Source organism: Protopterus annectens, chromosome 3.part0 (assembly GCF_019279795.1).
Source record: "Protopterus annectens isolate FY-2018-M chromosome 3.part0, PAN1.0, whole genome shotgun sequence".
Classification (NCBI taxonomy): domain Eukaryota; kingdom Metazoa; phylum Chordata; order Ceratodontiformes; family Protopteridae; genus Protopterus; species Protopterus annectens.
This window is the reverse complement of record NC_056731.1, coordinates 1598885001-1598957089: the sequence shown is the minus strand read 5'-3', so window position 1 is coordinate 1598957089 and position 72089 is coordinate 1598885001. Positions and strand designations below refer to the sequence as shown.

Genomic DNA, 72089 nt, shown 5'->3' with positions numbered 1-72089 from the left:
AGCTGACCCTCTAATATACTGATTCCTAATCCTATCCATCCTAGTCACACAGAGTGCAAATCTTAACATCTTTAACTCAGCCACGTCCAGCTCTGACTCCTGCCTTTTTGTCAATGCCACTGTCTCCAACCTATATAACATAGCTGGTCTCACTACCCTCTTGTAGACCTTCCCTTTCACTCTTACTGGTACCAGTCTGTCACAAATCACTCCTGACACACTTCACCCATTCCACCCTGCCTGTACTCTCTTCTTCACCTCTCTTCCACATTCACCATTACTCTGAACTGTTGATCCCAAGTACTTAAACTCGTCCACCTTTACCAACTCTACTCCCTGCATCCTCACCATTCCTCTACCCTCCCTCTCATTTACACACATATATTCTGTCTTAGCCCTGCTGACCTTCATTCCTCTGCTCTCTAGAGCATATCTCCACCTCTCCAGAGTCTCCACAACCTGATTCCTACTCTCACTACAGATCACAATGTCATCTGCAAACATCATAGTCCATAGGGCCTCCTGTCTGATCTCATCTGTCAACCTGTCCATCACCACTGCAAATAAGAAAGGACTCAGAGCTGATCCTTGATGTAATCCCACCTCCACCTTAAACGGATCTGTCACTCCCACTGCAGTCCTCACCACTGTCACACTACCCTCGTACATATCCTATACCACTCTTACATACTTCTCTGCCACTCCCGACTTCCTCATACAATACCACAACTCTTCTCTAGGCACCCTGTCATATGCTTTCTCCAAGTCTACAAAGGCACAATGCAACTCCTTCTGACCTTCTCTGTATTTCTCCAACAACACTCTCGGAGCAAACATTGCATCTGTAGTGCTCTTTCCTAGCATGAAACCATACTGCTGATCACTAATCATCACCTCCCTTCTTAACCTTGCTTCCACTACTCTTTCCCATAACTTCAAGCTGTGACTAATCAGTTTTATCCATCTGTAGTTACTGCAGCTCTGCACATCACCCTTATTCTTAAAGATAGGTACCAAAACACTTTTTCTCCACTCCTCAGGCTTCCTCTGACTTTCCAAATTTTCATTAAACAATCTAGTTAGAAATTCCACTGCCATTTCTCCTAAGCACCTCCATGCTTCCATTGGTATGTCATCTGGGCCAACAGCCTTTCCATTCTTCATCCTCTTCATAGCTACCCTTACTTCCTCTTTGCTAATCTGTCTCACTTCCTGATTCACTATCCCCACATCATCCAACCTTCTGTCTCTCAAATTCTCTTCATCAGCCTCTCAAAATACTCTTTCCATCTACTCAACACACTCTCCTCTCTTGTGAGTACCTTTCCCTCACTATCCTTTATCACCCTTACTTGCTGCACATCTTTCCCAGCTCTGTCCCTCTGTCTAGCTAATCGGTACAGGTCCTTTTCTCCCTCTTTAGTGTCCAATCTCTCATACAACTCTCCATATGCCTTATCCTTAGCTTTCGCCACCTCTCTCTTTGCCATGTGCCTCATCTCCTTATACTCATGTCTACTTTCTTCATCTCAATCCCACTTCTTCGCCAGTCTCTTCCTTTGTATACTCTCCTGTACTTCCTCATTCCACCACCAGGTCTCCTTGTCCTCCTTCCTCTGTCCAGATGTCACACCAAGCACCTTTCTAGCAGTCCCCCTTACTAGTTCTGCTGTAGTTACCCAGCTATTCGCTAACTCTCCACTGCCTCCCAGTGCCTGTCTTAACTCTTCCCTAAACTCCACTTCACAATCACCCTTTTTTAACTTCCACCATTTAATCCTTGGCACAGCTTTCACACTCCTCCTCCTCTTCTTGATCACCAACGTCATTCTACATACCACCATTCTATGCTGCTTAACTACACTTTCCCCTGAGACCACTTTACAGTCTCCAATCTCCTTCAGACTGGCCCTCCTACATAGGATATAATCCACCTGTGAGCATCTTCCTCCGCTCTTGTATGTCACCCTATGCTCCTCCCTCTTCTTAAAATACGTATTCACCACAGCCATGTCCATCCTTTTCGCAAAATCCACAGAAAGAAAACACGCTGTATTACACATTTTAGCAACATTAACGAACATATGCCATGATTGGGAACCAAGTGCTGGGAGACATTGTGTGACTCTGGTCAGTGATGTCATATAAGTTAAAATGGGGGGAAAAAAAGGGCCAATACATTGCAGCGAGGGTGTCAAATAAAAAAAAAATGCCTATATCTCTGATGCGACAGACTTTCCATGTAATCCTCAGAAGCCTGAATACCTGCTGTTACTGGCAAGCCGCTACTGAATGCCTTAACCAATTCTTTCATTCAGCTACGGCAGTAAAGGATGCTACAGCAGCCCTGACAATTGAAGCCAAACTTGGAAGGAATGTATTTGTAGTATGGTCGTTATTTCACAGCATAGGCTGACAAAGAACGTTCAATGGGCAGCCTTGTAATGCAGCGACATGCTGGTGCTATTAGAGCACGAAGAAACAACAGTATGTTGTGTACTTTGTGTTTGTAGCCATGTGGAAACCAACCTATTTTGTTAAAGAAAACACACCGTTTTCCATTCCAAGCACATTCACTGATCAGGAAGCAACCACTGTTGTCGTGAAAATCTGGTTGCGATAATATGCAAGTACCTGTTTTCCATATTGGTGTGCCTTTGGCTGTATTTCTGTTCAAATATTTTTGGAGGTGCTTTTCTGCTATTGATTAGTTCGGCTTTTTCCTTTGCATAAATATTGCACCTTATCAGTTCTTTTCTTTTCCATGTCCATGATTTTTAATACCTTTCAAAAATCTCTAGTTGTGTGTTTTTGTATTTTTGCATTTCCTCTCTTGCTTTTTCCAAGCAACTATTCTGTCTGTATGTTTTTCATGGATTTGTTGGATCACTGAACACATTTGCATTTGAAACCTTTCAGTTTTTTTCTTCTGTAAGTATTTCTTTCCTCTAATTCAGAGAATTCGGAGAAAAAATATCTTCTATCCTGGAAATTCTGGACTTCTTGGATAATGGTAACAGTACATCATTTCTTATCTTCAGTAGTCCACTTCATATTTATGGCTGTTCTTTGGCATCTCCGTTTTTGTGGGTTACTACTTCTACAACCATGGACCATCCTGCTCCTGAGCTTGGCCTAACCCTGTTGTAGGAATGTTTCCATGTCTTGAGGATTCTGCACTGTCATTAGTCCTGGCACCAGTGAATATACCAGGATTGGGCACGTTTTAACATGGGATTTGTGCATCCAGCTGTCTGTTTTCCAACCTACCTCTCCATGATAGATGCTATATAAAATAGTCGGTGTATCCGTGTCGTCTTTGAGGTTTTGAGAAAACATGATCCACCACACAAAGGTACTTGCTAAGACTGGAGGATGAATTCAGTTCCAGTAATACTACTCACCCCCTTTTCTTTCTGATTTCACCATCTTTCCATATGTACCCCAATTCACCAATGTAACACGCATGATGTGCAGTAACCTAGTGCTACATGTAATGGACAAAGCTAGTTTGATGTCCTTCATGGATGCATCTGCAGTCATAACAAATGGGTTGTCCTGTCGTCAGGCAGCCCTTCGGTCGGCCGGATTCCAAAGTCTGGGTCCGGCTTCGGCTGATGTCGCACTTCACCCGACGTCATCTCTGCTGGTCTTCGGGTATAAAGGCATCAGCCGACGCCATTTTCCCCAGTCTTTCTTGCGCGTGCCGAAGCAGAAGCTGTTCGCAAGTGCCGGTCGGTCAGATCCAGAGATTACTACTACCGAATACTACCAAGACTTCTAAAAAGCTAAGTACCCCGTTGGGGACTCTTTCTTGCCTCAGCCGATGTCAGAAAAAGTCAATAACTGTTTAACTTGTGGGAAACAAATGCCTCATAAAGATTTCCACTCTTACTGTTTGCCTTGCTTAGGCCCAGACCACGACGTAGCAGCCTGTTCGGCCTGTGCTTCCTTCAACCGACGAACGCTTAGGCGTCGGTCGGAGTTTGCTGTACAGTTTTTCGGCTCAGATTTTGCGTACATTATGCCGTCGGATCCTCCGACTACCCAAATTGTTAAAAAACGCAAAGAAAAAGACCGACACTCGCGGTCCGTGGTTTCGGCCGAAACCACGGTTAAGCAAGCCGCGAGTGTCTCTGTTTCGGCCGAAACCGAGAAAACTGGTCAAACTTCAGCCGAATCCATGACTACTACTGAGGCTCCTGCTACCTTACCTGAATCAGCCTCAGAAATTTTGCCTACAACTGTGGTTCCTACTGATTTATCAGACACCATCCCTTTGGATATCTCTACCCCAGCACGTGGTGCTGCTAGGCCTCCTGCAGCCATGTCTATTAAGGCCTTTGCTAGGAATAAAGCAGCCAAATCAGCTAAATCAGTGCCTGTCAAACCACCCTCACTCAGGCCCACTTCTAGTTCACAAATGCTTACTCTGGCAGAAGATTTAATATCCTTAATTAGGGGATCCCAGTCTCACCCAGACAGGGCCTCTCAGCCCCCAGAAAAGAGACCTAGAGCAGAGCCCCCCGAGCCTGTGTCCTCTGATGATTCTGCGGATGACTCAGACATTACAGACCAGCCAGAGGCTCCTTTTTCCAATTATGAAGATTCAGATGCTGAAGAATCCATTCCAGCTGCCTCTCCACCAGAGGAATTCTCTTTTGGGGAAACCTTACATGCCATGAGAGAACAATTCCAATGGCAGGGACAAGATTTCTCAGATTCAAGAAAAAGGCTTAGGACTTTCCTGTACTTACCACAACATAGGCCCTTAGCTATACCTCCTGTCCTGTCTGTTGTGGACGATGCATTTAATGATGTCTGCACTGCACCTGATTCTTTACCTCCAGCCCCTGCCAAACCAGATAGATTTTACAGGGTGCCAGACACTCATCACCACCTATACAAGGCCCCACTTGCAGACCCCGAAACTATATCCCAGGGGCCCAAGGCAGTAGCCTCGACCACAGCAAAAAACCCTATTCCCTCTGAAAGGGAATCCAGGTCCTTAGAGATGGGGAAAAAGTCTACACCTCTGCTACTCTCTCAGCTAGAGCTTTAAACTGTCAGTTTCACATGATCCAATACCAAGAGTTTATGCTTGATCAGTTACTTAAAAGCTGTCCTCTGATGAATCTGTAGATAAGAAATATGTATTAGAAATGGTGAATAACATCCAACAGGTTAGTAACCATTCTTTAAAATGTGGCTATGATGCACTGGAGGCTTCATTTAGATCAGCCATGACGGGCACAGTGATAAGAAGGCATGCATGGTTGAAAGAACAGGTCTTACCGGATCATGTTAAAGCTAAGCTATTGGATGCTCCTATGGATAAGGCCAGTCTATTTGGGGAACCTGCCCAGCAGGTAATGAAGAAAATGGAAGAGAAGGCAAAATCTGTACAAACAGTTAAAGATTTCCTACAGGTTCAGCCCCCAAGGTTTAGCAGGAACTGGCCTGCCAAAAACTGGTCCTTTCCTGACTCCACAAGATCACAAAGGGGCAGGAACAGACACTCTAGGGGGCAGGAATCAATCCAGAGGAGGTGCCTACAGAGGACAACAGTGGCAAGGCAATAACCGAGGCACAGACACAACCACTGCCACTGCAACAGGACCAACACAGTGACTTGGCTCTGACTCCGCCTACCAGGGAGCAAATAGCAGCACCATTAGGCGGAAAGTTAGCCTTATTCTCGAAAAATTGGCACTATATCACCAAAGACAAGTGGATTTTGCAAACCATAGACCAAGGCTACCGGTTCCACTTCCACACTTTACCAGAAAAAAGAGGAATGCCAAACCTGCCCCCAAATCAAAAAATAGAAGCCCTGCACCAGATAGCGGAATTAATAAAGATGAGAGCTGTGGAAAGAGTACCAATAACAGAACAGGGCAAAGGATTCTACTCCAGACTCTTCCTAGTACCAAGAAAAGAGAAAAACTGGAGACCTATTCTAGACCTGTCCATCTTAAACACATACATCATCGTCCCAAAATTCAAAATGCTGACCCTACAGCAACTTCTTCCCATGCTGGGCAAGGAGTGTTGGCTGGTAACTCTAGATCTCAAGGAGGCATACCTGCACGTCCCCATTCGACCAAATTGCAGAAGATACCTCAGATTTCTTGCAGGATCAGAGCATTATCAATTCTCAGCATTGCCCTTTGGCTTATCTACTGCCCAGAGTATTCACAAAATGCCTGGCATCAGTAATTGCTCACTGCAGAGTACAGGGAATTCAAATTTATCCATACCTGGACGACTGCCTGTTACAAGCGGACAACAAAAGCAAGCTGACAACAGATTTACAAAGGGTCATTTACTTGCTACAAGCCCTGGGATACACAGTCAATTTACAAAAGTCAAGGCTGATACCATCCCAGACAAGAACCTTCTTGGGAATTGGACACAGTAAAGCAAATGGCATTCCTAACTGCAGAAAAACAAAAGAGCTCCCTCTTTACTTCTTGGCATTAACAAAGCAGAACAAACTAACAGCAAGAAAAGTTCTGCAGGCCTTGGGCTTCATGGCATCATGCATAATCTTGGTCCCACATGCCAGACTGCATATGAGAAAGTTACAGTGGTACCTAAAAAATTTATGGTCTCAACACAGGCACAGCTTAGAAACAGAAATACCACTAATCCCATGCTTAAAACAGGAGTTCCTATGGTGGGCTCGGGCATGCCAGTCAAACCCAGGCTTACCCTTCCACAACTTTCGAGCAAACCAAACCATCACAACGGACGCCTCAGACCTAGGATGGGGGGCTCACATGCTGGACAAATGCGTACAAGGACTGTGGACTCAGGACCAGCTGCACCTGCACATAAACCAGAAAGAAATGCTGGCAGTAAAACTGGCAATCCTAAAATTCAGACCATTCCTCAAAGAAGGCCATTTGATGATAAGGACAGACAACACCACAGTCATGTGGTACATCAACAAACAGGGAGGCACTCATTCTTACCCCTATGCAGAATGACTTTGGACCTTTGGAATCTGGCTCGGCTACAACATCCAGTTACAGGCAATATTTGTACCGGGAAAAGAGAACACCCTAGCAGACATTTTAAGCAGAACCACCTCGGATGCTCACGAATGGATGCTACACCTGGACATCTTCAAGGCCATCACAAAGAAATGGGGAATGCCTCAAATAGATCTATTCGCTTCCCCACAAAATCACCAGCTCAAAAAATTCTGCACAAGGACATTCCACCCACTTGCATGGAAGGTGGACTCTCTATCCTTCACCTGGAAAGGCCTGACAGCATATGCATTTCCACCTCTTCCCTTGATGCACAAGGTACTACTGAAAATCAAAGAGGAACGTCCAAGGATAATTCTGATAGCTCCGAACTGGCCAAGACAACACTGGTACCCATTGCTGAGGAGCATGTCTCGGGAGAAAATGTGGTCAATACCCCGATGCCTCTGATGTTAACTCAGAACAACTACAACATCATACATCCAAACCTAAAACCTTGCAACTGACTGCCTGGAACATCACATAGCAGTAACTAACCCAGACCTTTCACAAAGGGTTAAAGACATTATCCTTGAAGCCCGCAGACCTTCAACAAGAAGGAACTATGCAGGAAAATGGAAAAGGTTCGTCATTTGGAGTACTGAAAGAGGAAAAGATGTGTCGAACATAGATATTGCTAACATTCTGGAGTACTTGGCAGAGCTTCTACATACAGGCCTGTCCTATTCCTCCATCAAGATACATGCATCAGCTATTTCAGCAGAATACAGCTTTGATCCTCCTATCTTTTCACATCCTCTACTCAGGCAGTTCCTCAGAGGGATCAAGAATGTAAAACCTCCTAGGAAACCACCATTACCAGCATGGGACTTGAATTTTGTACTAGAAAAGTTGACACTCCCTCCGTTTGAACCAGCAGCAACAGCAGATCTACAACACCTGTCATGGAAAACTGCTTTCCTACTGGCTATTACTTCAGCAAGGAGGGTTTCGGAACTACAGGCCTTAATGGCAGTGCAACCCTTCCTAATCATCCATCAAGATAGGGTGTCCATGAGGACTAATCCTACATTTATGCCTAAGGTGGTATCCAGAGTGTCTTTAAACCAGGCAATCCACCTACCTACCTTCTTTCCCAATCCACAAAACAGAGGTGAAAGAATAATGCATACCTTGGATGTACATAGACAATTACGCTACTACCTGGACAGAACCAAAGGTAATAGAAAAACTGACCAGCTCTTTGTAGCCTATGCAACAGGAAGGGAAGGAAAAGCAATTTCCAAACAGACAATCTCCAAATGGATAGGAAATTGCATAAGATTCTGTTACTCCTACCATGGAAAACCAATTCCACAGAACATAAGACCTCACTCTACAAGGGCTACAGCCACTACCACAGCTTTCTTAAGAGGAGTGGCAACCAAGGACATTATTGAGGCGGCTACTTGGACCTCCGTGCATACATTTGCCAAGCATTATAATTTACCTCTATATATTCTAGATCCCGAGCAGGGTTTGCCACTGCTGTACTGCAAGGGATCCTGACTACACCATAATTTTTATTCCTCCTCCCCTAGTTGGCTATGGTATTCTACCCATTTGTTATGACTGCAGATGCATCCATGAAGGACATAGTACAGTTTTGTACCTACCATAAATGTAGATGTCCGAACTGGATAGCATCTGCAGTCAGGATTACCCTCCCTCCTTCCCCTCTGTGGTACTCCTAGGGTATTTACCCTCCTAATAGCTAGCTGGGGGGGGGGAGTCTCTTATGGTGTATTTGTTTGTATATATGTACATACATGTTTATTTTGTGTTTGCCTTCTACTATTTTGGAAACATTGGCATTTATCCAAAATTTAGCTTTCCAAGAGGGCAGTTGGCATCTGGGGCAAGAAACACTGAGGAAAATGGCGTCGGCTGATGCCTTTATACCCGAAGACCAGCAGAGATGACGTCGGGTGAAGTGCGACATCAGCCGAAGCCGGACCCAGACTTTGGAATCCGGCCGACCGAAGGGCTGCCTGACGACAGGACAACCCATTTGTTATGACTGCAGATGCTATCCAGTTCGGACATCTACATTTATGGTAGGTACAAAACTGTACTTTATACAAGATACAAATAAAAACCTCAAGGACAAGGTGCTCTGCGGCAACATGTAAGCAGATTCCCATGGAAAGGTGCATTTTGAGGGAGCATGTATAGGCTGGCATCCACTAGTTCTGTGGATGCAGAGCACCATAGACAGGCGCACTCTTATGGTTGCATCGTCAACTTGGATTTGAAAACAATTTGTCCATTGTGCTAGAAAATTTGATGGAGATGTCTTCTGATTGAGCAACCACTTTTTAGTAGAGTACCTTACATACTAGATGAATGAAATATTTTATTTTTCCCTCCATTAGCAAAACCCCATGTAAGTGAGAATGTATATTGGTCTGCATATGTCCCTAATGGTGGTCATCATTGCTTGTAGGACTACTTTCAAACTAAACCTTTGCCAATTTTTGCTTTTGCATTAACACATTTATCAGTTAGTATCTCCTGAAGCTGATATCATAAATGGGAAAATGGAGTTTTGCCATGATACTGTGTTTTTCTGATAATCCAGGCCAAATAGGCAGTGGGCATCCTCCACTGGGAGAACCTTTTTACCTGTGTTTTCTGTCTCCTCCTGCTGATGTTTTCTGTGTGTGAACATAATCATGAATGAGCTTTGTTTTGAAGGTCTGATGTCCTTGAGAGTAATGAGTAACATTTGGCTCTGCGCTTCCTCCACCTTTTGTTCACCATATAAAGAAGCCTGTCTCCAGTTCTAGGCTTGGACTTCTTGGATAGACTCTTCTGACATTTCCGACATATTTGAAGCACAACAACAATGATGATGGCTTTGACTATCTGGGTTTACCTTTTTTTTTTTTTTTTTTTTTTTTATTAAATCTTTATTGACTTATTTAATAAGACACAGGCAAACATAATCTCGTGTAAAAGAAAACAAAACCGTATTAACATGTTCCTAGTTACAAACACCGTACATCATATTTTTTGTGTGAATATCATCAATCCAACATTACATAAATTGCTCAGTTTCTGACTTTGCTCAAGTCTTATTTCTCTTGCAAAACTTTGTTTTGCATGTGTTCTCACAATTTCCATTTATGTAATTTGCTCCTACCCTTTTCTAAAGCTCCCATCTGTGTTACAGTATTCAGTATTTCAAATCATTTAAATTTTCTAGCAATTTTTTGGCAGGTACAAGAATTAAATGTCTAGGCAATTCAGATGGTGTACCACAAAATTTCTGTAGTTACCCATTTGCTCGTCCAGTATTTCTGATGGAATACTTTGGGGAATTTTTGAAGTGTGCCAACTCGTTAACCAGACACATTTGCCATTTACCTGAGGAAAAATTCATTGGAGCCTATATGGGGTATAAAGATAGCTATGCAAACACTTCCAAGCAAAAATCCTAAATCGAGATTTTGTTGCGTATGTAGGAGCAATACATGTATCCTCCCATTGTTTCCTTGTGAATTTTGTCCACTTTTTTACTTCCATCCTAGCTTCCAAATTTCTACCAGAATGCCATCTATTCCTGTAGACTTTGTTATAGATTGGGTGCACATCACCACTTTTGTCTTCCTATATTACTTGTTGAGCCTCCTCCTACCTCTGATCTTGGCATATTGTCTTTAATAAATATTTCCAAGTGTGCATTTTCTTGATTTCCACATTTCTCTGCATGTTCATAAAATTTCTGAAATATCTCCAATACCGCTACAGGATCTCTGGTTATTTTTCTTGTTATAGGCTCCCTAAGTTTGGCAACAGCCCTCTGTACTTTGTTGCCCAAGTTATTGTGACAAAAGTTTTTGTGCTTTTAAGTTACTAAAAAGTTTATTAACAATATTTTGAAACTCCTGCATATATAACACACTACAGTTGCCCTCTCCTTTGACATTCCCCTTATTCTGTAATACATTAACCATTGTCAGCCCCTCTAAATAATTCTTGTTGCCTCTTAAAATTCTGTTTTTCTCCCGTTTTTAAACTCCACTTTTAATTTTTTACCACTCATTACCTATAACTTCTGGAGTTATTTTGCCTTCCCTAATAATTTCCACTTGCCATTCCTTTCTTTTTAACAGGTAGGTGAGGAAGCACCATTGTCTCATCTTTACTTTACTTTATTACCCTGCATTTTTATTTTTGTACTTATTGGTGTGTGATCTGAAATGGTTAGTGTGACACAGTTCTCAATTAATTGCACATGTTCCTGTGAAATATAACATCTGTGTAGTGTAGCCCAGTTGTTGTACCTTGGTGAATAATGTATGAATTCTGAGTTCCAGCTACTGAATTGGTCTTTTATACTGAATATTTTCATAAATTTCTTCAGAAATCAGCCCTCTTAGTTAGATTTTCCATTCTAGGCCCCCAATACATCTTCACTGTTGCAAATCAAATTAGTCCCCACCTATAAGTAATGTCTCCTGCTGAAAGCTGATTTATACATGCCATCATGATAATCATTCCTTGCTAATACCCTGTTACTATTGGAAATCTGCCATTGTCTTGTTTTTTCTTATCTATCCCTACTGGAGCTCCACTGGCAATTACTACAAATGCTCATCTTTTCTTTGTCCCAGATATTCTGCAGAGTATCCATCCTGAATAAAACTGACATGCTCATTTTTTTTCCAAATGTCTCCTGTAGTATTGCTTTTTGCACTCTGCATTCCATAATTAAGGATTCTTTGTTTATACCTGTGAGAACATTTGCTTTCCAAGATAATGTGGAAAGTGTCACCATTGTGGCAAGAAGTCATATTGTTAACACACACATCACCCCATAACCTGTTAACTTAATACAAGCACACACTACTATGTAAGTCTTTATTTGGCATAAACATTATTATTTGGATGGCAGCTAACAGAGGTCATCTGTGCTAAGGCGCATGTTATTGTCTGTCTTTCTACTTTTTACTAACTTTCATGCAGACTGGTGTCTGTTCTTTTTTGTTTTCTTATCCACCCCCCTGTTCTGAAAACTGACATGCTTTCAGTAGTCATTAGCCTTGAAGAAACCAGTGTTCTCTTTTTACCTTATCAGCTTGTCCCCATGGAAGTGGAAGAGAAAAAAGAAAAATGTCCTCTGCTGCAGCTTTTAAGACAAAGCTGAAACATTTACTGATGAAGGATAACTTTTCATTAAATTTTGTTTTCTTCTGTTTACTTGTTTCCACTTAATAAAATTTGTTGTTAGAATTATTCTAATGTCAGATGTTTGCTTCCCCTCAACAAAAAATATATTTATCCCTGTCTATCAATTTTGGTATCTTGACTATTAGATGAAGATGAGGCTCAACTATCTAACCGTGGCATAATGAAGTCTTCTGTGAATATTTCCATTTGTTGTCTCTTGGTTTCTTCAACTCCTGTTTTTATTTACCTTTTCATAAATTTTCTGGAATTTCTAATATTTCTCTAGGATCTTTGGTTATTTTTCTTGTCCTAGGCTGTGTTTGGCAACCATCCTGAGTTGTGCTAAAGGTTTTTGTACTCTGCTGCTAAGCAAGCTATTCTCCACTTACTCCATTATTCTCTCTAGCCCTCCTGTAGTTACTCTTGTTCTGTTCTGAGATTCCCCTTATTCTTCAATACTTTAACGTTTGTCAGCCCCTCTAATTCCCATTAGTTAACCATATCTCGTATTTGTACTGTATTGTAAAGGAAACAAATGGGGGGTGGGAGAGGATACGCTGCCTATCCAACTCGCTAGCCATCCTTTCTATCTAAAAAAAAAAAAAAAAGTTTGGTCTTTGTCATTAACAATAACATTTCCACTACCAATTCCTTAAATTCCTCTTTTGTAACATGGTAGGTGGGGAAAGCACCAGTGTCTCGTGTTAATTAGCCTTCATTTTTATCTCCTTTTTATGATCAGAAATAGTTGAATGTGTCAAGCTTTCAGTTAAATGGCTGTGCTCCTGTTAATTTCTGAGTCTAGCCAAGTTGTACGTTGGGGAAGAATATGTAAATTGTCAAGTTCCTACTGTTAAATTTGTGTGTCTCAAATATTTTAATAAATTTCTTCAGGAATTTAGCAGCCATTCCCCCACTTGGAAGTAATACCTGCAGAAAGTTGATTCTTATCGCCATATTTTCTTAAGCTGCATAATAGCATGTTTTGTTGAAATATAAATACATGGCAGTGTAATCTTACTCCCTTGTTACTAGACATTTACTGCTACAAATCTACCATTGTTTTTTTAGTCTTCTGTAAGTATTGGACACACTCTAGCAATCAGTATTATGCCGCTGTTCCTTTATTCCAGATGTTTTGCTGAGTATCAGTTCTGAAATTCCTTTTAAAAATTCACATACTACGTACTACTTTCCAAATATGTCTCCTGCACCATTGCTCTTTGCATTCTTTATTAATATAATTCAATATTCTTTCCTTGTCTATATCTGTAATACCGACTGCATCCATACTCTTTCCTTGTCTATACCTGAATACCATATGTATTCAAAGATATGGTTAGAGTAGAGTAACCTGTTAAATTTGTTGTTCCTACCCATTCTACATGAGTTTTTTTGAATGTGTATTTCAGCTTTGTCTTGCATGCACACTGTTTGGCAGTCTGATCTTTTATACTTTTTGTTTCTTTTACCCATTTTAAACCTATTTTGCTTGTATGAAAAGCCTCAGACAAAAAATTCAATTTTTCAGAACAGCACCATGCCATGCCCTTTCAGCCTAGAACAAATTTACAAAATTGTGTGCCTTTTCAAGAAATTAAGTTTACCCCCCCCCCCCCACCAGATAGGGACAAATTTTCCAAATGGACAGCTGCACCCACATGCATTACCTAATCTAAAATTATGCTAAAGTGCATGCTACATTAGCTTGTGTTCCTACTTCTACTACTTGCTGCCCTTTTTAGATTCTTATCGGTCTGCAGACTTGTATACCTGGCAATTAACAGATTAAAAATCAAACCCTTTACTTTGCCTGTGAGGTAAGCACCTTAACTGTTATGGCAACCCCAAACTCTATTCCACTCCAAGATGGGGGAAAAAACTGCTTGTATGCTTCAAAAAAACTTTTCTTTTTGCCGTAAGAAAATGTGCACTGGCTGCTTATAAAAACTAGATTTTGCACTGTTCTGTTACTTAAATTAAAATATTTGTGTGTTGGGGAGGTTCTTTTATTCACGTCCCATAATTTCAGACTCTGTTTTCATTGAACTTCTCAACATTGCACTTTTAAATTTTGCATTTCCATCAGCAAAGAATGTTCAGAACTCTCAAGATTAATTGCTTGCACATGCAGACAGTTTGACTTCATGTAAAAATTCTCTGCAATGAGAGCAGTGAGCAGATGCATTAAAGAATCTCTCTCAATTTCACTTCAAACACAGTGTACAGAATTCCCCTGGCCACCTGCCGACTCATTTAATAGCGGGTAAAACAATAAGCTAATATCTTTGCAGGTGCTAGAAACGTAGTATTTTACTTGTCTTTTGTAATTTTGCCTTTCTTTATGCAAATGGACTTTAAACATTTCATCTAGACATCTATCCTTTTTATATTTAAAAAAAAAAGGGGGGGGGGTGTACACCTCACTAGCCCAAAATCACAGCATTATATTAACTTCAACTGGCTTCTGTCTAGCCTTTATCTTGTTATAGTGTAAATACTATTTCTTGCAACTAAGAAGGCACTTTAATATCTGTAACTTGTATGATTGTCACTGAAAAACTCCCCCATACACAACTTAAAATACCCTGGATAGCACTCTGTACATAAACTGCTTTACAACTTCAGTTTATATGTTGTGAAATATTTTATACAGATACTAATAACATTGTTTTACTTGGTTACTCCCCCCCTTGTCTCGTTCTAACCATTAATGACATAAAGTGGGATATATGCTGTACAGTGCACCCACAAGTTTAAGTCGACAAAATTCTAGTCTCTCAGGTGCTTTTTCTTGCAAAGCCAGATTTTGCATATGGGATTGCTTTAGTGTGTCCCTTTTATTCACTTATTTCAATGTTTGTGGTTGTTTTCTGTCCTCTCCCAACACCAGATTTTGGTTCTAGGCTTGAGGTACTGTAGTATTTTTTCTTTGGGAACAGTGGAAAAGTTTTCACTGGCAAAGTCAGAGATTCATTGACAGAAGAATGAGAAGCAGAATCCCCTTCTGCTTGCTGGCTCATTTCATTGTATACACTTTATTTCCTCCTAATCCTGCTTTGCATCAAAAATGTATTTGATCCTTCTTGAAAAAAATATTCTCTTGACAGCTGGATACAGCAGCTTGAATCTCGCACCTGTGCCTAGACATTCCCTGATTTCTGGGGTAAATTATCTCCAATTTTTAATACTTTTCCTTTCTACCATAGTTTTGTCAGGATCAGCTTTTTTTTCTTTTGGTATGATTGCATCTTTACTAATGTTTTTTGCTCTTTTCTCATGGCCAGGTTTTGGAGAGTACACTGTGCCCTTTCAATTAACGAATCCTGCTGTAGAATACCAGTCCAGTTGCTGATTCATGCTTTCATAAAATTAACGCAGCCTCCTCTTTCACTTTCTCTAATGCAGCAGAAAATCTCGGGTTTTCTCTGTCTCAAAATAGAGATGAACCTTGTATTTATTTTTCCTTAAAATTACTGGAAGCTATCCCTTGTACAAAAGGTGAAGTATTAACTTTCTTTGCTGAATAGCAGTAGGATTCTTCTCCGCCAGTGTTTTGCTTCAACTTTTGTGGTTGGTTTTCTTTTAGGTTGTCCAGATGTTATCTTTACTGGCATCTAGGCAGTGCACTTACTAACCCAGTAACTGAATTTTACACAGACTGACATTCACTGGCTCCCTTTTCTCAATTTTTCACACTGGGGGAATTGAAAATAATCAGTGTCTAGCCATCTTAAAGCCTCGTGTCCTACAGAGTATTAAAAATGGTGGTAAAAAATGGCAGCAAACCCTCCCATAACAAAAGATCCATAAATACCCCCCCCCCCAAAAAAAACAAAAAAACAAAACTTAAGACTGTCTGATACCAGTAGGTGTTTTATAGTCTGTACCACAGAATATTTTACTCCAAATATTTCATGTCGCCCAGAAAGGATGGACCTTGATGGATGGACACCATTCTGGATTTCTCAGTTTTGATTCTTCTAGACTCCAAAATTTTAATATCTAATCCTAAAGGCCTTGTTACTCACTTTTTTTCAGACCCTGATGGTAACTTTGGATCTCAAGGATGCCTGTTTTCATTAATAGCAGGAACCACAGATCGTTTCCAAGGTTAAAAATGGGGGGCCTCCACTGTTTACCACATTTCCCATTTGTTTGACCATTGCTTCCAGTGTTTACAAAGTACATGGCTTTACTTGCTTTTTGCAGAACCAAATGCATTCCAATATACTGACAACTGGATGGCTAACTCATTCACGTAATCTCCCAGGAGGAGATAAATGGGCCTTCATCTTCACTATGGAAAGCTTTCAAAGTTCCTGTCCACTATTCAGAAATCAAATCTATTCCTCCTTTTTCAGCCAGCAAGTGATCTTTCTGGCCTTACTGCTAGACTTCAGTAGTTGGGAGAACATTTCTGCTACCAGCGAAAGTGGAACATCTGGGTAAATAAAAGGTATCCATTAAAGAATGTCTCTGGCTCTTCAATACCTGGCCTTTTCCATGCTGATGGTTTTGCTCCTCTGGCTGCATATGTGGCAGCTGCAGTGATATCTCTCTGATCTGCCTGCAGCCAGCACTCCAGTCTCTGGAGAAGATGGTTACCATGTCACTGTGCATATCAAAGAACCTTGAATTGTGATCCAAATAAGTCCAAGCAAAATGCAAGAATTTCCTTCACTTGGGAATCCCCGAGTCCGACTGTCAACAGATGCTTCTGAACTAACTTTGGGAGTATTCTCACAAATTCAAAAGTGCAACAACTGGAAGGCAACCCAAAGGAAGAAACATAAATGTATGCATATGTTGGTTGTGTTATTGATCAAGGTAGGGCACTGCTTCCAGTGGACTACTTTCAAGCTTGGGCTGAGAGTACAGTGAAGGAAATAAAAGTGGTAGTACAACAATAAGTATTAAGCAGTCCTAACTAAAACCCCACGTTGTACCCCCACACACCTTAAGTGACCACAACATAATATACCTTATTAGTAGTAGAACAAACGTATGCAAAACCACTAACTAAATCTACTAGAAACACACAATTTCTCTCCTGAGGTCCTCAATACTTTACTCTGTAACTATGACTGGAACCCCCACTACAAACCCTCCCACTTGACCAGCTGTAGCATATTTCAATAAAACATTTCCACAACACCTAGACACTGTTGCTCCATTGTGCAAAATCAAAGTTAGAACCTCTACAAACCCCTGGCTCAGTAAAGAAACCAAACACATCCTCAAGTCCAAAGACATTGCCTGGCTTTACTATCAAAAAACCAAAGAAACACAAAGCCTAACGAAGTACCAAGAACTGCACAACTGTGCAAAAAAATGCATTAGGCTGGACAAAAAATCCTACTACACGACATTGCAAACGAAATACCAACACAACACCCCAAAATTTTAGAAAAATGTAAACCAGCTAATAAAACCCATCCAAAAGGCTACCCCCCAAACCAACCACCCCTGACACTAAAGTTCCCATCGAAACACAACTCAACTCTCACTTTGTGAACTCCATTCTATCCTTAGTATCACAGGACAGTTCCAACCTCACTATTCCCCCCCCCCAATACAAATAACGCTTATACCCTCAAAACAGTCTCCTCCAAAAAGCATGCTCTCCAAACTAAAAACCTCATCAACAGCAGCCAACCTACTCCCTAGCTATTTCGTGAAACTCGCAGCAGATGCTATTGCTATCCCAGTCTCCACTCTCAAGTATCAGTTGTTGTAAACTATGTGCCCAAACTCTGGAAACTATCCTGTGTTACACCCATACATAAAGGCAGGACCTCCACTGAACTTAACTACAGACCCATTGCTTTACCCCCCCCCCCCCAATCCAGAATCCTAGAAAAAATTAATCCATACCCAGGTGCTAAAATATCTCCTAGACAGCAACATCATATCACCTACTCAACATGGTTTCAGACCTGCCCATAGTATCACTACAGCCCTCCTCTGCTTCACAGACACAGTAAACTGTCTCAAAAACGAAGGCCTGCAGGTGTCACCTTTTTTTTTTTTTTTTATGTCTAAAGCATTTGACAGTCTCACACCAAATCCTGCTAAACAAACTAAACCAATATCACCTATCAAATTCCTCTCTCGCCTGTTTCCAAAGCTACTTAACTGACAGGTACCAAGCTGAAAAATGAGAAAATTCTCTCCAGCTGCCCATAACTATAGGAGTCCCACAGGGTTCTATCTTAGTACCATTACTATTCACAATCTTCACACACTACCTCCATACCTACACACAGCCTGCATCTATCATTCAGTATGCAGATGATGCTACCTTAATCTGTGCTGCACAAACCATTCCCACCCTCCTGCAAACACCTTCAACTAGCATTCTCTGCCATTGAAAACTACCTTACCAAAGTCCAATTTATCCTCAATCCAAAGAAAACTCCGCTTATGATTATAACCAGTTCTAACAAACACTGAAGTCAATTCACAATCTGCTCCACAAATCCTACTCCAATTGCTCCAGTGGCACAGGCTAAGCTATTGGGAATAACCATAGACTCCCACCTAAAATTTGAGTCATCTCAACTTGACTATTAAAGTACATGCCAAACTTGGATTACTCTACTGTATCAAACCATTTCTTACAAACAACACAAGATCAGCCATTGCTCGCTCCCAACTTTTATCCACCCTACTGTATGCATCTCCCATTCTGACCTAATCTCAACAAAATGGAACTAAGCAAAATGGAAGCCTGCTATAATAGAATTGCCCGCTTTGCTGCAAATTGCTCATATTGAACTCATCACTGTACTGCTTAGAGACGGCTCCAACCTCCTAACCTACAATCAACTCTGCCTCTGTCATTCTATCTATTACCTCCCCAATAAACTTAGTACAACATCACTCAGCCAAAAGGCCTCTTAGATCATCAAGCAAACTACTACTAGAAGTCACCAACAGCTACAATAGCTTTGGAGATGCACTATATAGTAGTTCAGTGGCTAGAAAATGGAACTCTGCTCACTAGCGTACAAAACAGTAGCATACAAAACACATCATCCAAAGCCTCCTTTAAAAACCTCATTAGGCAACATCTCAAGCAAAGTTGGCAGTGCCATGACTGCTCCTCAGGCTAGTGAAAGCTGATAAGGTACACGTACTAAACCTAGAGTACTTGATAATAGTTTTCACTTTTGCTCACAAACACTGGCTAATGTACAATGTATGTACTGTACCTGTGTACTATGTATGTATTCTACCTATGTTCCAAATTTCAGCTGTACACCACAAATCTATTAATTACCTTTATTTTTAAATTTTAATATTTTCTTGTTTGTTCTCTCCACTGTAACTGTTGATGTGCTGCATACCACTGTAAAAACATGTCTATTGTAATTTGTGTGTATACTGATCATGTCTAAATATCTAAATGTATCGAATTTTTCTATGTGGAGCTTTTCGACTCTCCCCCCCAGTTAACAAATGTAAAATAAATACAAAGTATATACTCCATCTGTTTGCACTCTGTTACTTTGTGAAGAGTTGAGTAGCAAAGTTGCACTAATGTTGTAGAATACTATACATATTGAATATCAAAGTGTTAGGATGCTGGGGGAGGTAGAAATGTAGAGAGGAGAAATCTTTGTGAGGGGGGAGGTACTCATAACTTAATATCTGAGGGAACAAGATATAAGCAGGATGCCATAATCTGGGGTGGGCTTATGGGTCTACATTATTCTGGAAACTTACGATTGAGCCCGATGTATAGGAAAGCTTTTAACTAAGTTGGGAAAGGAAGAGATGGTGGTGTGGGATGGATGACTACATCTTAGGGCGAGGAATGTTCTGTGGAGTCTGGGTGGGGGTTTAATTGCAGATTGGTTGTAGGCTCTGGGAGTGATCTTTGGTTTACGATGTTGTAGTTCTCTTAGTGGGAATGGGGAAAGTGATCATATTTGAACTGAAAGTGATAATGTTTGAATTTCTAAACCAATCCTAGTAAGTATGGCCCTGAGATGTAAGGGGAGCTATTTGGCCCTTTTTCAGAATGGAGCAGTGCTGGTGTCTCTTGGAGGGGAAGGCAGTGAAACGGATGTTGCAGGTGGTTTGGAGTGATGAGGCTATGGTAACTAAAGACAGCCCATACTTAGGTTGGGCAAGAGGATCGAAAAGAAAAATTTCATTTGGTTAATTGGATGTGGTTTTGTAGATTTTAGGCTGGGGAAAGCTGCTGTACAGTTTCAAGAGGAGCTTGGGAGGGGCTTTGGCAAGTCTTTGTGGGGGGTACTGACCAGCGATACTTTGGCTTTTATGTCTAGGGGTTAGTTTGTGGGTGATTTATTCTGACAGATCTGATTTCAGTTTGTGTTTTAGAGGTTGGCTTTGTAAATGATCATACCAGCATATAGTATGAAAGGGATTTGAGGTCCAATGACTGCTCATTAATGAGAGAGTATAAAGGTGGACATGATGGAGCTCTGTGGGAGTCCTGTTGGCAGTGGAGCTGTGGAGGCAGCTATTGAACCTAGGTGAACATTAAATTGTCATAATGGGGAAAGTGTCCAGTCGTGATGCTTTTGAGTTTATTCTGCTTTCTAGAAGCACAAGAATTTATCTCTTGTACAAAAAGCTTTAGTCAACAAAGACTACATTTTCCATATTAATAAGGATATCACCTGTAAGATGAAGAATGCAGTCATTTTACTATTTCCTTTCCAGAAATAATGCTGGTGAAGGGGAGAGGGTAGGCTTTGAGGTACTCTTAAGTTGGTTGTAGATGAATTTCCAGTATTTTGCCATAGGCAGAATGGGACCGAAACTTTTGTTGGATGGATGGATTTCACTGACATTTTCCCACTGCAGCAGCCTGAGAGTTGACCAGTCAGAAATTAAGAGGTGTGCATGTAATAAATTCACCTCATTGTGAAAGGAACCAGGGGTACATATCACTGCTGTTTGCAGATGTGTCAGATGGTAGCAAGTTTTTTGCTTTTTTTGAAGCAGAAAGTGGAGCATAAATTTTGGGGATTGGTAGTAAGTTGCCATATTGAGGAGGTCTGTGAATGCCTTTAAGAAGTCTTTGTGGGGACTTATGGTCAGTGGAATGGTTCCCTTGTGTATTGTGTATGGCCTGCAACTTTTTTGCCAGATTAGTTTTTTCTGATTTGAGCATCTCTCAGGGAAATTGGTTTTGCTTCCCCTCATAGGTCTCCAGGTTGACTAAAGTGACATTTGTACTTTCCAGTTATGTCTCTTGATAGGAGGGAGAAGTGGAAATTGGTGAAAGAGTGGGATAGGGTGTTTGTATGTAGCTATGAGGTGATATGCCAGGTAGATGTGCAATTTCAATTCGTTAATTTGTTTTGGGGGGCAGTAAGACATAAGGAAACAAGAGTAGGGGGTGGTCTGCAGTGTGTGTGTGTGTGTGTGTGTGTGTGTGTGTGTGTGTGTGTGAATTAAGGTTGGAGATTTTAAGGTGGTATTACCAAGCTGGTAAGGGAGTAGTTTCCTGACTTGATACGGAGTTTGACTGTTTAATGATTGTGTTACACTGTAGTTGAACTGTAGTTGCTGATGTACAGCACATCTGAGAATTTAGGAGAATTCCCACTTTGTACTGGAAGTGTCCTGACATCCAGGTGGAAGGGTATCCATTCCCCCAGAGGGGGAGGGGTTCTGAGATTTTGTAAGTCAGGATGGACATCTGGCAGTCAGTGGCAGAAATCGGAATGGTCAAGACTACTGCAACAGAGATCTACTTGAATCTCTACTGTTAGTGATACACAGTTGTACTGTTTGCATATTGACATTGCAGAGAAGAGAGAATTTTACTAGGACTTTGCAACACGTTCCTGAAGGGGATGCAAGAGGCATACATTTGCAGTGCAACTACGATGTCATAAAGCACCATAGCTTGTATCTGTAGAGTCTGAATTGAGCCTCCTGTGGAAGCCATGCTATGTAGTATAGCTTTTAAGAATTTCTCTGTTTGCTGCACATTCTTTAAATTTTCATGGACTTCATTTTTATAAAGTGGAGATGCTCACCATTCACGCAAACACCATATTCCTGGGAGAAACTAAACTGAATCATACATGACCCCTAACATGCATGCCCAGAGATTTCTGGACTTTGTAAACACAAGTGCCTTGGACCAGCTAGGTTGTACACTCACTAGAGGTGCAAACATCCTTAACCTGGTCCTTGCAAACATGGGAGAATGTTGCACCCTCCCTAGTTGTGTAGGCCTTACTGGTCAGGTCAGACCATAAAGCTGTCTCCTCTTGAAATGAAAATAAAACCCGGAACCGCAGCCAGCCCTGAAACTTTTACGAATTATTCTAAGGCAAATTTTCTGCTATTGAGTGACACCATAGCAAAATTCCAACTCTTCCCCTCCAAACGCTGTCGAGGAATTGTTTATCAAAGCCCTATATCATTAATAGCTGTATAGCAGCAGCTGTACTTACCTATAACTAATGCAGGACTAACTCAAAAACAAGCTGTCTTGGTGGAATCCAGTCAATAGGCTGTACAACAAAAGGAAGAAAATTGTGGTGAGAATTTAGAAGTGTGACGACAAGCAAACTGGATACACCAGCAACTCTGGGCATTAAGCTTGAAATCTACCAAAGTCAAATTTGAGGTAAAAATAGCCTTACAGGCCAAGAATACTTCTGAAGAAATATGTCCACAACCTCAGGGTACTGCACAACAATGTACTGAATTTAATTGTAAATGGAGCCAGCTATACTGAGCCAGAAGATGTAGCAAATCTACTGGCTGACAAATTTGGCTCCAGTTTTATCTCCTCCTCCTCAGACACCTCAGGGATAATAGTGTGTGTGTTTAATTTACAACACAGGAAACCTAGAGACACTAGATCCAACTCTGTTTTGTTCAAGGCAAATCATGCCTACTCTGCTTGAACTTCAGGAAGGTAACCAAAGCAATGGACAAGGGCAAGATGGTTCACATCGCCTGCCTTGACCTGACCAAAGCTTTTGACGCAGTATCTCACTCTGGCATAGTAAACAAGGTCACTATGTTGGGAATTGACCTCTATATCATCCTCTGGATAGCCAGCTGTCTTAGACTGGTTTGAAGAGGTTAGGATAGGAGAGCTTACGGTCACAAAAAGGCCAGTCAGCAGCAAAGTGCTGCGGGACTCTGTGCCGGGGTCTTTTCTTTTTGGCATCTCTTTCTCTGAAGTCAAGAGCAGTGTCAAGGGCCTCTGGCTGACAAAGTTGCAGACTATTGCAAATTAGCTGCAGGCATCGAGTCTCCCCTATACACACATACACTCCAAGAAAGCCTGACACTGGTGCTGGAGTCATGGTCTTAAGCTTAGTGCCTAGAAGTATATAATTATAATATTTTTCATTAAGATGGCTACCTCTGGAAATTGCTAAATTGATGATGCACCACTAAGACTAGATCTAGTAGTCTGGGATATGGGAAAGTATGTAGACAGTGACTATTTCTGTCCATCTGTCTACAGTAGTAAAGAAATCCTTCCATCAGTATTGCAAAGCTTATAAGCAAGATTATGATATCTGGGTCATCATTCTATCTCACTCTGCCCTCATAAGACCAGTCATGGAGTACTGTGCCCCCTTTGGCATGTACCTGACTAGGCATGTTCCACAACCCGCAAGCCTACAAAGGTTCCTCCCAAAAAGAAAACACTGTGGACTGCCTCAAATGCCTATCCTTGTAGTCTTCTACAGGCTGCTGATAGGTGACCTATGCCTGACCTAAAAAACATCCTTTGCTCCAGCCTTAATGGACTTATTGTGCATCAGAAACACCTGATCCAGCGAACAAAACCTCACCTGCAGCATAAATAGGACACGCTGGAGGGACAGTAGGCTTGTGTTTCTGAGACTATCCCTTCTCTGGAACAGATTTCCTACCCACGTGAAGCAACATTCTTCCCTGCACTTATTGAAGCAAAATTTGGATCCGCGGATGGGGAACTGTAAACTTACCCTGGGTCTGGCAACCATTGTTTCTACTGGAGAAAGGAACCTTGTAAATGATCGGCCACTCATTCCCAAGCCCCCCCCGGCCAAAAAAAAAAAAAAAAAAAAAACCTAAGGGACAAATACCCATCTAATATTTCTGAGAATCATGGCTGGCTTAAAAGGCATTCTGTTGTGATCGTGTGATAGATTTTCTTCAGGCAGATTACCATGAAATTTTTCTTGAAAGTAAGGTCAAATGTGTGAATACCAACTAAATCCGTTAGTAACTCTTGACACAGTTTACCTTCTGCATCCCTTTGTTTCCCCTTTAGTAGTGCAGAACCTTTTGGAACTTCATTGCCTGTAGTGAGAGCGAAAACCTGAGTTTCACTGTAATAGTTTAAGGAATTCTAGTTGTAGACGGTCCTTTTCATTTTTGAATGATGGAAATTTGCCTGTAGTAGCAAGTTTGCCTACTAAACCAGGTAGAATGGTAGGGCAGCATTGGCTAAGAATGGGTGTTGAATGTTAAGCTAAAGGGAGGGAGGGTTGAGTGCAGACCAAAAGAGGGATATGTCCATACCAATTTTGTAGATTACCATAGTTGTCCCTGGACATCTGCTGGAGTGGTGGCCCTTTCTAATACTGGGGAGGGATTTGAGACTAGAGAGTTAATTGAACACTCCTACCATATAATTAAGCAGAATGAGGCAGCTGAGTGTATATTCTGGATCTGGGTCGTGGTTCAGTATCACTAGATTAGATTAACTGGGATGGCCAGTATTAGATTTTGGTTAGAATTTATGCTGTTGCTTTCATCTCTGTATACCTCTGTTCTCTATTTAGTCAAAGTAGTTTACAGGTGGTAGTGAAAGATGTAACCAAAAATGTATGTATTGCCATAGGAACAGAATTTAAAATGCTTTTTGTGCAGATTTGACATTGTTCAAACAGTTAAGAAAATCTAAGTTGTACACTTTACTGCAGAGCAACATTATCTCCTGTCCTCAGTAGGAAAAGCCTAACACAAAAACAATTTGTTTTGGAACAGTTTCATTATAAGCACTCAGGAGCTGTATATTAAGTAACTGGGTTAATTATTCTGTAGGGCTTTTAGCTGTGCAATATATTTCCTTATAGTATAACCAGTTTCAAGCCTCATGTTTAGTCGGGGGAGCACAACTTCAGAGGCTGTTTTACTCTGGCACACTAAGCTCGCTCTTTTATCGTACTGTGGGTTAGTAGTCTAATCTGCAAGAATGACAAATTGCTTGCTCAACTTTTGAGATGACCCTGTATTTTAGTGTGGTGTCATGGAAGCGCAATAACTTTACAATTTTTTTTGTAAATCCTTTCTTAGCAGCTTCCAATTTTAATGAAGGACGACATGTGCTGGTGGTATAAACTCATGATTTTAAAAAGAGAGTTTTGGCTAAAAAGTATACATTTACATCTGTTTTCTATCTTCCCCTGCCCCATTTTATATTAATGCTGCATGACCATGTGGAATACAGACTGAGGAAGCATTTGTTTTCATACATTGTTATAACTCCTCCCACCTATTTTGATTTTTTCTCTTTGTGGGTATCTTTCATCCCCCCCCCCCCCCACACACACACACACACACACTTGAACATATTGCGTCTGCAGGTGTAAACTTTTATAATCTTATAAGTAGTTTTGAAGAAACTGAACTTTGTCTGCAGAAGTAGTTTGCTTTTATAATACAACTAATGTTTTCAAAGTGTGGTCTTTGAACATTTTACTACTTTGTTTTTAATAATGCAGGCTCTTGCGAATATGGGGGAAATCCTTAAAGCTGCAAACTGTGGTTATAATAATGGTAAGTGTTTTCAGAAACAAGTGTTTCCTTTTTTCATGTACTGTATATAATGTCCCTATTTCTGACAGTTTAAAAAAATGTAAAAAATATTTCACTATCTAAAAATGAGACAATTTGTAGAGGGCTGAATGTAGGCACTGATAGAGCTAAGGCTGACAAGATGAGATTTGGAGAAAGCTAATTTGTGTGCATGTGTGGGGGTGTGGGGGGGTGTAACAAGAATTTGAAGAGCTTAGTAAGAAGTGAGGACCAGGCAGTATAGATGGACAGCATCTCCAAGGAGGACCAGGCAGTATAGAGGGACAGCATCTCCAAGGAGGGCATTTGCTTTGAAATCGAAATGAAATTGAGTGAGCTTTAGTATTCCAGAGAGAGGTAAGGTAACAGATGTGTTTTCCCAAGTAGGAGCATTGAGAGAACAGGAGTGGAAATGGATGATGAAGGAAGAAATGAGAGTGATTAAATGAGTGCAGGCATATCTGGAAAGGTGAGTTTGTCAAGTTGTTGGGAACAGAAGATGGTGAAATAATGTAATCTACTTCTAGGTAGAAGGAACGCTGGATGAAAGTTATAACCGTATCGCCTAGAAAAATCTTGGTTAAAAGATGGACTTGATTTTTGGCAGTGGCCAAGATGTATATACAGTGGAATTCCATTTTGTCTTCCATTTTTTTCTGCTTGTGCATGAGTTTGTGGAGAAGGGAGGTGGAGCAGCATTTGACATTTTAAATGAATGAGGGATTGATTGTCCACTCACTTGAGCACAACAAATACTGTATTCCTTCCATTAGAAAAATGGTTAATATCAATCATTTGTCCTAAATGAATAGCAGTGTTTTAAGCCTTCTACATGGGGGATATGTCCCAACACTAAACTACTTTGGAATTATTTAGTAAAGACTGAAAGGCAGGCCTTTTGTATAATTTCTTTAAAGTGTGATATTGAGTGTAGGTGCAGGGGAAAGGTGCGTTAGGACTTGTTAGGTGTGATGGGGATGACATCTTTCTTTTGAGTGCAGAACTAAAAGGTGGACTTGACAATGAGAGGAGGGCATTGAGTGTAGTGACCCCCCCCCCAAAAAAAGAAAGCTAAGTACTGTGCAATGAGCAGTTAAAACACAGGCTCTGTAGAAGACCATTGCTGGCATTGTGTGTGTATATGGGGAGGGGGTGATTTTGAGTTGTACTGTATAATGTGGGTAATGGTTGGAAGTGCTGGAGGTAGGGAGATGCAGTACTGAGTGCTAATGATAGATGTTGAGTCTGAAACTGGGCATGGGATAACTAGCTTTTAGGGGAGAGTGTTGAATTTAAAGGTAAAACAGAGTAGGAGAAGAGGTTGTTTCTGTCTTTGAGGGATTTGTTTAGAGTGGTGGAGCGTAAATGGTGAGGGATTTGTCTCTAGTAGTGGGGCATAAATGGTAACATTGTTAATCAGTTCCCAATACCCACCCATTTCTTTGGATGAGACATTAAATCAAGGTCCCAGCTGCCTGAGTTGGTATGGGTGGATGTAAAAAAAAAAAAACCCCATGGTACTTTTTTTTTTTTTTTTTGCATTTATTTGCATCTTTCCTTGTTTATAGTTTAAATTATACAGTCATGCTTGTAACATTTTGTCATTTCTTTCCAGTTTTCTACATTACTGTATAATGCGCACATTTTCCTTTTTTAATTAAAATGCACAAAAGCCAACATTTTTAATTTCCCATTCTTTCTTCTTCAACCATCTTTTTTAATCTAACACATCTCTGTTTATTGTACAGTAATCCATAGTGAAATTTCCAGATTGTAATATACAGTGTTCTGTCCCATTTTACTAACTTCCCATTTTCTCTCGTTTACCATTATGTTTTTAAACCCTTCCCATTCATTTAAAATTTATCCCCAAACTGTTCATTTTTTACACTCTAAAAAGTTTCCTTCTCATTATGCCTAGCACATTTTCATTCAGAACTTACATTTCATATCGCTAGTAACTTATCCAACAGAGTAGCCGCGGTTGTGCAGCAGTTAGCGTTCTGACAGCAAGAGGTTCGCCCGTTCGATTTTCGGCTGGAGCACCTTCTGTGTGGAGTCTGCATGTCCTCCCTGCGGTTGAGTGACGTTAAAGATATACAGGTAGGTGCATGCATGAATGGGTGTGTCTTCTTTGAAGGTTTGGCATCGGGCTGGCAACTTGCCACCGTAAAATCCACTGCCAATCCATTAGCGGACAGGAGTTCCACTGTGGCGACCCTTAAAAGCCGAAAGATGTTACTAGTAACTTATCCAACAGAATTTCCCACATGAAAATTCCCTGCTTCATAAAAATTCTCAGCTTTTCCTTCATTATGGAATTTTTGCATCTTTTCATTCCGTCCAAAGCTGTACCATACAGTATTTCTCAATACTTGCACCATACCGTTGTTTTCATTAGTCATTAATTTTCACCTTCCATATTTTTCATATTCTTTTCTTTCATCTTTTCTTTTTTCCTCCTTCATATTTCCTTACTTTATACCTTACACACACAAACTTTCCCATTATTTGCAACTTTTTTTTCTTTACCAGAAACCAAGCATAAATGCCAAAGTACACTGAAAGTTTTTTTAGATTCAGGCCTCCTTTATTGTATATCACCTCTCTTTTCACTCGATTCTATCTTCAATTTTTTTACATTTTTATTTGAGGATCAGCTGCTTTGTCCATTTTATCTGGAAATGTACATACCTCAAATATGGACTTTCTTGTTAAATGATAGATTACTACTTTTCAGTATGATAGCATTTTTTTAAATTTATTTCAGGATTTTCTACAGTTTTATTAAATTTTCATACACTCCAAATTTCACTCCTAATATACTTATTTTCTTCTTAGTACAATGTGTGCCATTCTTAGTTTCACCCAACCCTTTGTTTTTTGCTTATTAAACTGCGACCATCTTTTTTTAATTCCTCCACTCATATGACCACTTGTCCATATCTTATGTTTTTGTCCCGGTTACCAAATCTATGTAAAACAGATAAACTGATGTAACAAATTTTGCCATCTCCCATTTTGCTTTTAATTTATAAAAGTTTGAAATGTTAGCAGTACAGACACATACTTAACGGATCCTAATTTTTCTTCCTATCAGTTTACCATTGTTTTCACATATGACATTTCCTAACCTATTTTTTGTAAGATTTTAATTTTTCTCTTAAATGTATCTCTAGATTCTTCCACATTGCTTATAACTTCTGAACCACTAGCCTTACAGCCTTTTTCTTTCAAAATCATATCTGTTAAGACTTTATCCCCCTACCTGGATTCAGAAGACCTCTTTCTTAACTTCATCCAAAACCGTCTGCATCCTTTTTTGTACTTTCATAAAGATTTTATAATCTGCACTTCTCAGTGCTTTGTCTTTATATATTTTCTTTCCTCTTTTTCTTGTAAATGTACATATCCCTTCATCTGCTATGTTTCTGTTGGTTCGTTTAATATTGAACAGAATACTAATTTCTCACTTTCATCTGTTTATAATCCTAGCCTAATTCATCTATCCCTGGTGCTGATTCTTCCTTCCTTTTATTGTCTCCAAAAAATGAGATTACGTAACATTCTCGTATATATATTTTTTTTTTTTTTGTTTTGTTTAACAGTGCGCACTACTTCTGCTACTACATTTTCATACATTGTACCCACCAACTTTTCACAATTTCCAGATTCCTCTGCCAGGACCTCTTTTTACTGTTCCAGCATGCAATCCACCATAGTGCTCCAACTTATTTTCCTCATCAGCATTCTGCTCACCACGGTCCATCTCCATTAGCACAGGAATATCTAGACCTTCCTCCCACCTCTGAACAGTTATTTCCTCATTGTGAATGTTTGAGAGAATTTAGTTTTCTGCACTGCTCCTCACTTAACCTGCTGTCTCTTCCTGCGTCTAGAGAAACTTTGATCAGTAAAGCAACCCTCAAGAGCTACTTAGTGGCCAAAGAGTAGGGGAGCTTCCCTAGCCCCCTGACCAGATTTCCTCTAGTTAGTATAAATACCACTTCAGGTCTCCACTGAAAAGAGGCAATTTTTCTAGTTTGACTACCCAGTGAACAAAAGTTTAAATATAATCTTTGTTTCTGGTTTCACTGTCTGCAAATTTTGTGAAATGTGTTCGAGGAGTGAGGGCAAACACTCATTCACATATTTGTTAAAGTTGCCAGATGTAGAATTGTAAGGCTGTATTAAGTAACCGATCAGTATGTTTTAAAATTCATTACTGTAGTAGAATGCTTTGATTAGCTGGATCAGTTGAAAGATCACCATACCAGCCTTGTTTCATTCTTCCAACACTTTTCATGTTTGGGATTTGTTTTTTTTTTCCCCATGCTACCATTCATTCTTCCATTCGAAAGAAGCCCCAGGGTACTGTTGTGTTTTTTTCTGGCGGGGGTACACATGTTAATGTATCAGAGGTCACCTCATAAACTGAATCCTACAATAGTGAAAAGTGTGTGCATATAAGTTAAGATAAATTTTGTTGAATGTTGCTTTGGCTGACTATGAAGTGCAGGATAGTGTGTTTAATGACAAATTGAGCAAGCAGTGGTCTTGTATATTGTATGTTGTCAACCAAGATAAGTGGGTGTGCAGGTTGGAGCTAGGATTAGGTACGAGGGTTGAACTAGTAGTGTTAGCAGGTTAGTGCTTGTACGTTAAGTATTAGGCTAGTCACCCTTGTCGGCCATTAAGCCTAGCCAATTTCCATCAAGGTTGAGAATCGAACTCTGTACGTTGTGTCTGAGCTAAACACCTTAATCATTAAGCCAGTAAGAGTAAAGATTTGGTTTAGTGTTTTTGTGTGTAGTGGGTATTCAAGCTACAATTTGTAATGGTCATGTCAGTGATGGTTTTTTTTTTCTAAGGTAAGATATACAGTTAGGAGCAGGGTAAGGATTGGCACATATTATTAAGGGGGTTCAGGGGCTCCTAGCCTTAACAATATACCTTATCTTACCTTATAAAAAAAACCCTTTTGATAACATTACTTCCGTTCAGGCAAAAAAGTTCTGTGGTAGAGTTAGGTCATCGTTTGCGACCTTTTGAGTATTCAGTTTTTGTAGGCAATGTAAATGCTTATCTTTTGTCAGTTTAAATGTTTTTGAGCACTTGTATTGTTTGCGTGTTTGTGTAAAATGTGTGATTTTAGGACAAATACAGAGAAAACACAAACTACAAACATGGAAGCAGCACTGTTCTACTTCAAACTCATCTCCTAAACTTTAATATCCTGAGAAAAATTAAACTGGGAACTGAAAAAATCCAACACAATAATAATAAATATATACTAAAAAAATCCAACACAATAATAAGTATATATTTAAAAAAAAAAAAAAAAAAAAAAAAAGCCCCACAGGATACTTACTAGCAGTCTGTCGCTCTTAAAACCCCTTATACTTTTTTAGGTACTGGTAACTTTTCTGACACAGTTGTAACACCTATCAGTAGTTCTCAAACTTGATTTAAATTGTAATGTGGCATATTATATTGACTATTAATTTGGGTCGGTTATACACTGTTCTCAAAATAACCTGTGTTTGTGTACCTGGGAAAATGTGGGAGAGCTATATATTGAATCTTTTACTGGCTTATTTTTCAAGGGATAAAGGATCACATTCAGAGTACATCTATAGGTAGCAAGGAAATTTTTACTTGTATTACTGAGAGGGCATTTCATGAATTCCTCAGGAAGTGTCTAGTTCATAGTAATAAACAATGAGCATGATACTGAGCTACTGTACATGCAGTTCACTGCAGATGGTATGTTGGGTACTGAATTTTGGTGATTATGGATCTGTATAATGTCAGGGATAGGCCACCTCATATATATCTGGATTGGGAAGGGTGGAATCCAAGGATGACCGCACATGGGTAGCACATGCACATTGGGGTGCACTGCCGTACAGACTGTGCTTCTATATGTGCTGTGGGAGCAGGTCACATCAAAGTGACACTTAGGGTTCCACAATACAGTAAGTTAGGAACTTAAGGAAATTAAAGATTGCTTCTTTGGAAGCAGATTTGGCAAGGTGTGCAGTGTTCACATGGATGTTCACCGAGGTAGTGACCTTCAGTTTGCAGTCAGTGACTGTTTTGAGGAATTTTGTACAACATTTGAATCATGGTTTTGGGATTACTGTATTTCCAAATTTTTCATTTTGTACCCTTGGCTCATGGCCTTTTGGCTTTGTGTTGTGTGCTTCCATGATGAGCACCAACCTTGAGGCTGGAGTGACTGTCATAGTAGCGATATGAATGTACTTTGCCTTAAATATGTACTGCGGAGCAGCTTTGGTGTTTGGCATAGACCAAGGAAAAGAGGAGCCAGTTGTGAATTTTTACATCACAATCTTAGTAACAGCATAAGGGGAAGAGAAGGAATAAGAAGGGACCGTGGTGTCAGAGAAGGTGGCTGCTGAAGTCCCAGGATGGCTACAGCAGAGTCTGACAGATTTGTGTTCATACTTGGATGGATGGTTTGTGGTATTATGGCATGCTCTGGCTTAATAGTCATATTGATTTATACATGTATTTGAAAAGTCTTAACAGCATGAGTGCAAACCTTAGTTTTGATTGTTCTGAAAATTCAGAATACACAGCTGCACAGGCAAAACTGCTGTTTTTGCAGTGTTGCCAGTATTGGAATATTTTTGTAGTTATATTATATTACTGTAGTAAGTGCTGGATAATGCTGGTCATCTTTGTAGAGGAAATTAGTTATGAGAATTGTTGATACACTAAGATGAGATTGATAATCTCTAATCTCTCTCTTTTTTTCTAGTTGTGAAAACTACTGTTCTTTTGGCAGACATTAATGACTTCAGTGGTGTTAATGAAGTTTACAAGCAGTGTAAGTATTACATTTTTCTATCTGAAGTGTATTAGACATAGTTTTTAGGCTGTTTTCATCTGCATGTCTAGGACTTGACATTGGCAGGTGGTGGGTAATGAATTACACGATTCTCAACATGTGCTTTTCAGTTTAACTACTGAACATAGTAAATCTGCCACAAAGATGTGGCTTGTGATGTCATAATGTAGTCATGTTTGCTGTACAAATAAAAGGAAAATGGTCCAATCTTCAGTTTGATTACTTAAAGTATTTATATATTAAAAAAAAAAAAAAAAGGCTTCTGTGAACTTCATAGTTTGTTGTGTGGTCTGCTGTTCCTTTTCCTGCACCCTTGGGCAAGGGTGTTCAGTAGTAGTTATGGTTCATAGGTAGGTACTAGGCTATCGGTCCAAGGCCCAAAGTAAGCCTAGCCAACAAGGTTCCCTGGCTTACGCCACCCAAGAAAGTTATTTTCCTGTGCCACTGTCAAGCAGACACACAGAAGTGATCCCTGGGGTGTTATTTCCTATTTCCCATCCACTCATCAAGATTTTTCTTGAAGAGTGCTAATGAAGAATTTTGCTTGACATAGATGGGTAGCCTGTTCCAGAGTATGGGAAGTCTCTGGGACAGGAATCTATCCCTCCAACATGTCCTGTTTATTGTGGTGACAAGGTTTAGGTCCCTAGAATGTGTAGCTCGGAGGGATTGGGATTTCTTTAGGTGTAGCATGTCCAGCAGCTCTGGGTTTGACATAGCTTTATATGTTAGGCAGAGATCACCTTGGAGTAGGCGATATGCTACGGAGTAAAGCTGGAGTTTTTTGAGGCGGTCAGTGTAGGGCATTTATTGGAGGCCAGTAATCCTCTTTGTGAGGTACTTCTGTGGCCTTTCCAGCTGCTGCAGATGTCTTGTGAGGTACATTCCAAGAGGGGCATTGTACTCCATAATGGGTCTAAAGAGTGTTGAGTGGAGGGGAACAATTACCTTTTTTTTTTTTTTTTCTCTCCTGGATGAGAAACCTTTTATGATGGTGTGCCATGTAGAAGGACTTCCTGACTACTGTGGCAGTGACTATCAAAGGAGAAACTACTGTCCACCTGTGTCCCAGGGTCTCTTATCACACATCCGGTGTTAAGTAGATTGCTGCCTGTGTGGTAGTTTATGGGTACAGAGTTTTTACCAAAGGGGATGACACTGCACTTTTGGCATTGAGCTCGAGGCTATGGTTCTGACACCAGGCATCTGTCTCAGCGAGGCCCTTCTGTAGGATGTCCACATCATTTGGGGACTTGACTATGGCTCCTAGTTTGCAGTCATCTGCAAACTTCGTTAGCCAAAGGCCTTCTGTGTTAGCCTGTACTTCAGAGAAGTAGATACCAAACAGGAGAGGTCCCAGGACGGAACCTTGTGGTACTCCACTTGTCACTGCTTTGAGGTCCGATTTGGAGTCTGCAACTTTTACAGTGTGAGTTCTATCAGTGAGCCAGTTGGCAACCCAACTTGTGACATAGGGATTTATACCTAGTTTAGTGAGTTTAGCTAGAATTCCATAATGGGGGATGGTGCCTTGGTGAGGTCAAGATAGGCTGTGTGAACCACCTTACCCTCATCTACGCCTTTGGTGACTGCCTCAAGGAAGTCTATCAGGTTCAGGAGGCATGATCTGCCTTTCACAATCCGAACTGGGTGGGAATCCAGAGTTTGGAGGTTACTAATGTCTTTGTTTATGAGTTCCGTGATGATTCGTTCCATGGCCTTGCAGACCAGGCTCGTCAGGCTAATAGGTCGATAGTTCCCGGGATCAGTGGTGGCTCCCCCTTTGTGGAGTGAGATAACTGTTGCTGTGCACCATTCAGTGGGCACAAAGCCTGATGCGAGGCTATTATTGAGCATGGTGCTTAAGTGGGGAGCCAGTTCATTCTGAAGTTCGTGTAAAACGCAGCCTGGGATGTTGTCCTGTCCCATGGATGCTGTGTTTTTGGCTTTAGAGAGTGCAACTTTTACCTGCGTAGTTGTGATTACAGGGAGTCTGCATTCTTCCTTTATAGATACGGGCCCTTAGGGGGTGAGAGGGATAAAATTAGCACTGAACCTATCTGCCAGGATGTTGGCAATATCAGTTGGTTTTGTAATTTTCATGCCGTTGTGCTGTAACTCAGAGCAGATCTGGGTGTTGCCATTGAGATTCTTGACATGGCTATAGAATGCTTTGTGGTTGTCCTTAGAATTAGTGGCGATTTTGTTTCCGTAGCTAGCTTTGGAGTATCGTATAAGGGATCTCAGCTTCTTATTGAGGCTGACCAGGGAGCTCCTCCACTCATGGGATTTTACTCTCTTTTGCAACAGTTTCTTCCTTCTGTTGTACAGTTTGTTTATGGCAGGGGACCACCAGATTGGCTTCCTTTTTTTTTTTGGAGGATAGCATCTTGGTTCCGTTTGGGATAGCACGATCCATGCACTCATGTAAGTGCTTTTAGAGTGCATTTGTGTAGGATTCAGCACTTGCAACTGTATTGTCCATCTGCATGGGTGTCATGAAGTTCACCACTTCTGTCTTAAGAAGCATGAAGTTGGCTTTGGAGAATTATTTTACTGTGGTTTCTTTAATGGGTGTGGGGGTGATTAGCTTATGGTCAGATTGGACCGAGGAGTTGACCAGGTGTGGAACATCGGTCACTCATGTTGGTAATGACTAGGTCTAGGATATTGTTGCTCCTGGTAAGGGGTGTGGATATGTTGATCCAGGGCACTGGAGTTTATGAATTCCAGAAAGCGTTGAGCTAAGAAGTTGGTAGACTAGGAGTTTTTCCAGTTAATGGTGGGGTAGTTGAAGTCGCCCATTATTAGGGTGTTTGGTTGAACCCTAATATTTTCCAGTACATCAAGAAAAGAGGATTGGGAATCCTGGGGCATGGTGGGGGATCTGTAGCAAGCTACAATTTGGATTGCAGTTTTGCCCAGATTTAGTTGCACTTAGATAACCTCGGATGCATTATGCTGATCTTCTAGCCTGGAGGTGTGGATATCCTTAATGAATATGGACACACCTCCGCCTTTGGTGTTTCAGTCCAGGTTACATGGCCGAAAAGTGTGGTATGAGTTATAGCCTGGTAGTGCATGGGTGCTCTCTGGAGCCTTGAACCAGGTCGCAGTCACTGCACAAATATTGATGTTCTCCATTTTAAGGAGTGCCTTGAGTGAGTGCATTTTAAGATTTAGACTTCTAGCATTGAGTAGCATTACCCTCAGTTTTTGCTTGCCTGTTCCTGTTATGGTGGTGAATTTGTTATTTGAACCTTGCCTAAAAAAGGCACTATAGGGGCAGCAAGAGCCTTAGCCAGTATCCGGAATCCCAGGGGCGACAGGTGCAAGGCCATCTGTGGCAAAGCATCGTGGTCTGTCGACCATGTCATCCCAAGCAGACAGATAATGGATCCCCTTAGAATGACATGACACCAGCAGCTTAGCCAATTGTTGAAGTCAATCATTTTGTCCTTGTACTGCGGTATCATTCTGAGCGATGGCAGAATGCTACTCAGGGCTAGGGTCATACCTGCCTGGGCTACAAGATCGGAGAGCTCTTCCATGTTTCTCCATGTAGTCCAGGGAGGTACATCTCAGGTCATTCACACCAACATGGACAATGACAGTCATATTTACTTGTTGTGGAGTGACCTGAGTGGGTGGGTTATGTGGCAGATCCTGGCACCCGACAGGCAACTGTGACAGTAACCTTCTCTTGTTTAGCCTGGTGAGTGGGGCATCAGTGTGCCTGACTATAGAGTCACCTATGACTAGTGTGTTGGGTATGTTTTGCCTTATTGGCTGTGGTTGAGTGGCACACTAAGTCTTTGGGCTATGTGTCATTTGGGTTGTGTTGGGGGATGGAGGTTGCTTGCATTTCTGCTTTGGAGGTCTCTGTTGCTTAAACAGGTTATTATTGAGAACCTCCGCAAATGTTTTTGTGTTTACTATGTGTGGATTTTGGTGGTGTAGATTTAGTGAGACTATGTGATGAGTGTGGTGTGGTGCAAATGTTTACCTTCTCCTCATGACTGTCAAGTTCAGTCTTGGTTGGAGAGAGCTTTGCCTCCAGTTTGTCTAGATAAGTGCAGCTCTCACAGGTTGTAGTGTTGGGTCCTCTAGGAGGAGAGGGTTGTCTGTGTACATGAGGCAATTTCTACATTGCCTCAAGATGCGCAGATTCGTCAGATAGACAGGAGAGAACACTGGGAGCTGACCCTTGGACATGCCTGAATAAAAAAAAAAAACATTTTAGTCTTGCTGGTTTATATTGCTCAGAGCGAGAACTCCATTGTGAATGATTTGCATTTGGCATGTAGCTAGGAAATGGGTGAGATGGACTAATAGCCATAAAAGAGTTACTATAAATGACTTATTGTTTTTTGCAAGCATGTTATGAGCTGGCCATGTGGGTGTAAATATTTGAACCTAAATTATGGGATTGGGAGTAGATTTAGACAAACTGGCTTTAAAATTTTATCTATAACTTTATATATGTGTGTGTATATATAAAGTGTGTGTGTGTGTGTATGTGTATATATATATATATATATATATATATATATATATATATATATATATATATATATATATATATATATATATATATATATATATATGTATGTGTATATATATGTGTATGTGTGTGTGTGTGTATATATATATATATATATATATACATACATATATATATATATATATATATATATATATATATATATATATATATATATATATTATCATTTCTGTTTTGGGGCGTGAGTGAGAATTAAGATGTTGGACAGTAAAAATATGAAACCATCTGAAGTGTAATATGCAGTAGTATAGCCATGCCGGCATTGTTCAGATGCCATTCCAGGCTAAGGTAGATGAAGTCTACATAGTGGTATCCTCCCACCTGCATCCTCTGCAGGCTCACTCCTTCTGAAAACCGCGAGAGGGATGCGAGAGCTGTGAAATGTGGACAGTATCCAGTAGAGTTTAGGACATTTTGAATGTTCTTAACTACAGTTAGTTAAAAATCGTGTTACATTGTTTTATCTACTGAGCACAGTGAAGATGCATGTGATCCACCTCACCATGGTGCTCTATCTAACTCATCCTCCATGTGGTTGCACACCCACCTTAAAGGCTACCATCAGTTGGTGGCTAGAGTTGGGCAAAGCAGAGAGATCTGGAGCTCTGCTCTGGCTTGTGATCGAGCAGATTAAAGAGTAAAAAGAGCGCAGAGTCATAATTGTAATTTTTATGGTAACTTATGCTTCTCAGCCTGCACGTCTGGGGTGAGTGCTTTGTATTAGGCCCAGTGTGGGTATCTAACCATTTTGATTGGCAGGAATACCATAGAGGGTGATACCACATGTCACATGCCACAGTGCTGAAAAGTAAAATCTTCATGGAAGAGTACTATTGCAAGATGTAGCCGGGCAATTCTTTTATAAAATGTGGCTCAGTTTTGGGATGAGTTTCATTTAGTTTACTCCCAGATTGTGGGTATGCTTCCACAGAGGTAGGGGAGCATGTTTCAGTGCGAGAGGGATCCTGAGAGCTTGGAAAGTACTACAAATGCTAAAGACAGCACGGGCGTAATTCGCTTGTTTGTTTTTATGGAGGTAAGTGCCAGTCTCTCAATTGTCCATGATTTTAGCTCAGTGCAGTTGTATTTTCTTTTTCTACCTTCCTCTCAATCAAGCATCACGGGTGTGCACAGAACTGGGCTGCCTTTTTGGAGAAGAGGTGTGGAGGCAGCTTGTACATGAAAGCAGATCATCACCATCAGTAAAAGCAAATTGACTTGTTGGGACAGTGTATGCATTTACCAATCACAAGCTGAAATCGCAAAATGCTGCTGTAGTTCTTAAATTTTTAATTAATTTCTCTGTTTTTTGGGGGGGCATACAGTACATGTGAATGAAGGGCGGGCATACAGTACATGTGAATGAAGGGCAGATCTAAAGTAGTCTACTTCATTTGTGCATCAACCTGTGGGTTATCGGATCAGCATCAGATCCGAGCCGGCAGTTTCCAACAGCTAAGATCCGAGCTCCAAGCTCCTCCCCCTTAGCCATAACTCCCTGCCATCCCTTCCTGACCTCGGATCTAGTTTGCCGCGGTTACTACCAGCAGCTTGATCTCGAACCTCCGGGCTTTCGACTATACAGTCTGTGAGAAAATCCTTCTTTTTCTATAAAAGTTTAAATTTTGAGTGAGTTGGTGTTGAGTTGTTTATGTAATTGTTAGCCTTTCCTCCCATTTCTCATCAGCATTAGGGTGTGTGAGTGTGTGTGTGGTTTTGGGGCCTAGCATGTGTTTTCAGTTGGGATGTCTGAGGCCACCAAAACTTTCTTTCCTAAGTGTGGCCATAAGCTTTCCCCGGCTGATGGCCACACTCTGTGCGTGATATGCCTTGGGGTTGAACACCTGTCTTCTGACTGCTCTATTTGTGCAGCGCTCAACTCCAGGGCTATCAGGGACCCGGAGGTCGAAGCTGATTCTGGCGGGACTCCTGCCCCCGGACTCGGCTCCGTCCTCCGGCCCCTCCGTGGCTCTGCGGCAGCGCCGACGGATGTTTCCCTTCCTCTGGCCGGGACTCAACCTCCCACCTTGGGCCAGGAGGATAGGGAAGCCAGGAGGGAGAAGTGCAGTGAAAAACACAAGTGGCGGGACGAGGCCTCCGTTTCGGCCCCACCAGCCAAGCGAGTTTCTCCCCCTGGGACGTCTGGACCTTCTCCTTCACGGCTCCGTTCAACCAGCTTTTCGCCAGGGCCGGAGGAGGATGAGGCCCGGTCTCCGAGGTCATCAAGGCGGCACTCCTGTCCCGCCTCGGTGGCCTATTCCTGATCTACAAGAAGCCTAACAGATGCAGACTTGGACCGGATGATAAGGTTTCTCTAGGCACAGCTGCAGATGGGAGTGCTCCTGCCCCCCCCCCCTCTGGTGGGGAGCTCGACCCCTTTTTTTCACCTAGATTGCTCCTTCCTCGACCCGCTTTCTGGGTTCAGGGTCTACGGAGCCGAGTAGCGTCGGAGCCGGGGGAATGTCGGCGCCGATGGAGTCGGGTACTTCGGCGCCGACAGCGCCCTCGAGCCTGTTGGGTGCCTTTTCTTCAGATCCAGGTTCTCAGAGTCGAGAGTTGAGCTTTGGATCCGAGGTGGTCAGTATGCCTTCGGCTCCAAGTAGGTCGGAGCGTACTGGCCCTTCAGATCCGATCGCTTTGGCCCCGATCTGCTCGTCTGATCCGAGTGAGGGTCTGCTCTCGGATCCTAGAGAGAGTAGCTCTCCTTCGGCATTCGAAGTAGTGGAGAGGGTTCTGTCGAGGGATTCCATGCCCCCGGCCTTGGCTACCGCTCCATCCTGCACTCCCTCGCAGACTGGTCTGACTTCCATCTCCTGGTCCCAGGGACAGCCTGCTCAGACTGCCCATGTCGTTCCCTTATTGGAACAAGATGTGGTTGGTGAGGCCTCCTCGGACAGCCCCCCCCCCCCCCCGAGGAGGTTCCTCACAAACGCAAGTGCAAAAGGAGGCACTTGAGCTCCCCTGAGTCCTTAACAGAGGACACGGTTTTGGAGGAAGGGGAAGGTTCCCAAAGATCACCCCCCCAAAGAAGTCTCATTTGGAGACATCATGGAGATGCTCAGGATCGGGGGGGGGGGTGGTCTGCCCCAAAGCCTACCTCGGACGAGTCCGTGTTCCTGGAGGTGTTTGAAGCAGGCCCGTCTACCTCTTGGGTGTCCCCTCCGGCTGATCCCCTGGTAGATCTGATCACTACCAGGACATGGAAGGAGCCGGACACTGTGGAGCCTGTCCCTAAGAGGCCTGACAGAATTCTCAGCCCGCCTTCGGACAGGTCTCATTGGAGCAAGGGAACCCCTGTAGATGCCATGTTGGTAGCGGTGGCCACCAAAAGAGAATGTACCCAAGAGAGTCCCTCAGTCCATCCCCCTGACAAGGAGTCTCGGGCGATGGACCATTTGGGGAAGTGGATGTTTGCTTCAGCCACCTCCTCCATAAGGTCGCTGAACTACATGGCACATGTCATGCGGCTCCAGAGGGATCTTATCAAAGAATATGCTGGGTCGCCCCCAGAGTCCATGTCGGCAGAAGACAAACAGGTATACTCTACCCGAATGGCCACTCTCAGGTCGATTTCTAATGCCTCTATGCGGCTGGTATCCCATGCTACGGAAGGAGCTGCTAGAGCTAGCGGAGCGGGCATCGTACTGAGGTGACAGGCCTGGCTCCGCCACTGTGATTTCGCAAAACCCTTCAAGGCGTCATTCACTAATGCCCCGTTTGATGGTTCTGCCCTCTTTGGCAAGACCATGTGCGGCACCTTGGTCCAGAGCGAGAAAGACGTGAAGGTGTCTGCCGTCGGAGTCTGCTTCTCGGCTCCCCAGAGGTCCTTCTCTAAGAACCAAGAGGGACAGAAGAAGATGTGGTTCCGAAAGTCTCAGCAATCCCATTTTGCTCCGGACTCCCCATCCTTCAGAGGCAGAGGAGGACAGGGTGGACGCCGCCCTAGAGGCAGAGGGGGCCCGAAGAATTTTGGGTCCAGAGAACCTTTCTCTGATCGACCCATGCAGCAACCCTGAGGGGTTACCCGACTGCTCCACTCTGGAGGCAGTTGGGGGGCATTTCTCGAAGCACCTAGCCGCTTGGGAGTCCATCACGACAGACCGCTGGGTGCTTTGGATCATATCCAGAGGCTACAAGATCCCGTTTCTCATCCCCCTCTCAGACCCAGGTACCTCCCCAATGTCCCACCCGATCCGAGGGAGGCCACAGCCGCAGAAATTCGGCAGCTGCTAGAAATAGCGATCCAGCACGTCCCCCCCAGACCAGTACGGATTGGGCTTTTACTCTAGATTCTTCTTAGTGCCAAAAAAGACTGGGGACTTGAGACAGATCCTCAACTTATCCCTCTTGAACCTGGCAATAGCCAAAGAAAAGTTCCGGATGGTCACTCTTCAATCCATTCTCCCCCTCTTGTAGGAGAACGACTGGATGTGCTCCATAGACCTCAAGGATGCGTACTACCATATCTTAATGGACAGACGATCCAGGAGGTTTCTCCGCTTCAGGCTTGGAGCCAGCCATTACCAATTCAGGGTCCTCCCCTTTGGTCTCACCACACCCCCCAGGGTGTTCACGAAGGTGTTAGCAGTGGTAGCGGCCCACCTGAGACTCCAGAGAATTCCAGTCTTTCCATACCTGGACGACTGACTCCTGACCACCCCCACAAGGCATCTACTCTGCACAGCCAGGAATTTCTTCCTTCGCCTAGCTCCCCGGCTGGGGATCACAATACACACTGGGAAATCCTCCTTACTCCCGACTCGGGTCATAGACTTTATCGGAGCCAGGTTGGACAGAAACCAGCTCTTAGCTTTCTTAACTCCGGACCGGATACGGTCCCTAAGACTTCATGTGCAAGCCATTCTTCATTGTCCGACCCCTCCGGCAGAACTGGTCCTGAGGGCCCTAGGTTCGATGGCGGCTACCATCAATCTCCTTCCCATGGCGCGTCTATGAGAATTCTGCAATGGACTCTCCAAGTCCAATGGTCCTTCCTAAGTTTTCCCCTGAGTCATCCTGTCCCTCTCAGCAGGGTTTGCAGGAGTGCCCTCTTGTGGTGGCTCCAGTCTCCGGACCTCCAAAAGGGGTGCCCCTTCTCTGTTCCCTTCCCTAGCCACGGTGACCACGGCCACCTCTCGCCTTGGGTGGGGGGGCATTGCTGCAGCAGGACCGTCCAAGGCACGTGGAACCAGTCAGAGACCTCACTGCATTATCAATGTTCTGGAGATGAGGGCGGTGCTATTAGCATTGCAAGCACTTCAGATCCTTCTTCCCGTCGGGACTATTGCGATCCTAACGGACAACGTCGGTCGTTTGGTATATCAACAAACAAGGGGGAACCAGGTCCTATCCACTTTGTCGAGAGGTCATGAGAGTTTGGGAATGGGCGATTTCCACCAACCGCTTTCTCATAGCGATGCACATTCCGGGTCGGTCCAACATCCTAGCAGACAGATTGTCGCACCATCCTCTCGCTGTACGAGTGGTCTCTGAATCCCAAAGTAGCGAAGGCGAAGCAGATCATCTCCAAATGGAGTCAACCTTGTTGCGATCCTTTTGCCTCTCCTTCAAACACGAAGTGCGACACCTACTTCGCTCTAATTCCCCCACCCGGGGAATCACCAAGAGATGCCGTGGTGCATGCTTGGCCTCCTGGTCTACTTTATGCTTAACCGCCTCTTCCCCTAATGCTGAAATTTCTGCAGAAATCCAGACAGTTGGGGAGCACGATAATTCTCATTGCCCCATTCTGGCCTAGTCAGGCATGGTTCCCTTATCTGTGGTCTCATCTAGTGAATCCTCCCTGGATTCTAGATCTTCTCCCACATGTGATATCTCACCCCCTGGGCCTACCAACCCCGAACCTGGACAACTTCAAGCTCACAGCTTGGTTGATGCAGTTACACTGTTGATTTGGACTCCCGGTATCTCTTTCCCGGTCAAAGCGATCCTAGTGGCGGCTCACAAGCAGTCTACTAGAAAAGTTTATCGTAGCAAATGGAAACATTTTTCTATTTGGGCTGAACATCAGAATCTGGATCCTTTCACAGCTCCGTTACCAGCTGTGCTGGATTTTCTATCAGGTCTGTTCGATAATGGGGCTAGCTCTTCCACAGTCTAAGTACCGTTGGCAGCAATCGCTCATTACCACGTTGGATGTGATCTTGGTCCTTTGGCCTCATCCAGATTATGTAAGGCCTTATTAAAAGGCACCTTCCTACTAAGGCCTCTGGTGAAGGATATGATCCCTCCTTGGGACTTATCGCTGGTGCTGCAGGCCTTAACAGCTTCTCCCTTTGAGCCTGCTGCGTCGGTAGATCTCGAATTCTTATCCTGGAAAACGGCTTTCCTAGTTGCTATTACTTTGGCAAAAAGGTTTCTGAGCTTCAAGCCCTTTCTGCCAAGCCTCCGTACTCCCTCAGGACCAATCCCTCTTTTCTTCCCAAAATTGCTTCCGAAAATAACATTAATCAGTCTATTGATTTGCCATTCTTCTTCCCCAATTACCAAAATAAGGGCAAATACAAGTTGCACTCTTTGGATGTACACAGACAGTTGAGATTTTATTTGCACAGGACAGCCTGTTATAGACGTTCAGATCAGCTGTTTGTGTCCTTTGCTAAATCCAGTTTGGGGAAAGCAAGTCACACTATCCAGGTGGATTTCTCAGTGTATTCTCTTGGCTTATGAGAGTTCTGGCAGGCCTGCTCCTCAGGGAGTCCATGCCCATTCATCTCTGTCTGTTTCTACCTCTGCTGCCTTTCGAGCCAGAGTTTCGTTGGATGACATCTGCTCGGCTGCCACGTGGGCTTCTCACACATTTATAAACCAATATAAGTTAGATCTGGTTTCCAGAGGGAGAACATCCTTTGGCTCCGCAGTGCTCCGGAACATCCTTCCTTGAGGGCCTCCCAAGATTCCGGTAGGTTGATGCACAAATGAAGTTGACTACTTCAGATTAAGAAGTTATGTACTCACCATAACGTTCCATCTGAGTAGGTAAACTTCATTTGTCAGCAACCATCCCTCCCTCCGTCCCCCTGTCCTCTTTGGATGTTCTTGATTTTTCCCGCTTCACGGTAGATTGTACTCAATTTACCCTAGATGGGTGGTGATTGCAAGCCTTGCTTTAGGCAAACTCGATCTGAGGTCAGGAAGGGATGGCAGGGAGTTATGGTTAAGGGGGAGGAGCTTGAAGCTCGTATCTTAGCTGTTGGAAACATGCCTCTTGGATCTGATGCGGATCCGATAACCCATAGGTTGCTGACAAATGAAGTTTACCTACTCAGATGGAACGTTATGGTGAGTACATAACTTCTTATTATGGTGGATATGGTTTGTTGCAGGGCAGTGTCTATGAAAGGGCAAAGTATGCCATTATTCTTGCGTAGCAACTTCAAACAGCAGTGGTGCACCTTCTCAAAAGCGGCACAGTCAACTGGGACAGTGTGCCTATTTTGTACAAAAATAGATTAGTACAGATTTTTTACTGCCTTAAGAGAAATGAAAGTTTATTACTTGAAGCAAACAAAATCAAACATTTAACAAGGTTTTTGTTGTATTTAGTCAGTGTATCATTTTTAACTTGGGGCTGTTTGACCATTTCTTACAAAATGTGGTGAAACTACTGTGTGCTGAATCTTCAGTAGACCAGAAAGGGGAAGAATAATTTTCTGTTAGGACATTTCTCTTCTGCATAGAGTAGTGCTCTTGTATGCTGTGCTTACTTTTTCCATGTTTTCATTGTCAGCAGACCAGTAGCTTGGGCATGATGAAGGGGGTGGTTGAGTACATACTGTTACATACAGTATACTGAGTATACTGTCAGCATGCATTTAGTTGAGCAAATACTGGCAATGTCAGTCTGCCTGGCTATAACTGTAGGTGTTCTCTTTTTTTTTTACTTGACTTCTGTACCTCCAGACATTACTTTTAGTGAAGCTAGTGTTCCAATTGCCTGCTCTGGCTTTGCTCTTAGTGGGCTTTTAAGAGTAAAGCCAGACCCTTTGTGTATTAGGCCACTCACCTTAACCCCATATCCCTCTGGTGTAGCATGTAGAGCCCGTATGGAATGGGATTTAGCCACATCCTCTGAGGGTGTTGGGTCCCCTCAGCAGGCAAGGTAGAGCCACTCTTGTTCCCTGTTTCATCAATGTTGTACCCATCCCTGGGGAAGCTAATGTTGCCATTTATAACACCATTAGTGCCATTTTTTTCTGTCAAAAAGAAACTGAATACTTAACGTGCGTCTACTCTTCATATTTCTGTAGGAGTCCTTTACTGGGTCTGGGTTATGGTTTTATTCAGGCTTTTGATCCTTGGTTATTGATTTCTGCTAAAAGAAAGCAATGCCTTCTTAAGAAAGCAATGCCTTCTTTCCTGAAGAGAGTCAAGATTCTGAATCTGGACAGGAAGATGAACGGACAGGTGTAGATTCTCATCAGTTTTCTAATTCAGACTGAGAGCTGAGTTTCTGATTCTCCTGTCTTTGATACTGTTTCCAGAATATGCCAGTGTTTTCAGTGCCAGTACACTGAGATTTCGCAGTCACTCAGAAAACCTTGAGCTTTTACAAGAAGGAAGTTTCTGGATCCTTACCATTTTCTCCAGTTCTGCCAGCTTTGGAGGATGCATCTCTGCCTGTAGTTTTTCCTCGGAGCCATTCTGCTGCCCTTAAAAAGGCAGATTGTAAGTTTTTAAACACTACTCCAGACCTGACCCAGCAACTTCTGTTATCCACTTCACTGCTAAACGGTTTAATTTCTGTCCTTTTTTTTTTCTGATGAGGATTGGAAGATTATTGATGGATATGAGTAAATAGTGTAAGGTTTTTGCAACTTTAGTTTTTCAGAATTTTAAATTGTCGGCTTGCATGTTAATGCTTGTTCTGATTTATGTGAAACTATTAAGGAATGTTTGGTTCACACTTCTTGAGAGGAAACCTCTTCTGGTATACTAGTCACTGTTCTGTGTTTAGTGCATATGGCTCCATTGATGACTCTTCCAGGACTGTGGCTTCTGGTACTGTTTTGAAGAGGTTTGCTAGGCTTCATTCTCAGAACATCCAAAGAGGACGTGAATGAGGTTTTTTTTCTCTTGGATAGAGCTTATGCTTGGTTCCTTTTTTCAGAGGTGAACAAAAACATTGTGAAAGGGGTAAGCTAAATCAGGGAATTTAAGATTTATAGCCATCCTTTTCCTAACTTTTAAGGTATTCTCTAATAACGCTTCTTCCAATTTTGGCAAAATGGCAAGGGTATTAAAAAAGAATTTATGAGCTCCCAAAACCAAGGACATTCTAGCTAGTCAGTTTGACTGTTTAAGGGACTGTTTCCCATGGATGTTCAGATAATCACTGCTGCAGTAGCCACTTCCACCCCCCCCCCTTAGTTTTTGGTATGTTTTTATGCCAGGGTAGCCACGCCCTCCTTCCACCCCCCCCCCTTAGTTTTTGGTGTGTTTTTATGCCAGGGTGTGGTTGGTCTTCCTGACATTGCCCTTTCAGGGCTCAGCCTCCCTCTCTGTCTTGGCAGGAAAGCTCTGAAAGGCTTGAACCCACTTTGTCATCTCAGCTCAGGCTTCCTGACAGTTGAGCTCATGAAAGTTACTCTGAAGCTTTGGAAGCTGGCTGGCTGTTGTACCTTGACAGGATATAACCCATATAGCAATGGTTACTGCAGCAATAATCATTCTAACATGTACTGTTATGGTAGCTTTACTTGTGAAACTCCACTTTTTGCTTCCTCTTTCTTGGGATAGAGGGCCTACGGTTTATTAACCCTGCCATGTGGCAAAAAGATGATGATCCTGTTTAGGATGTTGAAGAGTCCCAAGTGCCCTTTTTTATATGGCCCTGATCCTAGCACCAGGTAGACAGTTGGCTATAACTCTCCCCGATCCATTCTGGGGAAATGTAGTGTTTGGGTGTGTCACAGTGGAATCATTTATAGCAAGGAAACTAGGCAGCCTGTGTGTCCTAAGAGGCTCGTATTGGATTCTTGGTGATACCATGTATGCACGCATGGATGTAGATATTATGGATAATTGTCTTCAGCAGGGTAGATTTAGTGGTACACTGCTGTTTATTAACAGTATTAGAAGTGATGAAATGTGCCAGCAATTTGCATAGCGATAGAAGCTCTTGACATGTGGATTTGGAAACATGGAAACCTTTAGGAATATTTTTTATTTTTTTAACAGGAAACCTCTTTATTGAATTATCAGTTGTGCAAACTATATTTTGACATTTTCGGTTGCAAACATTATGCGTCACATTGATAATGACTGTATGGAAGATTGTCAAAGATTGCATAGCTCATTCAATTCCTGTCATCCCTTAAACCTCATTCCTACTCCAAAACATGCATTGTTCTCACAATTCTTTTTTTCTATGTAATTGCTCCTACCCTTTTCTAAAGATCTCACTTTCAGTTCGCTACTATAGTCACTACTTCTAATACAGTTGGTTTAGTCTTTATTTTTATTTTCTAGTAATTGCTTTTTGACAGCCACCAGAATTAATGTATAGGCAATTCTATTCTGTATCACAGCTCAAAAATCACTTGGTTGCCCAATTTGCTTGCCCATTATTTCTGACTGGAGTAGTTTGCAGGCAAGTTTTAAAGTCTGCCAATTCATTACACTAATTTTCCCAATTACTTCTTTCTTCCCCACCACACCCCCAATATTTAATATCTATTTGAAGAAAAATTCTTTAGTGTGTGCCTGGGGTATTTTTTTCAAACACTTCCAAGCAAAGATCCTAAATCTTCTAGAATCTAGATTTTCTTGCATATTTGTGAGCCGTACATATATCCCCGTTGTTTCTTTAATTGCATATCCAGTCTCTCTTCCCAATCCTTTCTATTCTCCTCTAATCGATTCTTATAGTTATCATGGAATATTGTATATGGTCTACTAATTTATTCCTTTAACATCTGCTTCTGTTCTAGATTCTACTAAAAACTCTACCAGTGCTTGTCATTCACTTAAGATCCCCCCATTTCTTTTTGTTTGCCAATACTCTGCCTTCCCAATCAAGAATTGATGTCCATCTCTGGCCTGCAGTCCAAATGCATTCTTGGCCTTTTCCCATTTTGTTACATTTCCCCCTCTATTTTTATTGCTCTCAATACCTTGGCTCTTTTACAGGTTTCCTCCAATAAATTCCAGTCCCTTCTTTCCTATTGTCTGTATCCCTAATTGTATTTGTTAAATACTTTCTAATTTATGAATTTAATATTCTGTATGGTGGTGGTTCTCCTTAAGGATCTGCATCCCATATCCTAGTCTTTCCTTGTTTCTTGAGCTTCCACCCTGTTTTGTCATCCTCCCTTTCCACTTTAAATTATAGGTTTCTACTTGTGCTCTGTATAGGAGCCTTAACTGTGTAACTCTGAAATACCCCTTCAAATCAGGTAATCCCAGACCGCCTTGTTCTGTCGGAAGAATCTGCTATATAATCCTACTTGACTCTTGCCTTCTCCTCGCAGATAAAATCCTTCATCTCTTTTAATTGCTATCCGCAACTTCTCTGGTTGATTAAAATATGCCTGACCCGCAACTTCTCTGGTTGATTAAAATATGCCTGACCCGTGTATAAAACTAAAGGGACTATAACAATTTTAAGTGCTTGTATCTTGCTGTCCATATCCGTAAAACAGAGCTTCTAATTTCTCAGTTTTTGTATTCTTTTTGTTTAGTTTCTTCCCACATATCCTTAGCTGCCACAAGTACTTCATTTTATCATGTCCCCATATATGTGGATATTGCTAAATCGATTTGTGTGTGGGTATATAATTTACAGCTGTTGCCTTTTGTTTTACCTTCATTACTTTTTTATCCAAAAAAAGATTTGAAACTGTCTCAAAATGTTCTACAACACTGAAATGTGCTTTTCTGGTTTTATGAAGTATAACCTAATAGATGTAAATAAAGCCGGCTTTTTTTGACTACCATACAAATTGTAAAGAAAGAAAATGGTAATAGTGAGACGAGGCCAAACAGAAGTTTGGACTGCAACTTAGGGACTGCCTTTCCTAACTGGGAGTGCTACGTGAAAGACCAGCTCTGGTTTTCAGTTGAGTTTAGAGCAGAAGCTGCCAAGAAGGGGACAACTAGTATGGCAGATAAAATATTGCATGATAACTATATACGAATCGGTCAGAGAAGGTTAGAAATGATTGGGAAGATACCAATAAATGCAATTTACACAGGAACAATGGAAAGCTATCTCTATGGCTACCAGGTAGAGAAACTCCAGAATATCTAGGATTTTTGCTTGGAAGTGTCTTATTAGGTATTTTTATTCTCCATGGCAGATTTCAGGGAATTTTCTTTCTTGGGTAGATGGCAGATAATAGAGGGGTGAGGAAAAGAGAAGGTAACTGGGAACATATTTTTGTGTGTAACTAAATGGCAGATTTTAAAAATTGTCTACAGTGTACTGTCAGAAATGATGGGGAGGAAATGGCTGTAACTAAGGAAGTGATTCTCTTGACACAGGCTCTGAAACGCCTGTTCATAATGCCTTGATAAATGTAATGATATGGCTGGCAAAAAAGCAATTATAGAAAATATAAATTGAAATCTGAACCAACCCTAACTGATGTAGTGAGTATTGTAAAGGAGATGAAAAGAACTAGAGGTGGGATCTCCAGACAGGGGAAGAATTAAGCTACATAGAAATAAATGAAATGTTGTGGGAACTAAATATATACAGAATAATGTTCAGGAGGATGAGTGATTAACGGAAGATGGGAAATGAGAAATTTATGTAATGCTGGAGTGAATATTTGGTAGAAAATGTATGCAATGTAATGCATGAATATAATATTTTTAATGTGTGATTAAGTCTTAAAATGATTTTAATAAAGATGTTTAAAAACAAAAACTACATAAGCCTTTTTCCTTAATGCTTGCATTAAGTAGTCATAATCTGTGTAGATTTTGGGCTGAATTCATTAAGGCGTGCACATTGTGGTACCTTTCTGCAATTTAGCAACTGTCCTTCCACGGTGCTGCACAGTCCTAACACTGAGCCGTAAAGCACCACAAGGGCTGGCACTACAGCTGTGCTGAGTGTTAATGAGGCATTCAGTGGTGGGGATGGTGTTCAACCAGCCAACGTGAATGTAATGGTGGTGGTGGGGAGACTTTTAGGCACCAAGGGATACTTTATTTATTTATTTTTAAGTGCCATAATGGCACAAACAGTATGGGGATTGAGAAACCACTGGACTACAGGGATGACCCTCTAAGGTGGTGTAATGATACTGATATAACCGGGATCAGAGGGGTGAGGCATACAGTAGACTCATTAAGTCCTAATAGTGTTGTAATGGCATTAAAGTAGCTTGAGGATAAAGAGAGCCACAGGGGCAGATAGAGTAGGGGACGCACTAAGATCAGGTTTCACTGATTTTAAGAACCTGAGACTGCTTTTATATTTTTACAGATATTATATGCAACTTCATTTACAAGTTTATTAAAGGTTCAAGATATTTTTCCCATGGTCTTGTTATAGGAGTATGAGGAAAGGTCTTGAAACCAAATCTTCCATAGTAGAGACTACAAATGGACTGTAGCAGACATATTAGGGTGGTGGCTTCTCCAGTATCTCAGCAGTGATGGGGACAATGCAGAGTAATGCTTAGACTTGGTAAGAGCTGTTGTGCATAAGTCAAGAACTGACCGAAAGACAAGACCACCAAAGCCAGAAGTGAAGATTTTTTTCTTATGTTTCTTTAAATGTAAATGAGATGTAATTAACTGCACAGATTATTCAGTACATGTACAGTATGCTAATTGAATGTATGTAAATGTGGTTATCAAAATATTTAAAGTTAAACAGGTATACAACAGACCTGCATTAGTGCAGATTAAAGTACACAGAAGTGTATTCAGTAAAATTAGCAATGTATTTCAATCTAGTTTCAATTTCAAGTTATGTTTTTTAGACAAATGTAGAATGGGACTAGATTTCAGTTTATGCTTTTATCTATGTTCAGATTGTACTGGCAGAAAAGGGTATCCCTTCAGTGTTAAGATTCCAGCGTATAACATTTATACCCAGCTATTTCAGATGTTCACTATTAAATATGCATCACTTCTGTGCAAATTTGTCAAGTTTCAGAATAACATTCATACTATTTTTATAAGTGTTCTGTATAATACATTTCAGTCAGACTTCAGAATATTAATATTATACACTTCTAACAGCACTACCAGACAGTTTACAACATTCATAAATATGCGTATATAATTGGAACAGACTTTGAAGAATTACATCACATCTCGCATTCACTCATTAGTTTAAAGGGTAAAGTGACAGAATTATTTGTAACAGGCTTATCAAGGTAAGTTATTAAGGAATAGGTAGTAATTAATATAGTCAAGGTATGACAGGTCAGGCTTACTTTTACATAATACAGTGCACATAACCTTTTAATGACTAATAATCGTTATGTAAAAAGACACTGACAGTGTGTGCAGTGGTATAGATCTAAAATATAGAAATCATAGGCTTTAGTAAATATTCTACCATTACAGCACATACATAATTACAGTGACACAAATTAAAAATGCAGACCTCTTTTTACAGCACATAGTTATTAAAAAGGTAAATGATGGGATTAAATCTAGCCACAGATTTACAAAAACAAGGTAATACAGTATATGATAATTATATTTCAAAATACATATATTATCGATGTAAAAAAATGAGTTTATAGAAAACTTACAACCAAATTAGTATGGATCTTGTTACATAAAATATTTAATTCTGGTTATAAGTAATGGTAAAGAATTGCCCAGTTATAATTAAATCACTAAAGTTAAGAGATTTCAGAAGATTTTCAGATACTTGGTGTTAACAGACCAAGAATTATCAAGTGTTTAAAATTTCAAGTTTATTTACTTGGTAAAAATAAATGATAGCTGTTATATTGGTTCTAATGGTCATTCTGATATCCTTTGCAAACTATGCTGATAAATTTATAAATAATTGCAGAACCAGTTGTTCCAGAATAAATCCTACACAAATACAGTTAGAATAGACCTTACACAGGCCTGAATGTAAGGTTTGGCTTCTGTCTTAATTTTATTTCATATTTTGAAGTACGTACAGAAGTAGATCCCTGTTCAGGTGTCTCAGGAGTTGTAAGATCAGGTCTCGCGTAAATGTAGTTTTAGGCATAAATACAGTATTCTCTTCGCCTAGGCCTAGAAATGCAGATGTATTAATGCGAGCATATAGCTTCATTTTACATGCAGTTTCAATAAAAAGGAATGTTTAGGTGAAGGATACAAATGAGATCAGAAAAATAACCTTCAGGCTGAAATACTGAAAGATAAAATGTGCAGTACATTGAGTACAAACAGATCTCGTTTACATGACACGGGACTTTGGAACCAAGGTTAGAGAACTTGTAGGAAATTTAGTGTTTTTGATATTAGAAGAGATAGCAAATTTGTACGGATATGCAAAAAGTCATTGTAGTGAGTCTACAGAAGTTTGGTACAGACCGTTTCTAAATTGAGTGCAGAAGTCTGGTCAAATATCCAGCATTCTAGAAACAGATTGCAGGGTAGTTGGGATTAATTCTGCCATACAGGAGGAAAGGAACAGCTCAGAGGAAGGAAGCTACGGCCAGTATGATTTGATACTGATATTGACATCTACTTTCCTTGTGTGCTGCTACTACGTAATAAACCATCTTTATCAAATCTGATGTGTAGACTTTTTTATCCTTAAAGGTACAATAAGATCTGGCACATAAGAGAGACTGATATTTAGCCGTATGCAGCACAGATCTGGGTAATAAAAAAAATTCCAATCATTCCAGCTTCATTATAGTAACTTAGTTTCATACAGTCCTTTCAGTTCTTACAGACACATACAGGGACTATGGTGTGGGTGTGTACTTGTGACCGTGCATGGGAAGGATGCCACTGCCTACATGACCAGCATGTTACTACAGCAACATGCAAATCAGCCATGAGCGGTAGTAACTGCGATTCAAGAAACATGCAGATCAGCTGAAAAGTCTTGCCTAGTTGAGGCTGACCTGTTTCTGAATCAGTTATGGGAATGTTGTGGTAGATTGGCTTTTCTAGCAAGAGGCTTGTGGCTCATGCTAGGCACTTTGAATTCCTTTTTAACCCCATGTAATAAGTAATTTGTAAGCCAACACTCACAACCTGTATTTCTTATGTGATTTGTATGGTCTGATGACATTTAGTACTTGCAAGTTAGGCTTACATTGACATGTTCAGCAAAATTTTATTTTCACTGGGATTTGGTATTTTTTAGTAGACCAAAAAAAAAGCAAATTTCCCAGTTTTTGTTCTCCAGATCTTTAAATTCTCTTGATTTGGTTTAATTTAGTAATTTGTGTTTCTGAACTCCACATGGAATTCCTTCATTTCTAGTATTGCCAGTGGGACCCCAGCTTCTGTCACTCCTGCTGTCTCTTTTATGACCACTATTATGACAAGTTCCCTTGCTTTTGGGAAGGGGGGTTGCATGGACAGTTGATCTCATTGAGGTTTTTACTGCTGTCTAGAGTGTTGATGCCATTCCCCCCACCAAGGTATATTTGCATTTGTTATGCTAACAGATTTGTTTATGGTCTTAAGGAGATACAACCTCAGCACTAGTCTCACCTGTTCTAGGACCAAGAGTCAACATTTAAGATGTTCGTCTTTCTGTTTTGCAAAGCGGATGACCACTAACAAGCTTTTCATCCTGTAGTCCTGGTCTATTTAACATTTGTTTACCAGGAATGTCCAACTGGGACAGAGCTCATTTTCAGTGGAAGCATTAGAAGTGCTCCAGACGCATGTCTTTGGAATGTGGGAGGAAACCGGAGCACTTGGAGGAAACCAATGCAAATGCATGGAGGACGTATAGATTCCACACAGAAGGCACCCCAGCCTAGAATCGAACCGGAGAGCCTCTTGCTGTGAGGCAACGCTATCTGCTGCACCACTTTTATTTCCTTAGATATCCATTTGTGTACCTTGTGTAAATCACTTGACCGGGCAATCCTTCTGGGTCACTCCACATAGCTTGATTGCATATTTTGTGTATGTGTACACTTTAACATTTTTTAGAAACCTGCAGCAGCTGTCACAAACCCTAGGTGCACTGAATACCAAGAATTTGAAGCTAAGCTGATTGTTTCATTTTGAATATCTATGACTTTATCACAATAGCAAACATGCTGCAGCTTTGTTGATTGCTAAAATGTAAAGTTTTTTAATCAGTATTCCTAGCAATCCGTAAAGTTTTGACTTAAGTACATGCTAAATAATGTCTACATAATGATAATTTTTACGTCTTGGTAGGTTTGATACTGTCAACAAAACTGGTAGTTAAACTGAGCAGTCTTTCCATTTCTCATTTCTCAGTGTGAAATGTTTAGAATGATGTGAACAGACTCTGGTACTACCTGTGTTGGCTAACAATTGTCATTTTTTTTTTATTTACTAGTTTTCACAAGCCATTGCCCAGCAAGGGCAGCGTACCAAGTTGCAGCTTTGCCAAGAGTAAGTAGCTGTTTTGTTTTGGTATATTGTTGCATTGGTTTTAAGAGTTGTAGATTTGGTGAACAAGTCTTTTTGTACAAAGTATGTGGCCTTCTACTGAAAGGGGAAAAAGGCTCATCTTTTTATCCTTGTTTCATTAAGGAAGATTGCAGTATTACTTTTTACATATCTCTAATCCCCACTTTCGCATTCCTCATGTCCCCTCCCCCAACTCTGTCTGCATTATCCCTTTTGCATCATAGGGACTGAGACCCTGCTGGTGCAGAGTGGCAGGACCCTGAGGGGACATCCTGCGTGATTTGGCTGTTATGTAGGAGGCTGTTCCCTTCCCTGTACCTTGCTTTTTAGGTAAAAGAAATCGTAATAAAGGTAGCAAATCTCACTTTTCCACATAACTGATTTATTTACTAGTTTGCAGTCTATTATGAATAAAACATTTCAAATGGTGTGAAGTCCTTGGCTGAATAGTGCTCATTTTGTCCCTTTGGGTCATATATGTGTATATATTGACACAAATGTGGGTTGTCTTTGTGTATAGATTAACAAAAAGGTGGCGTCTGTTATTTTAAGAAGCCTCACTGAATTCTGCTTATGTCCTGAGGTGAATAAATTGGGGAGAAAGAGAACTCAACTATCCAAGTTCAGATGTCATCCTTCATAGTAAATATTACACATAGTACCTGTGTTTGTTGTAGTGACAGCTTTGTCAGAACCCTGTGTTTATTGTAGTGACAGCTTTGCCAGAACTGTGGATCCTGTGTCCAATATAAAGTGTTCAGACCTGTGGAATGTAGGTCTGACCATGTGCATTATCCTATATTGCATTATTAAACCATTGCTAATGGATTGTTAAGACTGTATGTAGTAACTTCTGTTTGACTCATTCCTTTTGAGACTTGACTGCACAGAACTTGGTGTTTGCTGAATGTAGCACTGTCTGGTTATCTCTTTCCTGAATTTGAAGCTAATGGTGTTGCATGTTTATCTTTACAGGGTGGCAGAGTTGAGATAGAAGCTGTCGCTGTTGTGGGGCCTATCACTGATGCATCATCCTGACCAGAGGAGCATGTCCTGCACAAACTATAGTGCGTCAGTGGTGGTGGTTCTGTTTTTGGATGCATTCATAGCTGTGCAGTGGCCATAACATAGTATGATTGCATTGCTGTTCCCCAGTATTTTGTTTGTGATTTAGTTTGATTTCATACATTTTTCCACTTATCACAGTTGTATTGCATTTGGTTTTGTTACTTCTCTGAGTGGCTACTATTTAATTTTGTCATCAGAAAGAATGTTTTCTAAGTTTCAGTATAACTATCTGGCTTTTACCTTTCATCTGAACATGTACTGGTAGTGTGGTTTTAATATTTAGGATGTACACCTTAACTGGGTGTTAGTTCTTGCTACAGTACTGTGGGGATAGACCTTGATACATTTACATTTCAGTATTTAACCACAGTCCAGTCAAATTCAAGTGTTGGGCATTTTTATAGGGCTGTACATGTACATTTTTCTGCTGGCCAGGCACACTGTGGAGATCACCGCTGAAGACAACTGATTTATATCCTGTGCCTTGTACAAAAGAATGTTTATGGTTAAATCTTTCATAGGTTCATTTATTTCTTTGCATTTTCATCTAATGTGATCCCAGAGGAAGATTCCTTATGAAATAGTGCTTCTGTTTCTATTGTGTGTAAGTGAGCACACACTGGTGCTAGTTTCACAGCTGTGCTTGTAGATCTCCCAGCATATGAAATAAATGCAGCAGAAGACAGTTTCTCCATTGCATCTGTTGGATCCAATTTTAAAAAGACTGTAGTCATTACTGACAAGTTTGTGTCCAGTTGTTCCCTAGTCAGTATTGCTATATTTGGTCATGCTCTTGTATTTTTGAAAAACAGTAGATCATCTTGCATAGTTGCCATGTTTAAACACTTAATTATACTGTTTAAATACTGTTGTGGCAGCCATTAAACAATGTTAATATTCATTCCACACATGGACATTGAATTCTTGAGAGCCAGTTAATGAATTGTCATCTTACTAAACTAATGTTGACTAAAATAATACAGTAGTTTTTCAACACTCATCTTTTTTTTTTGTAAATTGCTTGTATATGTGTCTGAAAAGCACGCACTACAGTTATGTGATACCTTAAGGCAAGCACACCATGGATTTATTGGCATTTTAGACAGGATTCATCTTCAGATGTGTGATGGTGTAAAGTTACTTCACTAGTTCTTCATCTGTTGAAGTCTGTAGTGTGAATGTCTTCACACTAAGTAAGTAATTCTGCATTTCTGCAACATGCAAATTATGGAAACTGAACCAACTTACAGTGAAGGAAGAAGCAGGCTGGAGATGCTGACATTGAGATATGAATGACATTTTCTTAAAATGCCATTTTTACATTGCTGACATTTTCCTCAGAAGTATGACTATTATGATACTATAGATGTTTAAGGACACACTGGTAATATAGACATGATGATACACCCATAGTAGTGCAGAAGTGGTAATACACCGAAGGTAGTGCATGGTGTAATGCAGCTGGTGCAGAGATGTAGAATTATGGGTCTACCTTCCACAGACTCTTCTTTAATTAAAAAGATTTCTGAAATTCATCTGTCCAACTTTTTCTTAACTCGGCACTTGAAAAAATTCAGAACCGGTGTTTACAAGATCTTTACCCAGCATGCATTCTGGTCCCCCTCAGTATTCTGTTACAATTAAAGGGCATGTTCACTGTCATATTACTTAATTGCTTCTTCCTGCTCTAGATTTGTACTTTCATGCAACAGCTTGAAGATTTTATTGCTTTGTTAAATGAAACTTCTAAGGATAAGCTTCTCAAATGAGTGGTGTGCTCATGTCCTCATTGGATACCAAAGCAGGATCAGCATACCTCTGACATTGGTGCTAGTGATCTAACCATGCCACTTTCAGCTGAGAAAGCTAGAGGAACTTCCTCACTGCCCCCCATTTTGCAGAGAGGATTGGGAGATGTGCAGACAAACTTGCTGATGGCTGGCACTCTAAGGAGTCTTTTATAAATCAGACTGCACAAAATAAGGGATCAGAATCCTGTGCTGACATCTCCAAGTCTAGTAAGTATGAGTTTTGTTTCTTTATCCTCTTGCCTGTTTTTGCTGCTGCTTCCATTGAGTAGTCTGCCCCTGAACTTTTCATCTTTCCAGTCACAAAGTGACGGTTGCTCAGCAGGGGAAACTGCTCCTTGGTCCCTAGTCACCTGAATGAAGTTGTACATCGCACCAAAGAAGGTGCAAGTGGAGTTGGTCAGGGACTCCTTCACTCAGTTCCATGTCTGCATGTATGGAATCTGACTCCAGTCCTTTGTATTTCTTTGTCAGGCCATGTTTCTCTGAGTTATGATTTTCCAGTAATTATAATTGAGGATTTGCATCATAAGAGGGCTAATTTATTTCATGTTTGTTGCCTTCTAATTGCTTATCCACTAGTTAATTTTAAATGTTTTATTGTCTTAGTCTTCGTACTGCATACATGACATGCCCATTCTGGCCCAATTGATGCAAAACTTTTATGCTGAACCATTGTAAAATCCATAAGAAGAGACAGGATTCTGTTAAATCCACTACATATTTTTCATTTTAACAATTAAATAACACTGCTGTGCCACAGCCTTGTAGGGAGACGGAACATAGTTTCATCTTTTAAGTAATCCGTGATCTAATATAAATCAGTACCGGCACCTTCAGACTTAAAGGACCACAACAGGCAGAAACTAACAAAATATTTCCTATTGTGTTATGAAGTTCTAAACAATCTGAACTTGAGAAGAGCTCAATAATTGCTATTTTTTTCTTTTTCTAATTCTGAATGCACTTATGTGGGTGGCAAGTATCCAGATGTGGTCTTGTCATCTTGGAATGCTATTTTTTGCCGATAATGCACAGCAAAGTTACTGCTGAGCTTAATTTGCCCTAATCCTTGCTATCTGACCACAATTTCTGTTCAATTGGCAGTAACAAGAAATGCTGTTAGTTTTAGCATCCTTGAGTGTCAGTTGCAGTGACTTGTGTAACATATGTAGGAAATATTTCTAAAGTGCTCACAAAAATGTTATGAAACACATTATAGCCATGTTTAGCATTGGGTTTTTGCTGCAGTAACCTGAGCTATAGGAGTAATATCCTGCCCAGGATATGACAAATGGCCTGCATCCAAAGTATTAGGACACTTTCCACTCTCCCTAACAGATGAAGGGCTTGAGGAAAGCCTTATTAGAGTACCAAACTTTCAGAACTTAGTCTTAAGTGCACCATCCCTGAGGACTTCAAGTGATCTGTTTGTTAGCACTTGATGGGCAGGTAAGTACTTTTCTGGGGAAAACCTTCCACTTTGTCTTTCTGAAGAAAAGGGTGTACTCACCCCCCTCCCCCAAGCGAATTTATTTTTAACTGGGACTTATTTTTTAGTGACAGTCATTGAAAAATCTCAGTCAAAAAGTTCATTTTTGTTCATCTTAACTATTTGCAGGAAACTGTTTTTAAAATCACTTTTCTTGTAAAGCCTTTTAATTGTAGTGTGGAGAAGTCTGTATAGGGGGTTGGACTATTTTTTTTGGGGGTGGTGGTTGTGGTCGAGTGGGTTTCCTCCAGTTTCCTCCCACATCTCAAAGACATGCTGTAGGTGGATTGGACACTCTAAATTAGCCCTAGGTGTGAGTGCATGCATGTGTGTGCCTTCTATGGAAGGTTGGGTGCTGGGCTGGCAGCTCAATATTGTAAAACTCCACTGCCAATCATGAGCGGACAGGTGATTGCTGTGGCGACCTCTAACTGGGAAAAAGCCGAAAGAAGTTGTCACTTACTGTTTGTCACTTACTGTTTTGAAGGTTAAAAAATAAATTTTCCCTTTGAGGCTCACTGAGGCTTTCAGTCTCTACTACCCACTTGTTTAACAGTCTGCTAAACATGGAGCAGGCTTAGGGCTCTTGGGTTCTTCCTCACCTGCCTGCAAGATGGTTTTGTAGGAGTCTTTAGTAGTCAGGATGTCTCCTTCACTGTCATGGCCAATGGGCGACTGTCCTGTGGCCATGTTCGGTACCTCAGACTGCCCAGTCTTGTCTTGATCCTGTTGGCTTTTTGAATTGCAACACCATTAGGGACTGGGAGTTAACCCCCTCTGTGGCTGTAGGGTTGTCTTTGTTAGACAAGGGGTAGCCACTCTGTCTTGGGGCGGGGATTGAATGACGCTTCACTGCACAACCAACCTTTGGTGCCTGATTCCTGGGAGGATCCCCATCCTTGGGGTCAGCCTTTTTCTGTGGGGTCTCCTAGAAAGAGAAAACTGTTCCACAGAGATTAGACTAGGAAGACTGGCTGCGTTTTGCTAAAAGGATTATTCCAAGCCTTTTATTCTTTGTATTCTGAACCATCACTGAATTCTAAAAGGAGAAAAAAAAATTCACAGAGTCCCAGTCTGATGGACATGAATGAGTCTGAGATGTATTTTACTCCAGTGCTCATGCCACGTAAGGAGAAATCTGATTCTGAGAAATGTTTCTTCAGATTTTCCCCCAGAATAATTATACTTTTTCTGAAACTATAGCCACAATGAAAGTTTTGTTTCAGTGGTAACAGAATGAAATTCCAGCTTCTACACAGAAGTATAACTTAGTACAGCTGCATTGGCTTAACCTGCAAATCTTTTTCCAGCCTTTGAGCATATATATTTTGATGCTTGTAGAACGTCTGATTTGTCAACCTCTTGCATATGAAAAGTCCGATATACATGTGACTCTGGGTAGCCTTTTTATACTGTATCTTTTTGCTAATCTCATAGTATCCTGTTATTTCTTGGTAAAATCATATGTGGGCAAACATTTTGCAAATGCTAACCTTGTTCCCTCTGACAAGGGTTGGAAACTATTGATGGATGTAATTTTCAGGCTCCTGTTTAAATTCATGTTTGTGTACTTGAAGATATGAGAAAGTTAAACGCTGACCTTCTGTGTTCGAAGTTACAACTTTTGAGATTTAATTCCTTCCATTTCCTGGCTACCCAAACATTCTTTGAAGGTTGACTGTGGTGATCCACAGAAGCTACTGCTGGAACAGTAAGGAGAAGGTTTGCTTTGTCATATGCTCGTAACTTACCAGAATATGTTAAAGCTTTGGTATTGAATGTTTCTATGGATAGGGATGTTCTGTTTGGACCACCCATTGCTGGGTTCCTTAAAGGATTTGATAGAGGGAAATAAATTCAAGGGTCACTCAGGTTTGGATAAGGAGGGTTGAACAAATCTGAGTTTTCCTTCCAATTCAGTCTTTTGATTGAAAACAGAATAAACAGCCTCAGCAAAGTTAAAGGAAAATTCCACACTAGAACTAAAGAAGTTTCCTAACCTTTGTGTTTTATTTGTAATTTTAGCCCATTTTTCACAACATGGCTACTAATGGGGCTTGATGTATCAACGTGATCTTGTTCTGCCTCAGCCCTTTCTCTTTCCCATAATACTTTGTATGACTAATGACAGACATAAGAAAGTAACTTTGAATTCCCATGCCATTGACATGGGATTTGGGAGGGTCACTGTTATTTTCTTTACCTTCTGTAAAAGGACTGCTGCTTTTCTGTCTCTCATCACCCTCATTTATGTAACTAAATTGCAGGCCTTTGTTCAGGGTTTTCTTTTGTAGTCTGAGGAATTGATTCTGCAAGGGTCTCTCAATGCAGTTACAGTTTTAACACCTCTGCAGTAGTGTGGGAAGAGAGTACTCTCAATTCTTCCTGAACTACAAAAGGAAAACACTGAACAAAGACCTGCAGTTTAGTTACTTTTCTGGCTGTAGCTGGATAACTTCTAAGTATAGTGTAAACCAAGGTCTGAGCTAAACCTAAATGAGGGTGCTTAGAGACAGAAAAGAAGCAGTCCTTTTACAGAAGGTAAAGAAAATGTGACCCTCCCAAATCCCATTCTATGTCCATGGCATGGGAATTCAAAGTTGCTTCCTTATGTCTGGCATAAGTCATGCAAAGTATTATGGGAAAGAGGGTAGAGGGAGTACAAGTTCATGTTGATGCATCAAGCCCTCTTGGTAGCCATGTTGTGAAAAATAGGCTAACATTTTTGAGGTGTTAAAATAGGTCAGGAAACCAAGATAGAGTTGACATTTTGTTTTGGTTCTAGGGTGGAGTGTTCCATTAAGTAAAATTCCAAAACACAATGGCAAGGAGGCTTGTAGAAGGGGGGGGGGTCTTCCAAATCTTAAGGACAGCCTAAAAAGCAAATTGACTGTTTTCCCCATCAGCTGTCTTTCCCTTCCCTCCTGCCAGCTAGTAAATCTTTTTCCTCATGTTTGGGTCTTTTGTGGCAACAGATGAGCACAGCCAACTGAGTCATAGTTCTGTTAATGAGGATGGACACAAGATAGACTATGGCCTCTGCGGTAATCTGTAGGAATTCTGCTGGTAGTTTGTCTACTGCTGGCGTTGGTTGATTTCAGTTTTTTGAGGAGTTTGGTGATAGTTGTAGTACTGACTGGTTCTAGGGAGAAACTGTGTACTACTTTCTGTATTGGAAATGGTGGGGGCTGTTGTTGATAGTGTGGATGCTAGTTGTTTGGGTATTGGCTAGGGCTTGGATAGTTTCAGTAAAGTATTTGTTGAAGTGGGTGGGGATGTTGTGTAGACTGTTTGGTAGTAATGGGGAAAGGTTTTCCTGGGTGTAGTAGGTTATTGATTGAGGCCCAAAATTTTTGTGGGTTGTTAGTGTTTTTCATGTAAAGTTTTTTTATAGTAACTAGTTTTGTCAATTTTTGTGTTTTTTGGCTTGATTACGTAGTTCATGGTACTTTAGTTTTAGGGTAGGGGTTTTGTGTTTTTGGAATTGCAGCCAGGCTTAGTCTCTTTCATTAAGGACCTGGTGTCTTTTAAAAGCTATGGTGCATGGTTGGTTTTAATTCTGGTGGTTCTGGGTGGAGCATGGGAGTTCAGGATGCTTAGGAAGGTGGAGTTTAAGTATTCTACAGCTTCATCTAGTGGTAAGTATTTTAGTGGAGTCCGTATACAGGATTTGAGTGAATTTATTAACTCTTGAGCTCTGAAGTACTTTTTGTTTCATATGACCTTGACAATGGGTTGCTTAGGTGGGGTCGATTCCTAATTAGGTATGTTGCTTGATCACCAAGGCTGTCCGAGACGACCTGAGAGATGGGCTTGAGTGGGGTCAGATACTAGTATCCAATCCAAGATTGACTGTCGTTTAGAGGTTTTGTCTGTTCTTGCAGGAGTATTGATAATTTGGGTAAAACCATGGAAGTTAATATGGGTGGTGGGGGTTTTGACTGTTAGTCAGACCAATCAATGTTGGTCACCTGCAAGAATAGTTTCCTGTGGATGAGTGATTTTCATCCAATTTAGTAGGTTTTTGAGTACATTAGTGTTGTTGCCTGGTGGTATATAACCTCCAGCTAATATGATTTGTTTGTTTGGGGTTTAGTTTTAGTGTGGCTAATACTATTTCTATGTCTTGGATTTCTAGAGAGTTGTGTTCAATTTATTCTATTGAGAGGTGACTTTGGAAAAGGATGGCTACACCCCTCCTTTTTTGCCTGGATGGCTACACCCCCTTCTTTTTTGCCTGGCCTATCTGTATGTATAATATTATAGCCAGGAGCTGTTCTTTCATTATTGTGGTGGATGGGCTTAAGCCAAGTTTCAGTTAGTACTACAATGTCAGGTTTGTGTAGGGGCATGGAGATCATGTGTTTTGTTGAGTATGCTTCCTATATTAATGTTTAGGAGGAGGAGGGATGAGCTAGGCTGAGCATATATTGGATTGGGGTTTGTTGGGTAGGTGTTTGTTGGAAGTGTTGGGCCCTGGATATGGGTGAATATCACCACAGCATGAGAGTTTTTGTAGTATGTGGATGTAATTTGTGAGTTATTTTGATTATTTTATTGGGGGAGTTGGCTTGAAGTTTGTAGGTGATATTTCCATATAGATAGGAAGGTGGTGGAAAGGGGAAGAGGTCACTTGGTGTTAATGGTGAGTAGATAGTAGTGGAGGTAGTGATAGTTGAGTCAGTTTGCCATGGTGGTGGAGGGCTGATATAAAGATATGTGGTAGGATGAGAACATGGATAGGAGGATAGAAGAGAGGCCTATTGTGTGTAATAGGGTGAGTAGAAGGTGGTTGGTTGGTGTATAGACCATATTGTTTAGTTGTGAGGTGGGTTATAGACTAGGATAAGGCTGAAATATGGTAGAGTTGAAATATAGGGTGTGGTATCCAATTTGGGATGTGTAGAAAAGGGTGTGATGGGCTGTATTAGTGTGAGGGATAATTACATGTACTATGTGATTGGACAGTTTTGATGGAGGAGGGGCTAGGGGTGTGGTGTATAGCTATAAATGTAATTGATGTGGGGGTGGGTGGGAATTAGGGTAGGGGAGCCAAGTGAGCCCCAAGTGTAGCGAGGATGAACCAAGCCAGTCGCGCGCTAGCAAAAAACAATCAGTTCCAGAGGTGAACTTGTTCTCAATGTACTTTGGTGGAAATGCTGTTGGATGTCTAATTTAAGTGTAAGATACCCAAGTTCATTTGGGTTGGTTTGCTGCTCTGACAGTCTATTCATGACTATGTCTAGGAGAACTAGAACTATTAATAGTAAGATGTGGTGTTTTACTTCTTTTCTCCTTTAGTTTAAAGTTAAAATTCTCCATTTTATAGGAAGCAGTTAGGAATGAGGGTTAGATGGACTATACTGCCATCTTGTGGTTAAAAAGAGGAATCCTGCTCCTTTGTGGAGGGTGACTAAAAAAAATTATATCCGGGTTAGCTGTTTAGGGGGACAGCTGGTCTGTGTGGTGTGCAAGCCCGTACTTAACAGTTTTGGGGTTGAAATACAATTGTACTACAGTAGGTAGACCTACTTTTTGTTTAAACACTTGACAATTGGAAATCCTTTTTGGATGGATGGTTAGATAGCTGTGCTACTGTCTTCAGGACTAGGGAGTAGCCGAGGGCAGTGTCTATCCTGATTATTCTAGCTGTAAAAGGAGGAAAGGAACATATGAGACACTAACTACATGATTGAGGCAGAGAGAAATAAGGAGTTAGCAGTAGCAGGGTGGAGGTACAGTATAACAAAATAAAGGTGCTTTGGGTGGAGGTAGGAGGTGGATTATATTGCTAGGATAATTAAGATGGGGAGAGAGTTAAGTAAAGATGATTGTAAGATGAGGGAAGTGTGTGTAAAGTAAGGCCTGTTATGTAACAAAAAGGGGGGGGGGAATAATCTTATCACAGTAATAAATATACAGCTGTATTATAACACATTGCACTTTAGGTCACTCTAAACCTCTACAAATGGGTGTACCCAACAGTTAGTTAGCAGCAGATGCCCTATAAAAGCATAAAATATTTCCTATTCCCTAAACGGTAATTGATAGAAATAACACCAATTTCTACAATAAGAAAAAAAAAAGTAACACTACCTACTCCTTAAACACAAGCACTTATCCCGATTTCCGACCCGCAGGTGGTAATTAGAAAACAGGGTGACTGCAAGTCAAGTGAGTGTGGCTTTTATAAAAGGTCTGGTGACTGAGTGATTCTAATAGCCTAAACTCTACTAGGAATCATTTACAGCACACTCACATTGATGTCGCCACTTTCATTAAAGCCATATTTCAGAAAGTAGTGATTTCCACAATACAGGAGTTATTTAGGTTTGTGGAAATGCAATGGCTGCATAGTTGCAACGCTCAAGGTAATTACTATGTTACTTACTGGAATGGGTACCTAGCGGCATAGATTTACAACCTCTGAGTTTTAAATGTATAGCGACAGAGTGTGCGTAGGATTAGGCAGCACACTAGCATCACACAGATGGGTCAGTTTGGTATCGATAAGAGCGAATGCTAGTACTCCTTTTGTAGGGTTTAGAGGTGCAGGTTTTAGACCTGCAATGAGACTCTAAATAGCAGCACATTAGGGCTGCCTCACTAGTCAGCATACAAGTCTTATTCAAAAGTGATACTATAAATACCAGAGCATTAGTGCTGCCTCACTCGTTAGAATACAAGTATTCAAAGAGTGGCTTCCAACCCTAACTACATGTAATTGCGACCAGTTAGGAGTAAAATACAAGTTTTACATGCACAAACGACAGGCAACCTTCGCTGTGAGCTACAGACCTTTATTGCATGAAGCGCTTTTCATTCAGATAAAATCCTTGAACTTCTTCAGATGGATTATTCAACCACTAACACCATTTAAATACTATTTCAGATTAGTCAGGTGGTATCTGCTCCAAAAGTTTAAAGCTGTATTACCTTTTGAGCTTAAATTTAAAATCAATTAAAAACCAATATATATATATCTATATATATATATATATATATATATATATATATATATATATATTCATAAAACATAATTAAGAATAATAATAAATTAGCCTTACTATCACTGTCAAATGCAAGTCATTGATATTACTATGAAAAATTTCTGACACTATATAAAGTATTTAGAATATTTAAAAATACAAAATCACGCAAATACATCAGCAGCAGAAGCACATTTCACATCTCATAAAATGAGATAAACTTTGTTGTCAAAAACCTTTACCCAGTTTAATAGACTATCTACATAAGCTTTTCATTTTTAATATAGGCATAATTGAATACATTTTGTTAAGCCTGGGTCATTATATGCATGATATGCATATAAATGTATTTGCCATATTAATTCAAGTTTATCAAGTTCTAATTCAGTTGGCCCTCCCCTCAAGTTTACTGGTACTTGATCTAAGACCCCAAATTTAAATTCATGCCCAGGACATTCTTGGATATGTTTAGCTAATGCATTATCCTGGCTCAATTTTCTAATACTGTATAAATGGTCATATATTCTGTCTCTCAATCTCAGTTTTGTTTTGCCAATATAATACTTAGGACAACATTGGCTAAATAAATGACCATTTTAGAGTTAGTTATACTTACCTCTACTATATAGTACTTTCCTATTATGCATAACTATTGATGATCCTACTTGTATGTATTTACAATAGGGGCATCCAAAACATTGTTGCATGCCCTTATATTTGATATGTGTATTTTGGACATTCTCAAATAAATTTTTAAAATTCCTGTCTCTTTTCATAACAAATTTAGGAATTGGTCCTAATTTTTCTAATAGGTTCTTATATTGTGTAGTGATAATCCAGTTTTTGCATACTATATTTCTAATATGTTGAAAATCCATGTTAAATGTAATAACAAAATTTACATTCGTATTACTAAATCTGTTATTAGGCAATGTTTCCTGTATTAATTCTGGAATATTATTAGAATAAATTTCCACTAAATTACTGTCCCTTCCATTTTGATCAAGGATAGGTGTATACATTCCACTATTTCTTTTATCTACCACTTCAGTTATAATTTCATCTAAAAGACCATCAGGAATTTGCTCTTTTAGTGAATGTCTTAACAGATTACATTCAGATAAAAATTCATCCTCTCTAGTAATCATGCGTGCTGCCCTTACCAGCTGTCCTTTAACCACCGACTTTTTTTGTCGGAAAGGGTGAAGTAGAGAAATGTGTTAGAATAGGAAGGTTTTCTATATATCTTTGCTTCAAATTTCTTATCGACATTAAATCAATAGAATGTATAGATATGCTATTTCCTTTTCATGAAAATTATATGTGAATTCCAAAAATTCGGTAGTCTGGTTAAAATACTCCACCATAATTTCAGCTTGATCCTTATTACCTTTAAAAAATGTCATCCAAAAATCGGTTAAATATGCTATTTGTGATTTTATATGGTCTATACTAAATATGTAGTTATATTCCCAGTGGTTCATTACCAAATTGACAAAGCTAGAGCCACATGGGGACCCCATTGCCACTCCTTTTGTTTGATGGTAAAAGTTGTTTTTGAAATAGATATAATTGTGCGATAAAACAATATCCAATAGTTGTTCTATCAATATTTCTGTTGAAGTACCCTTTTTCCTAAGGTTAAGGGAAACCCACTCAATACCTAGATCTTGAGGTATTGACTTATATAGATCTCTTACATTGTAAGAAAAATTGCATTTTTCATCAAATTCTATTTCATTCATCTTCTCCAAAAATGACCATGAGTCCTTACATATTCCTGCCTCCTTAGTTACATACTTTTTTTAAGTATTGAATCAATTACCTTTGCGCATGCATAAGTTGCAGAATTTCTACCATCAACAATTGGTCTAAGGGGGGGGTTATCAAATTCTTATGAATTTTAGGAACTCCAAAAATCGTAGGCGCTATAGGTGCTGGCATAATCATGTAATTAAACATATTCACATCGATTCACCCTTCAATGAATAAATCGTCAAGATATATTTTTATTCTCTGATTAGCTTGGTTATATTCATTGATCAAAGCTTTCGTATATGAATCTGATGTTAACAATGTTTCAATTTTGTTCTTATAATCAATTTGGTCCATAAAGACTAAACCACCCCCCTTATCAGGTTTCATAATTCTGACTTTAGACTGTTTCAAACATTCAATACGTTCCTGTTCATAACTAGTTAGATTCCTTTCAAAAGTTAATGTCTTATTCCATACATTATAATATCTGAAGTCTAATTTGCATACTTTCTCAAAGGTATACAATAAGTTGTGTAAGGGTGGATTAAAAGTGCTAGGAATTCTATATTGATCTAATTGCAATCTATTCATATGCCTAACAATATCTGTAAGTTTAATTTCCTAACATACATTTTAAGGTCTATTATATAATTGGTAACATCCAACCCTCTTGATAGTACAAAAGTAAGGCCTTTTGCCAATACATTTACTAAATCAGTATGAACATTTACCAAGGAGAAATTATATACAGAAAAGTCCCCTTCGGAATTCGTGATAACTGAGAATTTATTCTGTATACCGGCCTCAGCTATCGCCATTTGTTGTGTTTCTTCCGTTGGTTCTGTCTGTTCTGTGTTCTCCCCCTCTGAAAACCCTGTTGGTTATTGGATCACTGTTTATTATTAGTCCTACCATTAATTCCATTAGTATTAGAATTTTGGTTCTGTAAACGTTCACTTTTCTACGTGGACCAGGATCATTAGTTGTCATATTTGGAGAAGTAAATGGTGGGCAGTCTATAATATCACACTGATTCGTAGATTCTAAAATCACATTTTCCATATTCACTTCCCTCATATTCACCCCTTGTTGTTGGTCATATGGTGGTAAATTAGTTTGACTATTAGACAAAGATAATGTGGTACTACCCTTTATTTTCCATTGTTGTGCTGGGGATGGACAAAGGTATGCAGTACCATTTTGATATTGTAAACGGTCCCGCTCCAATTTCTTACATTTAGTTGACACTGCTTTTATCAAATACATATCAATTGTCTGAAAGATATGAATATATTCATATTTGTGTCTTTCAAAGTCAGGATGTGATTTAATTTTTGCATCCAAAGCCATACTTTCATCATTTAATTAGTCAGCCATTATATTATAATTCTTGCTCATTAGGTCCAATAGTTCCAAGCCCTGTTTATTAAACAGTTTCACAAGATCCATATGAAATTGAGATTGTGCTACCAGCCCTGTTGGATATTGGCAAATAAGTAAGCCTTTAGGGACTAACTGCAGTTGAATATGTCGTTTATTTGGTGGAGTTTTGTTTTTTCGTGTATTTTACATACACAAAACGGTACAGTACTATGTACTCGTCAGGGCTTGAGCGCATCCACACTGATAAATGCTTGCTAGTATGTCTATCCTGAATACAAGCCACTTGAAATGCACGGTAACAATAGCAACTTGATAATGTACAGTAAAACAAGGCTAATAACAGTTCAAAGCCATGAATTCAGAGCAAAAAAATGGTCAAAAAGACATATATAACTTACTGGCAGGCACAGACTGCAGAGACCAGGGAGCGAACTACGTTGTGAATCCAGGGATTTAAAAATGGCGCCACAAGTGTGGCCTTATATTTATAGGTTCCTATGAGGGTGGGGGGATAAATACATGTAGTAGAGGGGGAGGTTATATCTTGGGTACTCTGATAACCGAGCCAGTCCCGCGCTAGCAAAAAACAATCAGTTCCACAGGTAAACTTGTTCTTAATGTACCTTGGTGGAAATGCTGTTGGAGGTCTAATTTAATTGCAAGATACCAAAGTTCATTTGGGTTGGTTTGCTGCTCTGACAGTCTATTCACAACTATGTGTAAGAGAACTAGAACTATTAATAGTAAGATGTGGTGTTTTACTTCTTTTCTCCTTTAGTTTAAAGTTAAAATTCTCCATTTTTTAGGAAGCAGCTAGGAATGAGGGTTAGATGGACTATACTGCTATCTTGTGGTTAAAAAGAGGAATCATGCTCCCCTGTGGAGGGTGACTAAAAATTATATCTGGGTTAGCTGTTTAGGGGGATGGGTGGTCCGTGCGGTGTGCAAGCCAGTACTTAACAGTTTTGGGGTTGAAATACAATTATACCACAGTAGGTAGACCTAATTTTTGTTTAAACACTTGACAATTGGAAGTCCTTTTTGGATGGCGGTTTAGATAGCTACGCTACTGTCTTCAGGGCTAGGGAGTAGCCGAGGGCAATGTCTTTCCTGGGTATTCTAGTTTTTGTATAAATACTTGACAATTGGAAGTCCTTTTTGGATGGAGGGTTAGATAGCTGGGCTACTGTCTTCAGGACTAGGGAGTAGCTGAGGGCAGCATCTTTCCTGGGTATTCTAGTGGCAGGCACTGAGAACTAAGTTGGGAATCCAGGGGTTTAGAAAAAGAATCCTTAATGAGGGCTTTTCTCCTGTGGGATGAAATACTGTTGCAAGGAATAGTTTTTGGCGTTCTCAAACCCACCTCTAATTTCAGACTGGGAATTTCTCAGGATGCTAGGGTTCATGGTTTATATGATTCTTCATGATGATTCCTGCCAGACTTCACTCAACACCAGCAGCCTCTTCAGATCTCATTGTTTCGGTTTGTCAAAAAGGTATTTTTGATTGGCTGACCAGATCTCTCAACTGAGACATTCCTTTCTTTCATCCAGCTACAACCCAGTCTGTAACCAGATTCCTCAGATCTTGCTTGGTGGGGCGGTTTCCGGGGGATGAAAGTTCAAGGTCTCTGGAGCAAGCATGACCTTCTGAAAACTCATGTCAGAGAAATGATGGCAGTGCTAAATGCCATCAAATCCTTCCGCCATCTTTGGACTCCAGGTCTAAAACTAGTAATGGCAGAGAATGCTACACTGATGTGGTACATTAATAATACTAATGAATAAAAGTGAGGGGGATAGATTATACTGTTTGCAGCCTAGCTCTCTGGTAGCCTGGAATATAGCAATGTTGGCTTAGTGTATTGCTTCAGGCTTCCTGCATTCTGTCAGAGCAAAACAATGTTGTAGGCACACTAAGCAGGACCAAGACAGACCCTTATGATTAGAAATTGAACCTGGGGGGGGGGGGGGTTCCAGGAATTGATTAAACTGTGGAACTTCTCAAATAGGTCTGCATGCCTCAATTCACAGTAGCAGTTAAAAGAAATTTTGCTGTAGGATTCCTTGCAAGCAGGCCTGGAATATGCACATTTTCCATTCCCATGGACAAAAATGTTTCACTGGTTTTTCCACCCTTTCTACTGATAACCAGGGTCATTCTTAACATTCAGAAGAACTTCCAAAAAAGAAAAGAATTTTAGCAGAATAAAACTGGTTCTCCCTTCTCCAGTTGGCCAAGGGAAATTACCACAGGTTTTCTCAACAGGATTGGTTTACTCACACAAGACTGGGTTTGATGTACCCCAATTTTTAACTTAATTGACTGCCTGGATAATGTACCTTTTAGGCACCTTCTGAGTATGTGCAGCAGGTATTAAAGGAAGTTAAGAAACCTGTTCCCATGAAATTATATCGGTGACTGGAAAAAAAATTTCTAGCTCGTGCCAAAGAACCAGAAGCCTTTAAGGCCCAGGTGGCTCTGGTTCTTCAGTATTTGAGTTACTTTCCTCTGGCTATTTTCACTTTTGTCAGGATGCATACTTTGGCCATCTCTGCTCA

At 40.7% G+C, this 72089-nt stretch overlaps 1 protein-coding gene across 1 annotated transcript; it reads left to right on the top strand.

Annotated features, from left to right (window-relative positions):
• Nucleotides 1–25950: 25950 nt before the first annotated feature.
• Nucleotides 25951–56999, top strand: RIDA (reactive intermediate imine deaminase A homolog). The gene is made up of 4 exons (XM_044065634.1): nucleotides 25951–26003; nucleotides 32809–32877; nucleotides 54957–55012; nucleotides 56006–56999. The coding sequence occupies exons 1-4, from the start codon at nucleotides 25961–25963 to the stop codon at nucleotides 56066–56068; spliced, it is 231 nt and encodes a 76-aa protein (XP_043921569.1). The 5' UTR covers nucleotides 25951–25960; the 3' UTR covers nucleotides 56069–56999.
• Nucleotides 57000–72089: the final 15090 nt, after the last annotated feature.

What these genes read in the sequence shown, in the direction of transcription:
- RIDA (XM_044065634.1), top strand. Translation starts at nt 25,961, where the DNA reads ATGGGGGAAATCCTTAAAGCTGCAAACTGTGGTTATAATAATG. An exon ending in TAATGAAGTTTACAAGCAGT is followed by an intron (nt 32,878 to 54,956) that starts GTAAGTATTACA and finishes TTTATTTACTAG; the next exon opens with TTTTCACAAGCCATTGCCCA. An exon ending in AAGTTGCAGCTTTGCCAAGA is followed by an intron (nt 55,013 to 56,005) that starts GTAAGTAGCTGT and finishes TTATCTTTACAG; the next exon opens with GGTGGCAGAGTTGAGATAGA.